At 36.1% G+C, this 72089-nt stretch overlaps 3 protein-coding genes and 1 pseudogene across 3 annotated transcripts; 3 read left to right on the forward strand and 1 right to left on the reverse strand.

Annotated features, from left to right (window-relative positions):
* The first annotated feature begins 2590 nt into the window (after positions 1 to 2590).
* Positions 2591 to 24968, forward strand: LOC118264848 (uncharacterized). Its single transcript, XM_050704789.1, has 40 exons — positions 2591 to 2808; positions 3149 to 3309; positions 3482 to 3619; positions 3711 to 3913; positions 4778 to 4913; positions 4998 to 5093; positions 6020 to 6241; positions 6333 to 6433; positions 6707 to 6875; positions 7045 to 7205; positions 10917 to 11152; positions 11270 to 11430; positions 11692 to 11829; positions 12024 to 12226; positions 12399 to 12630; positions 12713 to 12934; positions 13245 to 13345; positions 13431 to 13599; positions 13851 to 14016; positions 16259 to 16381; positions 16584 to 16744; positions 17012 to 17149; positions 17345 to 17547; positions 17829 to 17964; positions 18053 to 18148; positions 18239 to 18460; positions 18602 to 18702; positions 18775 to 18943; positions 19175 to 19354; positions 19767 to 19957; positions 21488 to 21693; positions 22071 to 22231; positions 22380 to 22517; positions 22743 to 22945; positions 23195 to 23330; positions 23505 to 23600; positions 23717 to 23938; positions 24069 to 24169; positions 24309 to 24477; positions 24713 to 24968. The coding sequence occupies exons 1-40, from the start codon at positions 2606 to 2608 to the stop codon at positions 24877 to 24879; spliced, it is 6537 nt and encodes a 2178-aa protein (XP_050560746.1). The 5' UTR covers positions 2591 to 2605; the 3' UTR covers positions 24880 to 24968.
* Positions 15674 to 19602, forward strand: LOC126912504 (cytochrome P450 9e2-like). The gene is made up of 11 exons (XM_050704940.1): positions 15674 to 15824; positions 16176 to 16381; positions 16584 to 16744; positions 17012 to 17149; positions 17345 to 17547; positions 17829 to 17964; positions 18053 to 18148; positions 18239 to 18460; positions 18602 to 18702; positions 18775 to 18943; positions 19131 to 19602. Exons 2-11 carry the CDS (start codon positions 16179 to 16181, stop codon positions 19295 to 19297), a joined length of 1596 nt encoding a protein of 531 aa, XP_050560897.1. The 5' UTR covers positions 15674 to 15824; positions 16176 to 16178; the 3' UTR covers positions 19298 to 19602.
* Positions 24969 to 25444: 476 nt separating the features above from the next.
* On the forward strand, positions 25445 to 29782 carry LOC126912549 (cytochrome P450 9e2-like; annotated as a pseudogene).
* Positions 29783 to 29970: 188 nt separating this feature from the next.
* LOC118264002 (ETS homologous factor-like) lies at positions 29971 to 40545 on the reverse strand. Its single transcript, XM_035576308.2, has one exon. It carries the CDS (start codon positions 40447 to 40449, stop codon positions 39517 to 39519), a length of 933 nt encoding a protein of 310 aa, XP_035432201.2. The 5' UTR covers positions 40450 to 40545; the 3' UTR covers positions 29971 to 39516.
* Positions 40546 to 72089: the final 31544 nt, after the last annotated feature.

Genomic DNA, 72089 nt, shown 5'->3' on the forward strand with positions numbered 1-72089 from the left:
GTTCAAAACATAAATACTGTAGGGCACATTTCCCGACTCTGTGCTACTACTGAGAAATTTTCCAAAAATCGAAAAAGGTCCACCACGAATTTATCCGACCCGAAAATCAAGCCCGAGACCAACGACCAACGGGGCATTCTTGTTTTGTTACTTTAATATTAAGTATATTTAAAACGTTGTAAACAGAATAAATTGCGTTCTAAATAATTAAAGTCGTTAACGACTAAAATGAATCATTCGATATCAAACAGAAGTAAGTACCTATTTACTTAACTTCAAGCTGTTAAAGGGTTTAGGGTAGATATACTTATGATAATATTGTGCCAGGTGTCCTAATCATTGAGTTTACGAATCATGATGACTGCTTGAATATGAAGAATTATTTATCCCGTGATTAATGTTATCTGAAGAAAGACACTAAATTGCATACCTATGAAGCTCTAGGTACCTAATGTAAAGCGATGTAAAACCTCATTAAAAGTCCCATGTAATAGGCGCTGAACCTGTTGCCATATACTGGGCACATATACAGAAATAAAATTAAGATCCTCATTGCCCTCGTAATATACATACAATATGCCTTTAGTTAAATCTATTTCTAAGATTTTAGTTATTAAATCAGTAACATAAACATGCATAGCCTTCTAGCTATCAAGCTTATAAAAAAAAACAACATGCAACACCTTATGATTTAACTGTACAGATAAAACTGCATAGTACAATCGTATGCAGCCGCTATAAGTCATGGGTATGTTAACTATTTCAGGAAAACCTTTACTTATCATGAACCCTACTAACGAGGTTTCAGAATACGAGTACTTTATCTTTATTATGCAGTAAACAACAATGAAAAACATGTTTTTCTTCAAAAGTATTGCGGTTATGTTTTGATAAATTAACTAAATAATACAAAAAAAACCTTACTTCACAATATTGAACTTTATTGATAAGTAAGATAATGATTAAAATCAAAAACATTATTTACAAACATTTGTGTTATTTTGTATTTACAAGTTATGTGAGGTCGAGTGGTTAGTAGCGGTTCACTGAGCTATCATATCATACAATGAAGCATGTATAGTATTACAATAACAGTAATGTGGTTGACTAAAGGTAACATAAACATGCGTTAAATACTCTTTTAATGATTTGAAATAAAGTTTTGACTGCACGGTTGGCGCGGTGGCTGGGCAATTACTAGCTTCCGTGCTACGTGTAGCAGATTCTCGCACGGAGGAACTCTTTGTGTAATTCACAAGTCATGTGTATGAGAAATTGTATGTTTGTATATGCACCCACGACACAGGAGAAAATCATATTGTCCGTTACGTTAAATAAATAATCCAAGTTGTCTTTATCCTCGATAGATGGCGTTGGGATCGAAATAGATCGCGCTATGGTTTCGTTACATTCATTTGGTTGGGTATCGGCCGAGCGCTTCGGTACTATCGTAGAAAAAGTGTATTATCAGTCGTATGATTATTTGTCTGTAGTGGTCCTGCTGTTTCGTATATTCTAAATTGGTTTCGTTGTATTTGTCAATTAATAAGTTTATTTGTTGGGTAAAAGTTTCCTGGTTTTTTGGTTAAACTATTTAACGTAGGTTTAGTTTGATATCGATTATTAGTAGTTACTGTAGTTAGTTTTTTTAATAAAATTGTAAGTCTAATTTATAAATTAATTAGATTAGATTTAAGTCGTTTCTTTTAAATTATTTAGTTTAAGCTTGGTTATTATAGCATAGAGGATAGGTTGTAATATAGTTTCTTTTTTAATTGTTATAAATTCGTAATTCGTAGCTTTCTTTAGTTTTAAGTTAGTTTAAGTCCGTTTTTAAAGTATTTTTTCAATGCCCTAAGTGAGTATACATCTATTAAATTCAAACGCAGAGCTCATTATGTTGATTTTTGAAGAGTTCCCTGGAATATCTTCCACATCTCATTTTTGAAGAGATCCCGCGAGATCGGGAACTATGTGGTTAAAACCAAAAATTTGCCGGAAGTCACTATTCCACGCGAACGAAGTCGCGGGCAAAAGCTAGTAACAAATACGCTTTAAATATTTCTATAATACCTATTGTACATTAGTGTATGTGTTGAGCAGCATTGACTTAGGGAAAAATCTTTAGCAGATCTTAGATTTTATTTACATAATAGGATAATTAAGTGGGTGGGAAACATAGTTTATCCGTTGCTTAATTGGTAAACTGCGTTTTAATATTTATATACGTAATTATAATTTAGTACCTGTAGACACCACAAGCAGTGTCTGATACACTGTGATTGTACGATTAAACATGGATACGATTACGTAATTCAGTTTCATTATTATGTCCTTGGTGGTTGTCATTTGGGAATTTGTTAGTTAATCATTAATCAGAGTAATGTGGTTAAATATTTATTTGTTTACGTCCAGAGAAAAGGTTTGATAGTGATGGCATGTAGGTACTACAACTAAATGCAAAAACCTTTTTTGCTACTCATATGGAGTGTAAATAACAACTGCTTAGTCAAAAAACAATATCAGGTGCTATCTTTTTCCAAGATTTCTCGAAGTCCAAACGAGTTTGAACTTAATAAAATAGAACCTACAATTGTCATTACAGATGATACTCCCACTGATTTGGTTGGCCGTCCTGGTCGGCGTGGTGGCGCTGTACCTGCGCCGGGCCTACTCCAGCTTCAGCCGACAAGGCATCAAGCACTTCAAGCCGGTCCCTGTGTTAGGCAATTTGACGAAGATGCTAATGCGCACAGAACATTTCTGTGACCATATTCTCAACCTCTACCGAAGCTTTCCTGAAGAACGGTAAGACAAAAACAACAACGTCACGCCTTTTATTCCCGGAAGGGTAGGCAGAGATGCACATTACGGCACGCAATGCCCCTGTACAATGTAGATCCACTTTTCACCGTTTGTGTCATAAGTCCCATGTAATAAGGATTGAGCCTATTGCCATATACTGGGCACAATTCCAGACTCCGTGCTACTACTGAGAAATTTTAGAAAAACCGAAAAAAACCCAGTAATATTTTGCCCGACCCGGGAATTGAACCCAAGACCGAAAAGACTATATATTATATAATTGATTAAATTATTAGAAAAACTATTTTTAACCTTAACATTATGTAATAATTCTGTTCATCAGGTTCGTTGGAAGATACGAGTTCGTGAAGGAGATCATATTCGTTCGTGACCTCGATCTGATCAAGAAGATGACAGTGAAAGACTTCGAGCACTTCCTCGACCATCAGTCCATATTGAGCACCAGCGACTCCTACTTCTCCAGGAACCTCTTCTCTTTGCAAGGTATTCAAGTATGCTATTTCTTAAATGAACTCGAATTGCATTCAGCTACATAGTAACAAAATCGTATCTTTGCCTAAAAGTATGATAATTTTACGACGCGTCGGTAGAATAGAATAAATATAAAAAATAAAAGTTTAGAATAAGACAATAATTAAACAATTTATTTTAACAGGTCAAGAATGGAAGGACATGCGCTCCACGCTGAGTCCAGCGTTCACAAGCTCCAAGATGCGTTTGATGTTGCCTTTCATGGTGGAAGTCGGAGACCAGATGATGCAGATGCTTCATCGAGAAATCAGAAAATCCAAAAGTGAGTTTATTGTATTTTTTGGAAATCGTTGATCATGTTGATTAATCAGGATCATTGGATATTAGACTACTTAACCTGGAATTGTTTACAGATGGCTCTGTAACAGTGGATTGTAAAGACCTGACTACCCGCTACGCTAACGATGTGATTGCGACCTGTGCCTTTGGTCTGAAGGTGGACTCCCAGACTGACAAGAACAACAGTTTCTACTTGCTAGGAAAGGAATCTTCTGACTTCGGTTTCCGCAAAATGATGACCTTCTTGATCGTTGCTAATGCACCAGTTTTAGCCAAGGTAAGTCAATTTTACAAAGTGGTGACTAAAATTAATGAAACGCAAATTAAATTAATTTACTTTTCTAAATTGAAGAATTTATAAATATATTGCTAAGCAAGTAGGAATTGATTGCAGGCATAAGTATGTAGACAAAAATAAAACTATTAATCATACCAAAATGATAGGAATTTACATATCAATAAGTTATTTAGGTGCAAAACGATAAGCAAACGTAAAGATAAAACAAATTTAAAATGATGACGGTGCCGCTCATACCTGATAATCTGTGTCTCGTGTAATATCTATATTTTTTTGTTTTATAGCATTCCTGATTACTTAGGTGGCCCGTCTATTTATTTGTTCCTTGTGATCTGGAATATGATATTTTTATACTTCATTATTTTATGAGACAAAAGTATTGCAATGACTATACACATTGTTTCTCTTTTTCATCAACCATTACTTCAATAGCATTTCCGTAAAAAGCAAACTAAACCAAAACAAGTACTACCTAGAACTACCATAGAATTTTCATGTCATATTAGACTCAAAGACTAATTAATGCTAATTTTACGAGCACCATGTAAACATTGAGTCATGTTGTTGTTTGTATTCAATATCAAAACTTGTAGTTCAAGGTCAGCGTCTGGCGCAGTTACCATACAGCGGATGTGTGCTCAGACACGATCACAATAAATGCCGATCAAATACATACCATTCTATAGTATAATAATTTGTCATAAGATAACAATTTTTTAGAGTTCTATGACATTCAACATATAACACTAGATGATGATAAAAGAAATGAAATTATGACACATGTAAATTCTGTAGGAGTTCTGTATGAATTTGTATAAATGTAATTTCTACCTTATGTTACAGCTGTTGAAGTTGGATTTCCTCTCGGAGTCATGCAAACAGGGATTCAAGAAAATTGTGCTGAATACGATGCAGACTCGAGAGATGAAGAATATAATCAGACCCGACATGATCCATTTGTTAATGGAAGCCAAGAAAGGTAGAGATAATAAAATTCACAAACAACTAATGGGCAATGAACGTAAGGGTAAAGTAAATATTAATAAGGAAATTATAATTTCAGGTAAACTGACCCACGACGATACTAAATCAAATGATGTTGCTGCTGGATTTGCTACTGTTGAAGAATCGGCTGTTGGGAAGAAAACAATTGATAGAGGTAAGCGTAATGGACAAGAAAAGGCAAGTGCCTACACTAGTCTCAAACTAACAGTTATTTAACATGTGTGGTCGTTACCTGAGATTACTATGCAAAAAGATCCGACCGTCGACAAGAACGTGAAATTGATTGACGGTCAAAATATTATTATGAACGTTATCAAATTCCAGCACGAATACAAAAACGTTTGATAAAAACATTGTACATTCATACCTGGTCCCGGATGTTCATTTTAGTAATATGATAACTGAAATTAATCGCATTATATACAAACAAAATCACTTAATCATAATACAACGTGTAACAAAATACCCATATACATCAAGAAGCGCTGATGAATACAGGTTGAATAGACTCTCTACACGAAGTTTCAGCTTAAAATACGTTTAAAAAAAATTTTGTACCAAATACTTGATATCGCATGGTTCTTGATTTTAAATCATAAAAACGTGTCACAACACTACAGGGATCACTCGCTAACATTATGAAACATTTCTTCTGTCAATCTGATCGCCTAGTACCTGTCTATCTAATTTTGAATCACGCGGCGGCGCGATTTGAAAAATTCATAACTTAGTACCATGAAAAAATTAGTTTAAAAAACCCTTCCCGTATCGTTTGTTATGTTATCTAGAAGCCGTGTACTTGATATGTATACCCCCTTTTTGTTACACGTTGTATAAGTCTCTAAAATAATTTATGTTTCCTTAATTGACCTTGGTCTTATTGGTTGTATTTGTTGAAGAACTTGATTTAAAGCAAAAAATTAGGTATTCAAAATTAAAGTCAAATCATTTATTTCAATAAAACCAAGACCAAGGGACTTTTTAAGGTCAATAAACAAATATTTAAAAATAAAGGTAAATCTGTTGCTCAAGTATCTAGTGGTAGTGGTAAAGTGGTACTTAAATATACAACTCTTTCAGTATGGACTGATGAAGATCTCGTCGCACAAGCAGTTCTGTTCTTCATTGCTGGATTTGAAACTGTTTCAACGGCAATGGTCTTCCTACTCTACGAGCTGGCTGTGAACCCTGATGTACAGGAACGTTTGGCGCAGGAGATCAAGGATGTTGACGCCAAGAACGGCGGCAAGTTCGACTTCAACTCCATACAGAACATGGTGTACATGGATATGGTGGTGTCCGGTGAGGCTGGAATACTTACGAATACTGAATGCCTAAATAGAATAGTAATTTACTAGACCATGAAATAAAACGATTGTAATGTATTTTGCAGAGGCTCTCCGTCTGTGGCCACCAGCAGTTACGCTAGACAGGATATGCACCAAGGACTACAACATGGGCAAACCTAACCCGAAGGCAGAGAAAGATTTTATTGTAAGTAAAATTTCATTATCATCATTATCAGCCAAGAGACGTCCACTGCTGAACAAAGGGCTCCCCCTTAGTCCTGCAAGTAAAATTTGCCTAAAAAATATTTTAATCTAACTGAGGAATTCAGCACAAGCTTATGGTATCTGATTAGCTGAAGGTATCTGATTCACCTTTTTACGAGTATAACAAGTCCTAGACCTACATATTTATTTGGTTACGTTACATTTACGTACCATCTACATATTATATTATTCTAAACATAGTTTCATCTTGCAGCTCCGCAAAGGCACTGGAGTCTGGATTCCCGCGTTCGCCTTCCACCGCGATCCTGAATACTTCCCCAACCCAGACAAGTTCGACCCGGAGCGCTTCTCAGAGGAAAATAAACACTCCATCAACCCGTTCGCGTACATGCCCTTCGGTGTTGGACCTAGGAACTGCATTGGTGAGTAATTTAGTCTTAATTTTAAGACCTCCAATAGGAACCTACAGTATTTTAATAAGCAAGGAATTATGTACCCTAATAAAACCTAACAGAAAACCGATTTTCCTATAACGTGGCTACAGAGTATCAGTAAATGGACAATATTTCAAACTAAATTCTTTTTTCTCAGGGTCAAGATTTGCGCTGTGTGAAATCAAAGTTATGGTATACCAGATACTTAAGGAGATGGTGCTCTCCCCGTCAGAGACGACCTGCATACCAGCCAAGTTATCCAAAGACACATTCAGCATGAGGCTGCAAGGAGGACACTGGCTGAAGTTCTCCCCAAGGAATTAGAAGAAACTTGTGTGACAAAACTATAACTATTATCAATAGGATTGATTTGTAACCAATGTTATTTTTATTGATACCAAAGCTAATTTAATGTATGCTTATGATCACGTTATGATTGTGACAATTTCAGGATTAATCTTAATTTAGATTTGTTTAACTGAAATCGACTAATACGGTTAATCGGCCAACCAGTGCTTGACCAATTTAGATATACTACGACATCTCATAAGGCGTGTCGCGACCCAAACAAACAGGGCAAGCTAAATAAAATTGTTTAGAAGAAGGGTGAAATACCCTAGTTACATGGGTTTATAATATTTTATATCATTCCAAAGTAATAATCAAATTGTTATCTTTTTACAAATCTAAGTTAAAATAAAAACTGATTAAGTATTATTAAGGTTTCAAAGGATAATAATTATTTTTATGAATAATATTGTTACGCTTAACATTAGGATATAGTTTTAAGTAAGTTTAAGACTGTTTTTTTAACAAATATAAATAAATATGTATAAATAATACTATTTACTAGTTTTTTTTCTAGCAACTACTTTTAAGTCTGCCTCAAAAATTCCCCTTTTTTAAGGTGGGAAAGTCATTCAATGACTTCCGGTTTGGGCGAGGCGAGAGGGAACGTCAGAATCTTTCTCTGAAATTGTCGACAGTTTTGTCAATCCTAATCCTACACCAATGACTTTTTTATTTATTTGGTCAATTGCACAGTTAAAATGCCATTGGTCAATAAGAATACGGTGTTTACTTTTCGAAAGATTACGTCTGGTTGTAACACCGACATAGTGACCGATGAGACTAATCAAAAGAAGGAGGATCACAATCCATACAAAATTACCCCACGTCCTATAACAAAGTGACATATACGTATAAAAAATCTGGCATACTTCCTAACTTCTTTTTTTATACATTTATATGAAAAAGCTGCTATGAAAATAGTTCAGGCGCTATTATGAATTAATTGTCATATTATGAGTATTTATGAACTGATATTAAAAAACCTTGTTTTGTTTAAAAGTACCTCCAAGGTAGTCTTTTAATTAGTTTCTTCTTAATTATCTTCCTTCAAATACGAGTAATAATGTTATTGGGCACGTTTTACAAAAAAAACATATTGTACATTTTCTGAACTTTAACTAATGCCAAAGATATTAGACAAACATTGGAACAAGGTAGTAAAATAATGAAGTTCAACTTACAAAGTTTACTTTTAATGAAACTCTACAACTTCTACTCGGTACTCGGTTATCAATTCCCTTAGAATGTTTAAATTAAAAATTTAGAGGGACGGACGGATTTAGATTAGATTAATTGTTTAAAAAGAACACCAGTCAAAGTGAAAGTCAAATCATTTATTAAAATTAATACATAAAAATACTTAGCTACTTTTGAAACGTCAAAAGAAATAAATAAATAATAGTCAGTCAGTCTGTCCGTTGGTGATGCTAGGTGCTCGTTCCAAAACGTAGCTTCGAATGGAGAAGAAACAGAAACTCCATTCGTTACTCTTTAAAAATAATGTTTACAATTTCTCTGTTTCATTTTTCCAATCAATTATTGTACACATAAGTAAGAACAATGCAGAGACATTGCAACGCGCAACAGAAATAGCAAATCGTTAATATAAAGAAAGAAAGAGAAAAGGACCCAATATAGAACCTTGAGGAACGCCCATTTTCATCTCAGAATCTTAAGTTAGTATAATTTTATTAAGAAATAAAAATAAAAAATGATGGTTTGCGTATCCTCCTTTTTGCAGTTGAGCAAAACAAAGAAGCATTTATATTTTAAGTATTCATCATGATTTGCAAATTCATTGATAATGATATCAAAATGACCTATTGTAAGTATCCATTTAGATAAGTATTCGTATTTATAGAATGTATTTGTAAAAACCAAAGGACACCTGCGAACTCAGGCACAGATACCAGTATCAGGGAACAGAACTGTAATATAACTTCAAAAATAAGGATGATATTTTGTTTATTTATCATCGTTTAATGCCTGCGTGGAAGTCGCTATAGCATCCTGAGTGCTGTAGCTGAAAATTTTACGAAAGTAAGTCAGTAAAGTTTCCTAAGAAAAAGAGGGTCCTCCGATCAGGCGTGGTGATTGTGCCTGGCGGAGGCACTAAAATGTAATTTTAAAGGATGATTTATAAACAAATCATCCTAATTTTGATGTTATATTTCATTTCTGTTCCCTGATAACAGTATCGGGGTCTGACTTCGCAGGTGTTCTTTGGTTTTACAAATAGATTCTATAGATATCTAAATAGATACTTACAATAAGTAATACTGATATCATTATCAATGAATTTGCAAATCATGATGAATACTTAAAATATACCACCGTCTTTGTTTCATTCAACGGAAAAAAGGAGGATACAAAAACTATATTCCTTTTTTTTATTTCTTGCATTTTTCATGCACTGTTACAATATCAAACTCAATAATAAATTAAAAAGCTACAGACTAGGTGCATAGTTGAAACAGCGACGGTTCAATATTCGGCCGCACTGGTCGGCTGCTGCATGAGCAGTGATCAACACGCCCGCCCAGCTGATGAATCCTTGACTTCGTCGAGTGCCAAGTTTACGAATTGTACCCTCGATTGCGACATTATTATATAAAAATGAATAGTCATTATGACACTTGTAATTTGTAATCTGGTCCATAATTTTGATGAGTCATCGCTAAAGATAAAACAAATGTTGTTCTTTTATAGAACGGGAGGCACCGTGATTTTTTTCAGGATGTTTGTTATGTATGAATTATATTTGCAGTTTTTTTTTGTAGATATTTGAAGGGTCGACATTTAACCACCATCTCGTCTGGTGGTAAGCGATGATGCAGCCTGCGATGGAGCACGTCTGCCCATAAGCAAACTATTCACTCGGGCCTCAAAGAGACCCAGGTTACCTTCAGGAAACATAAGCTCTGGCAAAGAAAATTCTACTCCTTAGCAGTTCGGACATGGAAGCTTCAAGCGCTTCATGCGAGTCGGTGGGATATCTAATATGATGCTTCGATGATTATCTTGTGGTACGATGATGGACTAGGGAGAATCAAGTTGTACTATACCCCCGCACACTCCCGAAATGTATCGGGTACAACCAAAAGTACTGCAATTTTGTGCCTGTGTTTGATTGTGGTATTTAGCCAATCCATCCCAAAGATGAGAACAGTACTCCATACATCTATACGCTATCTATCTTCATATATACATCATATACAAGGGACACAAAGTAACTGACTATTTTTTTTTAGTTAAAATCATCTATAATGAATTTAATTAGTGACAAAATTACAAAATGTTATTTTACTATTGGCGGCTTTCACGTGCTGTAAATCCTGATTGAAACGGACTAACGCTTACTGCTCATAACTATCACCTATAAAAAAAACTGTTGCTTATAAATGACTTTTCAAAAGTAGCGTCTGCTCCCATAGTATAATCTTCAACAAAAAGTGGTTCACGGTCAACAAATAAATACTCACAGACATAGCGCCGTGCAATCAGTGTGATGTCAACTGTACTTCCAGTTACGTGTTTACGAATATAAACAGTTCGTGTGTGTATAATTAAAGTTGTTTAATATAATATTTTACTATTTTGAAAAAAAAATATGTCATTAATTTAGTCTTTAACTGTATTTTGTGCTCAGGTTCAAGAAATAGAGTTTCTTGCTTCTAATTAGGACAAAGAACTAGTAAGAAGAATCAGATCACGATGCTCGTCTTGGTCTGGTTGGCGATCCTGGTCGCAGTGACCACATTATACTTCCGCAAGCTGTACTCCTCCTTCAGTCGCCATGGCATCAAGTACATAAAGCCAGTCCCTATCTTCGGTAACATGGGCAGTGCCATTTTACGCAGAGAACATGTAAATGATCAGATTATAAAACTCTACAACAAATACCCCGAGGAAAGGTGAGATGTTTAACACTATAATATCCATTGAGCAAAATTATGAAGTGTTAACATTCGTCATACATACGTGATATGGAAATAATTAATTAATATTAGTTTTTTTATTTTATTCATTAGGTTCGTTGGAAGATATGATTTCATGCAGGAAACAATTGTAATACGCGACATTGAGCTGATCAAGAAGATAACTGTGAAAGACTTCGAGCATTTCATCGACCACCGCTTGGAGTTTGGCAACCCTGACTCCTATATTTCCAGGAACATTGTTTCTTTAAAAGGTATTTAAAAACATAGTCCGTCTCAGATTCCTGACCAAAGCCAGATGGTACTGTTCTAAACCCTGACTCCACCAGCCTAGTCGCCCTTTCTTTATCCCCATGTTTGGCGACTATGGGATGAGCGAGCCCAAATGTTTTAGTGTCATTCTTGACCCATCTTACTTACGCTAGCCCGGTCTTTGCACAAGCCCCCGACAGTGCGATCTATAGGGTGCAGATTGTCTAACTATACTCGTACATATAGGTATACTAATATTATAGGTCAGGAATGGAAGGACATGCGCTCCTCGTTGAGTCCAGCGTTCACAAGCTCCAAGATGCGTTTGATGGTGCCTTTCATGGTAGAAGTCGGAGAACAGATGATGCAGTCACTTCATAGATATATAAAAGAATCTAAGAGTAAGTTTCAGATTTTTTCTAGATCAGTTAACATGATGTCATAATTACATGCTGTATCCAGGATCATAGTATCCTATTGAACCCATTTTAGAATTCATTGAAACACGAAAGACTAAGAAAATTCCACTGTCTGATACTGATATTATAATATATCAAATTAATATTTACAGTGACATTCTAAATTTGTTTTATAGATGGATCCGTAGAATTGGATTGCAAAGACCTGACTTCACGCTACACTAACGATGTGATTGCCTCCTGTGCCTTTGGTCTGAAGGTGGACTCCCACAATGACAAAAACAACAGCTTCTATAAACTGGGAAAGGAGACCTCCACATTCAATTTCCGTCAGACAATCTCCATTTTCTTGCTTAGTAGCGCACCAATCTTAGGAAAGGTATAAAATATAATTTATAAGGTATAAAATATAATTTATTTTTGTATCCACTTTCTTTAATTCTTGGATCAGATTTCGGCCATGATCGTCCCACTGCAGGGCAAATCCTTCTACTCCTCTCTGTATAAAGCTTTAATTCTTGAGCCATGTTAATCATTGTTGTATGTTATAGATCTTCAAGCTGGATGTCATTTCGGACTCGTCAAAGAACGCATTCAGATCTTTGGTCTTAGATACAATGCGAAACCGAGAGTTGAAGAATATTATCAGACCCGACATGATACACTTGTTAATGGAAGCCAAGAAAGGCAAACTAACGCATGACGATATTAAATGCAATGATGTGGCTACTGGATTTGCTACTGTAACGGAATCGGCTGTTGGCAAGAAATCAGTCAAAAGAGGTATTGTGTGTTAATTCGGTTTAAGATGATTAATATTACTACTTACTAAAATTACACGTTTTTAAATAACTTTAATTTTCAGACTGGAGTGACAGCGATCTCATTGCTCAAGCAGTGGTATTCTTCGTTGCTGGATTTGACACTGTCTCAACAGCAATGTCGTTCCTCCTCTACGAGCTTGCTTTGAATCCTGATATACAGGAGCGGCTGGCGCAGGAGATCAAGGAAAACGACGCCAAGAACGGCGGCAAGTTCGACTTCAACTCCATACAGAACATGGTCTACATGGATATGGTGGTGTCAGGTGAGGTTGATGGAGTAAAAGAATGCAATTCTTCAATTATTGAAACCGAGATTAAAATTGTTGCATGTAAAATCATTACAATAATATAACTTTGATTGCATCAAAGCCGAAATTGTCGTTACATGTAATCACCTCTTTTTTTTAGTCAGAAAGAGTTTGTCGCTCCTTCTCGATCATCTAAGGTTGGAAAAGAGATCTGGCAAGACAAATATTGTATAGCAAAGTGACTACTATTAATTCTATTAAAGACAGCGCTACACTCATTTACATTTTCCATCCCTACAACTAATGTATGTATTACCTTTTGTAGAAATCCTTCGACTTTGGCCACCTGGATTCGTTCTCGACAGAATTTGCCACAAAGATTACAACTTGGGTAAACCGAACCCTAAAGCGGAGAAAGATTATACCGTAAGTGAAGTTCTACACATACAGCCAATTTCATACCGCTATTATTATCAAGAAAAATAATGTAAGGAATACTTTTATTGTCCAGGTCCGGAAAGGTACTGGGGTCTGGATACCAGTCTATTGCATCCACCGTGACCCAAAGTACTTCCCCAATCCAGAGAAGTTCGACCCTGAGCGTTTCTCTGAAGCAAACAGGCACACCATCGATCCAATGACGTATATGCCCTTCGGTATTGGTCCAAGGAATTGCATTGGTGAGTGTTGGTAGGCATTCATAGATATTAGCTTCAGTTATAGCTGGTTGGTACGAAGTAGTAAAAATATGAAAAATGTGACGAGCATGAATAATATAAGGTACAAGTACCGGTGCGGTTGTGACGTGCGGATTCAGATTTTGACATAGAGGACTCTCTGTTGATTACAGATAGTTTTTTAACAATATGAATTCTAAAATATCGATCGAAATGGAAGATAGCAAAATTTCAACCTTTTTCTTCTTCTTCAGGATCAAGATTTGCGCTCTGTGAAATTAAGGTTATAGCATACCAGATCCTCCGAGAAATGGAAGTGTCCCCTTGTGAGAAGACCTGCATACCAGCGAAGTTGTCCAATGAAACTTTCTCGTTGACTATGCGAGGAGAACAGTGGCTCACGTTCACGCCGAGGAATTAGACGAAGAAAATATTAAATGATTATGTCAAAATTTATTGTGTTTATTATTTTCTATTAAATTGTAGTTTGGCAATACGTTTGCTCCGTTTTATTATTTCAAATTTATTGGGTTATTTGTTGATTCCACAGCTATTGGTTGTGATTATACCAGGTAGGCGTAGCATCTGTCATCTATACATATAATAAACTGTAGAAGTGTTAAATCTGTATTTTAAAGTGTAAAAAAAGTAGTGTAATGGGGGTGTTACTATGTATGTTAATAGACAAAACTCTACTAGTCTAGTTTCGAGTCACAGAGGGAACCTTAATCATGAGCAGCGTTGCCTACCAACCGGAAGTCGTTGCATTGTTGATGGCCGACAAAAAACCGACTTAAACCAACGCTTGCGTTGTGTTTTCTTGAATGAGTGAGATTAACCGGAAGCCCAATAACACCCCCTCCTTTCCAATCCCCGATTCCCAACAACCTTTAAATTAATCCATATCCCCTAAGAGCCGGCAACGCACTTGTCGCCTCTGGTGTTTCGGATGTCCATGGACGGCGGCGACTGCTAACCATCAAGTGATCCGACTGCTCGTTTACCAGCTTATACCGTAAAAAAATAAGTGAAAAAAAAAACTCAATCAAAATAAACAACACTGCTATTAATCCAACAGATATGCAGTGCATATTTATAAAGTTTAGGATTTATTGCTACAGAGATACGAGTAATTTTAGTAAAAACATAATTTCGTTTTTATATCATTATCAACGAAAATTACAATTCATGACGACTGGCAATATTGCCCGTCGTCATGAACATTGTTTTGCAATGTTATCACAATTTTTTATTTTATTTACCACTATTATATCAATGCATAGTAACTGAAAAATTTTGCAGGAAAATATAAACCTAATTAATAGGCAATGATGTGTATAAAGTGTAGGTACAGCTAATATTCAGACTACGATTGACAATTTCAAATACATCATTGTCTTCATTTTATCAGTCGATACAGGTGGCGTGTTGTGATCTTTCTTCTATTAACATATACATATCAAATAAGTTTTTAAGATTATTTCTTAAAAATCGTATCTGTCCAAGAGTGCGACATTCTTAACTCCTATTATATTGCCATTTAAAACAAAGGGTAACTAACGATTTTGATAGACTTCACACACGAGCACACCCACGGGCTTTCGTAGTACAAGCCGATATGATCAACATACTATTATTAAGCTTTATATCTAGACTTAAGATATTATTATGTACACATGTAGATAATAAGACTGTCTGATTACATAAACAAACAAAATAATTTTATTAGGTTGGCGATAAATCGGGTTTTTATAAGCTCATATTTACACAAATTCATTTTTGATTACACAATACATAGCCTTAAGGCTCCGGAGCTGCGGACTGCCTAGCGGGTTGCCAGGGCTCCGGCTCGTAAAACAGGAGTAGGAACGGAATGGTTCTTAGTCAGTAAGAGTCTGACACTCCCTCTATACATTTTAATATTTTAGCGATCCTAAACAAGTAATAAATCATGAATCTAATTCATACTACTTATCGTTTGTAATCCAGCTTTTGTTTATGATAACGTGTCATCGCCAAAGATAAAAGCATGTAGTGTTATTATTTTAATCATCAGCAACAAACCGCTCAAGGTCAGCCAATAGATACACACAGACATGAGCGCCGCACACTCAGTAAGTCAGTAATGATCCATTCGCCATTCTCATCACATGTGCGAGGACGAGAATAGTTCGCGCGTATATAGACAAACTGTAGTCTAATACACACTAGTGTTTTGATAAATTACAGTAAGTAAAAAATCGTATAAGTGCGTCGATATCTAGCGAGATGTTGCTCGCTTTACATCAATTACTTTAATAGTCTTAGTTATATTGACTGGGTCCTGTTGTTCCTTTTATACATCCCCGGTAGTATTTCCATCAGTTTTCTCTCTATAGTATTTGTATCACTTAAAGTTTGTGCGTTTGGGCGTGGTTTTTTTTAAAGTACATGTTTTTGTGAAGAAGATGGAGCATAGTGCTATAGTATGGCCACTCTTTCATAAATCGTTTTATACAAAGCCGGTGTTTTGAGCATCACGTGAGAACTAGAGTAGGGTGTGACGAGACGTTTTATAGAAGAAGCAATTGTTGTTACAGATCATGATAATCCTATTAGTCTGGTTGGTGGTCCTGGTTGCTGTGGTATTGCTGTACTTTCGCAAACTGTACTCCACCTTTAGTCGCCATGGCGTCAAGCACATAGAGCCAGTACCGATCTTCGGCAATATGCACACGATCATTTTTCGCACGGAACATATAAATGACGTTTTTACAAGTCTCTACGATAAATTTCCTGAGGAAAGGTGAGATACTTAAACCCTATAAATACTAGCTTATGTCCCCAGCTTCGCCCGCGTTCCCGTGGGATATAAAGGAGCCAATGTGCTATTCAAGACTATAACCAACCCCGTTCCAAATTTCATCTAATGAGTTCTGACGTAATTAAGTAACAAGACTGATCTATGTTATGGGAAAATTATTGATTCATGTCATTTCATTCATCAGGTTCGTTGGCAGATATGAATTCAATAAGGAGGTGATATTTGTACGTGACCTGGAGCTGATAAAGAAGATAGCTGTGAAAGATTTCGAGCACTTCATTGACCACCGCTTCATTTTAGGCAACAGCGAGTCCTACTTCTCCAGGAATTTGTTATCTTTAAAAGGTAACAAGATAAAACAAATATTCCTCAGATCGAGCTCAAGTTTTAAATTGTATGGTATTAATCTATATTCTATACTTGATTTTGCCAACGGCTTCAGCTGTGCTTTGTGATGAGATAAAAAGTGGCTAAAATGTACATGATGCCGGCGATCGTGTGTAGGCGCGCTTTGTTATTCTAAATCCGTGTTCAACGTCCATTATAGAAAAAGTTTTGTGCGTCCTAACATATAAAGATATAAATAAATAATAGAAACATTTTGTTATACAGGTCAGGAATGGAAGGACATGCGCTCCACGCTGAGTCCAGCGTTCACAAGCTCCAAGATACGACTGATGATACCTTTCATGGTGGAAGTCGGGGACCAGATGATGCGATCGCTTCATAAAGCTATAAAGGAATTTAAGAGTAAGTTCGTGTTTAGGAATCTTAAAGTAATGGTTTAATTTCATTATAAGTTCATGTTCAATCCATATGAATATTTGTATACCCGGCAATGGACACAGGTCGATATTAAGGCATATTAAATATTAATATTTGCTCTGGATCGCGTTCTCATATTTCTACCATATTTCTAGCAATTTATCTAATAAATCTTTACAGCTGGTTCCATAGACTTGGATTGTAAAGACTTGACAACCCGCTACGCCAATGATGTGATCGCCTCTTGTGCCTTTGGTCTGAAGGTGGACTCCCACAATGATAAGAATAACAGTTTCTACGCACTGGGGAAAGATACCTCTGTATTGAATTTCCGGAAGGTGCTCAATTCTTTCATACTTTCTGCACTACCAGCTGTTGGTGAGGTAAATATCAATATTACTATTACTATAGAAAGAAATATTCGCAAAACCAGTTTTAAGACGTGAGACTGTCTCGAATATTTTTTTTATTTTGTAATATATTTATTTTAATTTTCATTATTTAATACCTTTTTTAATTGTAGTCATAATTACTATACTTTTCGTTCAAAAAATGATAGAACTTCTTCTATAATTTTGCCGGACTGTATACTGTAATGTAATCGTAATGGCATTATCAGGCATGTTAAGTATTTATAAATATTTTTTTCTTCTTTACATTACAGTTCTTTAAGTTGGACATCATCTCGGAGTCATCAAAGAACGCATTCAAGAGTCTGGTACTAGAAACGATGGAAAACCGGGAGTTGAAGAATATTATCAGACCCGACATGATACACTTGTTAATGGAAGCCAAGAAAGGTACAAACATGAAAATATCAAATACCAAGGAAATTAAAACGATTGATAATATGAAATATAATAAATGTTTAACTAATTTTGATCTTAGGTAGGCTGACGCATGAAGACATTAAATCTAATGATGAGGCTGCTGGATTTGCTACTGTTACTGAATCAGCTGTAGGCAAGAAAACAGTTAACAGAGGTGAGTAATATTTATGTATGTCTATTTAGCATGAAAAATCGATATTGACTATTCAAATTATAAATGACACATTTTTTCGTAACATTTCAGAATGGACTGATGAGGACCTCGTGGCTCAAGCAGTGCTCTTCTTCATTGCTGGATTTGAAACTGTCTCATCAGGAATGTCTTTTCTTCTCCACGAGCTTGCCATGAACCCTGATGTTCAGGAGCGGCTGGCGCAGGAGATCAAGGAAAACGACGCCAAGAACGGCGGCAAGTTCGACTTCAACTCCATACAGAACATGGTCTACATGGATATGGTGGTGTCAGGTGAGATATATTTAGGATTGAATTATTTGTATCACTGGCAACTTGCGTTGTAGAATGTGATATTATTATAGTGATATTTTTTACAATTACAAATAGTATTACGTCTTTACATTTTGTGATAATTTGAATTTTCTTTTGTAGAACTCCTTCGATTTTGGCCACCTTCACTTGCACTTGACAGAATTTGCACAAAAGACTACAATTTGGGTAAACCGAATGCGAAGGCCGACAACGATTATATTGTGAGTAAAGTTCTATGCATAACATCTAAAATCAATTTAAAACCCTCATCTCAAACTACCTTTGTTATACAGGTCCGCAAAGGCACTGGACTCTGGATACCAGTTTACGCTATCCACCGTGATCCTAATTACTACCCCAATCCTAACAAGTTCGACCCTGAGCGGTTCTCAGAAGAAAACAGACACACCATCAATCCGCTCGCGTACATGCCCTTCGGTGTTGGACCTCGGAATTGCATTGGTGAGTGCATGGAATATTGTGTGTGAACCAGAATTTCGCAAACAAAAACCTAGGGAGTGTCTAAGTCAGACGACTGTTTATGATTACTGATGCTACCACTTCATTTTGAACGTACAATAAGCAATTAATATACTAATATTCACCAAAACTTCCCAAATGAAATTGTACCTTATTTCTTCTTCCTCAGGGTCAAGATTTGCACTTTGTGAGATAAAGGTAATGACATATCAGATTCTCCGAGAATTGGAAATCTCTCCTTGCGAGAAGACCTGTATTCCATCGAGGTTTTGCAAAAAGAGTTTCCAACCACGGCTGCATGGAGGACACTGGCTGAGGTTCAGAGCGAGGACTTAGGAGAGGAGAATGATGACCATGACAAAACTGTGGAAATTGCTATTACACTTAGGATTAGTTGGTGTTACTTTACATATAAGTGACATGTAATACTCGTACCAAATAGTTTATGTTATAAAATTATATATTATAATGTTGATTTTGTACTGAAGTGTGCTGATATTATTGTATTGATACCAAAGCTAAATAAATGTAGACCTTATAAGTGATTAATAGAAGTTTTATTAAAAGTTAATGTTAATTTTTCATACTAGCTTTTAGATTGAGTTTTGTAATAAAGTAAAATAAAGGAATACATTTTTAAATACTATGTTTTTTTAAGCGTTGCCCTAGTCTGGGATCTTTTTGTGAGATGAATATCGTAGACCAATTGACATTATTAAAAAAATACAAACAATACTTATTCAAATAAAAATACTTATAAATTGGCATTACATTTTTTCTTCGTATCATTATTTAAGATAAAACTCATGTTATATTTTAACCCGTGATATCGCAGAACTATGCGAGACACAATGTATTATATCTATTGTATCTCATATACCGGCAGACCAGAGGTTATTCTTTAAAATCCCTCCTCCCACTCTCAGACGTAGTTTCGTGGTCTTACAAGCAACACGTTTGTTATTAACTCGGTTCCAACAGAATTTTGACGATAGAGTAAGTTACATCACTCAACTTATTTTTAGGCATTATTCAAAACAAACTGAATTATTATCTTAATTAACATGGGTGGGTATACATTGTGTCAATTAGATAGGACTTTTGCATGTATTTTTTTTTGTTATGTTGACAAAATAACCGTTAGCATTTTGTTTTGCTACGAAGATGTAACATTACCGTTTCCAGTGATACTAAGCTATGCACACCTTGAGTATGCAATGTATCTATAGTAGGGAAACCATCCATAGCAAACATCCATAGCACGCAACCATAGCACGCGTCTTTCCATATAAAAAACATAGCTAAGTCCGTTTCTACCAGTGCTAAGCTATGTATACCAATGAATATGATCGGTGGAAGCCAAACGTATCAACAGCAACGTAGCATAACACATATTTAGTGGAAAGGCACCCTAAAAGAAGTGTAACTAAAGTGTTGCACTAGGAGTCGTAGAAGTTCCATATATTTATATTATATTTAGTGGTACTAAATAAAATAAAAAACTTATTCATATGTGTAGTACGTTTTTGTCAACAACCGGTTTATTTAAGTAGCTAAGTAGCTTTACTGGTGTATGACCAATAACTGATTTGATATATTACTTTAAAATTTTCAAGGCTCATCATATTCATAAATGTCATTGTAATAAATTGTCAATTTATGTTTTATGTCATTGTAATAAATTGTCAATTTATTTTTTACTAGCTTCCGCCCGCGACTCCGTCCGCGCGGATGTCGGTCTTCGCGTGGAAGTTTTATTTCTCCATTTTGTGTAACTCTGACAATGACATCTTATAAATATCTATGGGACCTAAATACGGCGATGCCCATAATAATTAAGGAGATCCCTCTATTGAGTTACTGCTATTGAGCTTGCGTTCTGTGGAATAAAACTGAAAAATAAAGATTTTTTCTACGTATTTTTTCAGGATAAAAAGTGTCCTATTTTATGCCCAGGATAATAAGGTATAAATTATACCAAGTTTCATCGAAATCGAACCGTTAGTTTTCACGTGAGGCCTGAACATATAGACAGACAGACGGACAAAAAAAAATTAATCACATATTTGGGTTTGGTATCGATCCAGTAACACCCCCTGCTATTTATTCTTAATTCTTATTGTAAGTCAACCATAAAAGATAGACATTTGCTGTCGTGGAATATTTTTTAAACAATTTTAAGGAGAACATTTCCGTCATACATGATTTCTGTGTAGCTTTAACCATTAAGGCTGCACACGCGACGTAAGCTTAAACATATAAACATATAACCTGCCCAGGAGTATGAAGAACAATTGTACCAATTTTCGTTGAAATCTGTCGAGTGGTTTTTGTTTCTATAAAGAACATACAGACAGACAGACAGACAGACAAAAAAATTTCTGATTGCATTTTTGGCGTCAGTATCGATCACCAATCACCCGCTGATAGTTATTTTGGAAATATATTTCATGTACAGAATTGACCTCTCTACAGATTTATTATAAGTATAGAAGATTTTGAGTATAGATTTAAATATTTACTCAGATCATGATCATCCTCCTAATTTGGCTGGGGGTCCTCGTCGCCGTGATAACGCTGTACTTCCGAAGACTGTACTCCTCGTTCAGCCGCCATGGCGTCAAGCACATCAGACCAGTTCCGCTCCTCGGCAACATGGCCAAGGTCGTTTTACGTGCAGAACACACTAGCGACGAACTCACAAAGGTCTACAACGAGTTCCCTGAAGAAAGGTGAGATATATACTCCTTTATATCCTATTATTTTTGTTATAATTTCTTTGATGAGACAGTAAAAATCACGGTTTACTGACATACATTGATTGAGAAAAGCTCTACCAGTTTCGAGTCACAGCGGGACCTCTCATCATGAGCAGCGTGCGAGAACGCGGCGACATCGTGTAGACAGTAATTTTGTATTAAATTATTTTGTTGTGCGATTTACTGACGTACTGTTTGGTAAAGTAAACCAATTAGTTTCAAGCCATGCTAGGGGTTCGCTTAGTAAAGCCGTGAAAAGTAATGTTAATGTTACATGCATTAAATCTATAACATGCTTCGTGACAAATATAGGTACTGCTCAATACATATAAAAATATATTTTCCATCAGGTTCGTCGGAAGATATGAATTCACCAAGGAACTAATAGTAGTCCGTGACCTTGAACTGGTGAAGAAGATAACTGTGAAAGACTTCGAGCACTTCCTCGACCACCGCCCGTTGTTAGGCAACGGCAATTCGTACTTCTCCAGGAATCTATTTTCTTTAACAGGTAAGTCTGTAAGAGAGAAATCCTTCTCGAAGAACAGACATTTTTAATTCCTCCTTAACGCATACGTTTCATTTCCAAATACCTTAGTGTACTTAAGGCTTGGTAAGAAGGAAACTATCGATTGTTGAAAAATATCAAACAATTACAGGTCAGGAATGGAAGGACATGCGCTCCACACTGAGTCCAGCGTTCACAAGCTCCAAGATGCGGCTGATGGTGCCTTTCATGGTAGAGGTCGGAGACCAGATGATGCGGTCGCTTCATAGAATTATAAAGGAATCTAAAAGTAAGTCAGATTTGCATATAGTTAATAATAGAACATTTAATAAGATATGAGCATGTGACTTTTGAGTTGTAATCTAACTTGAATTATTATTTGCCTTAGCATTAGTTAGAATGTAACAGAGTAATTTATTTGAAACGTAACGTAAAAAAATGTTCTGAAAAGAAGTATCAACTGTATGAATGAGTGTGTAAAAATCTTTTGTGATCATAATAAAAATCTTTACAGATGGCTCCGTGGATTTGGATTGCAAAGACCTGACTGCTCGCTACGCCAACGATGTGATTGCCTCCTGTGCCTTTGGTCTGAAGGTGGACTCCCACAATGACAAAAACAACAGTTTCTACGCTCTGGGGAAGGAGACTTCTACATTAAACTTTGCTAAGATAATAAAGTCTTTCCTCTTCGCTAACTTGCCAGAAGTAGCTAAGGTACACGTTCGTTTGAAATCATTAATCACAGTTTTTTATTCTCAAACCGTTGTCTGTAGTTTGTGAGGAATGTTTATTGTTGGGTTAGTTTGAGTTTAGTTTGAGACAGAAACTATGGAACGCCAGTGCCACGAATCTTACATACCTTTTTCGCTTTATCAATTTTCATTAGTCTTTTCATGCATGCTCGTACACCCTCTACTGACAATCCCATTTTTAGCCATATTTTATTTTTGGTTTTTGTCACAGATATTAAAATTGGATTTTCTTACGGAGTCATCAAAGAACGCATTCAAGAGTCTGGTACTAGAAACAATGGAAAACCGAGAGTTGAAGAATATTATTAGACACGACATGATACACTTATTAATAGAAGCCAAGAAAGGTAAGCCATTAAAATAGTTGAATAAATAATTTAAACATATCTCTGTTAAGTCACTTAATCAGCTTGTGGCGCAACGCTGCCAGTTTTGTGAGTAAGCCATAAACAATTACTCAATTAATATGGCTTACAAGAGTTATAATATAAACAAGATGAATGATCAATTCTTGGTTTCAGGCAAATTGACGCATGAAGATATCAAACCCAACGATCGAGCTGTTGGTTTTGCTACTGTTAGCGAATCAGCTGTGGGGACGAAAAAAGTTAATAGAGGTGTGTATGGAATTAAAACAATAGGTTAAATTATTGAAACAAAAATGAATATTTGATGCTCTCAATTCTATAAATCTACAAGGTTTACAAGATGGCTTATAATGTTGCATTTTTAGTGTGGACTGATGAGGATCTCGTGGCTCAAGCAGTGGTGTTCTTCATTGCCGGATTCGAGGCTGTATCATCAGGCATGTCGTTCCTACTTCACGAGCTTGCTATGAACCCTGATGTTCAGGAGCGGTTGGCGCAGGAGATCAAGGAAAATGACGCCAAGAACGGCGGCAAGTTCGATTTCAACTCCATACAGAACATGGTCTACATGGACATGGTGGTGTCAGGTGAGACTTGATAAAGCGTGAAAAGAGAATATTTTTTCTTATACTCAGTTATCTCGCATTATATCAAAGAGCATTCCGTCAAAATAGCATTTACATTCTGTTACACTAAAAAGTTTTTTTTATTTTTCAGAGGTCCTCCGACTTTGGCCAACAGCTGGAGCTCTAGACAGAATTTGCACTAAAGACTATAATATGGGCAAACCGAACCCAAAAGCGGAGAAAGATTACATTGTAAGTAAAGTTAATGTCCTTATACAATAATGTATTGATTGTAAGTAGGCTTTGGCCTGGTTAGGTTTATACTTAGGCTTCCAGTCCTAAACTTTATTTCATTTGATTATTCAAGTATTGTTTTATTATGTCACTACAGATCCGCAAAGGAACTGGAGTCTGGATACCAGTATTCACCATTCACCGCGATCCTCAGTACTACCCCAATCCTAACAAGTTCGACCCTGAGCGGTTCTCAGAAGAAAACAGACACACCATCAATCCGCTCGCGTACATGCCCTTCGGTGCTGGACCTAGAAATTGCATTGGTGAGTGTTAATAAGCTATTATCATGGGCGGCGCTGATGGCTTACCATCAGGTGACTCGTATGTTCGTTTGCCACCTCTTCCATAAAAAAAATAAATAATTTAGTTCAAAAAATTTGCCGTTGGTAAAGCAGAAAGATGTTGCTTTATGAAAAAGTATAATGTTTCTAAAACCTAGATGACATGTTTGGTTGTTAAGAAAAATAAAATCTAAAGCACGAAAAAATTTTTCCTCAGGATCAAGATTTGCACTCTGTGAGATTAAAGTGATAACATACCAGATCCTCCGAGAAATGGAAGTATCCCCTTGTGAGAAGACCTGCATACCAGCGAAGTTGTCAAGTGAAACGTTTAACTTAAGCCTGCGCGGAGGACACTGGCTCAAGTTCAGAGCGAGGACTTAGAAGACCATGACAGAACTGTGAAATGTGTGACTTATTGTTTTATACTGTAAATACCATTACCGAAGCTGTAAATAAAACATAGTTACATACTACTGTTTCCTTACAAACGTGGTTTGAGAGAGGCTAAGGGCCATAGCCTCTACATATCATAGACCCCCATGGGAAACAAGCGTGAGGTTATGTATGTATATGTATAATAAGATTAAAAACAGTTTCAATATTAACATATTTTTACCAGTTTGTTGAGGTTGAGTGGTAAGATACTTGGTCTACAAAAAAATATTATCATTTGTCTACAAAAAAACATAAAGGTAAACAAATTATAGCCAAATAACAATACCAATACTCATTTATATCGTATCACTACCGAAGATAAAACTGGTGTTAAGGTTTAATTTACAAAAAAAAAAAACAAACGGCACGTGGTCTGTTGATAAATAGTATTATAATACTGGCGAACTTGATACCCCACTACTAGATATAGTTTTGTCGTGTAACAAGCAACACGTCTGTGATCAACTTGATTCCATCAGAATTTTGACAAGTACGAAACGGTAAGTTTTGACACTGATTATATTATTTAGCATTGTCATTGAAAAATATCTGAATTAATATGCATGTCCACATTAATTAAGATGGTTTTACTGTGACAGTTTTTTATATCTATTGTTGACAAATAGTATTTAATTAACTTTTTTTTATTATAAACAGTTTGTTTGCTAGCGGACACAGGTTAGTAACAGAACTGTAACTTCTGGAAACAAGAAATGGTGTTATTTTATATTATTTTTTCGGATAATTATTGTAAATAATATGTTATTTAACTAAATGAAGTACGTACTGTACTAGCTCATTCATATTTGCGGAAGTTTGTGAACAAAAACCAGTTTATTTGAGTATCTAAGTAGCTCTACTGGTACCTACTATTAATATTCAGTAAAACATTTTAGTTGGTCATATAGAAATAGTAACGCGTGAATATTTTTATATCTGTCAGTATCTTGTATGTTTATGATAAATATGGATAAAATTATAATTAGATATATTTTATATCATGATCTTTATATTACTGTCGGTTAGCAGATTTAAATGTGATAGATAGAACTAAGTCATTAAGCACAAAATATATGTTTAATCTATTATATCGCAAAGTACATATAATGTTGTTTATTTTACAAGCTTTTAATTAGTTACACCTGTCTTGAATTTTTTTTGTTTGCGTGTAGAGGAACCAAAAAGTCTCGTAAAAGGTACGAAGGTGCAGACTTTCTGGCGGGTTTACCGGGGCTCCGATTCAAATACCACTCCCTCTCGCCTCGCCTAACGCGGGAGAAGTCATTGGCTGATTTACATCTTAAAAAAGTCTCGTAAAGGGTAGGAACAAAATACACTATTACGATTTCTCTTTCGGTAAACAGATTTTATGAAACTGGTGTACTGCATACTAATAAGACATATGTAAACGTTATTACAGATCATGATTATCCCGCTAGTCTGGCTGGCGGTCCTTGTTACCGTGATAACGCTGTACTTCCGAAGACTGTACTCCTCCTTCAGTCGCCATGGCGTCAAGCACATCAAGCCAGTCCCGATCCTCGGCAACATGTCCAGGGTAGTCTTACGCGCTGAGCATGTCAGTGACGGACTTACAACGGTCTACAACAAGTTCCCTGAGGAAAGGTAAAATTGTTGAAACAAGATAAAGGTCCTTCTCCATAAAAGAACTGGAAACCATTAATCAGAAGACTTGGCATTTTTTTTTTTAAATAAAGGCTCGATTGGTAGATCGACGACATTGTCAGAGTCGCGAGGAGCCAAGGGATGCTAGCAAGTGATGAATAGAAACTTTTGTTCAATTGTCGCAATCAGGATGTCTTTCAGTTAATGATGATGATGATGAATGTCCCCACTACCTGGAGACAGTTGCTTGGTCAACGGTGTTGTGAAATGTATTAATTCACTAGCAATGTATTTTAATTGAAAATAATTCTATTCATCAGGTTCGTTGGCCGATATGAATTCATCAAGGAGTTGATTGTGGTTCGTGACCTGGAGCTGATTAAAAAGATGACCGTGAAAGACTTCGAGCACTTCCTCGACCACCGGCCCTTGTTAGGCAACAGCGAGTCCTACTTCTCCAGGAACCTCTTCTCTTTAAGAGGTATGTACTCGTAAAACAATCATCTTTACAAACAGCTCTTGATTTTTTGCCAGTGTTATAAAGTAAATTAGACTTCTTACTGTCGATGTTTAGAAGAAGTCGTTTTGAGTGCTGATAAAAAAGAATAGAATATTTCTCGTCTTGAGGGCAAGCTTTGATAGGATGATAAATAATACTAACAATCCTTTTCAAACAATTACAGGTCAGGAATGGAAGGACATGCGCTCCACGCTAAGTCCAGCGTTCACAAGCTCCAAGATGCGGCTGATGGTACCATTCATGGTGGAGGTCGGAGACCAGATGATGCAATCACTACATAAAATAATAAAAGAATCAAAGAGTAAGTTCGTTTTTTTTGGTAATCATCATCATACCGAGATGCGGTTTTGGTCGCCAATTAAATTAATTTTCTCAGCTTGACCTATGTTTTCTTATACATAATTTTACTGGTTTGAAATTGAACAGAGTAATTTATTTTTTCGTGAGACGTAACTAACGGTATTAACATTAACAAAAACCAGTGAAAAAATATCATAACAACAGAGATATTGAAAAATTTTAACGGGCTTGTGAAAAAACCTCATGTTCTTCTTTACAGGTGGTTCCATAGATGTGGAATGCAAAGACTTGACAACCCGCTACGCCAACGATGTGATTGCGTCCTGTGCCTTTGGTCTGAAGGTGGACTCCCACAATGACAAAAACAACAGCTTCTATAAACTTGGAAAGGAGACTTCTACCTTTAATTTCCCTCAGATTATCAAGTCCTTCATGCTTGCTAATGTACCAGAAATAGCTAAGGTACTAATATGTTAAATAATTAATCATAAGAAAAAATATTTGCGTAGTCACTGTTTGTGTTTTGTAAGGAATTATGTTTTTGTGCATGTTTTTATTAATATCAGTAAAGCTCGTGACTTTGCCGCAATATTAGCGTAATCTACGTTTTAGACTACAAATAATAAAATTAGATATAATTTATTTACAGAAAGATAATAGCATTATGGCGATGAATATAAAATCTGATAATGCTGTCTCGTGAAACACTTATCTTTTGATTCGTAATATCTCTGTTGGACAATCTGGTATTTTGTTTCTATGCCAATAGGTGTGATACGGTATCGGTGTAAAAAGAAAAAAAGGTCTGAACATCCTTTTACTCATAAATAAGTATAATTAAATTAGATTGGATTATAATAATATCACTAGTAATGTTTGACATTTCACACATAAAAATGACAGGTTTAAAAATCCTGTTTAACAAGTATTAGACACTTACCCAAATCCACATGTAAATATTAATTGTCTCAAGGTGCCAATATGTAGATTGTTACTTCCGTATATATTTTGCTGTTTTTAACGAACACACATATTTTTATCTTATGTACCTACTTAAATCTATTTTTGATTTCTGTTACAGCTTTTAAAGTTGGATTTCCTCTCGGAGTCATGAAAGAAGGCATTTAAATCTCTGGTCTTGGACACAATGGAAAACCGAGAGTTGAAGAATATTATCAGACCAGACATGATACACTTATTAATGGAAGCCAAGAAAGGTACAAACATGAAAATATCAAATACCTAGTAAATATATTGATAAAAAACAACATAATAATAAGAATTACACTTTGATTCCAGGCAAACTGACTCACGAAGATATTAAGTCCAATGATGTGGCTGCTGGATTTGCTACTGTAACGGAATCAGCTGTGGGGAAGAAAGATATAAATAGAGGTGTGTATGTTGTTGCTTATATCCCTGTACCGGTGTACCCTACTCCTACCTTATATCATTGTTAATGAAGGATTGAAAGGAGAACATAATAGACACGCTTTTGATCAAAATGGGAAAATGGGATCCATCAACGAAACTTTGACTGGTTAACACAAAGGTGGTGGAAAGGGCACAGAAAATTAAATAGAACTGGGGTCCGATATATATAACAGTGTGTCCTTAAAAGTAAAAATTATACATCGATCAACATACATGTCAATCACAAGTCAATATGCAAGTACCTACATAATATCTGTAGGTAGTTATACAGTCTTTTAATATTGAGATAAACTATTTGACAGAAGTTAAAAAAATATGAATTATGATAATTTCATGTTAATTTATAATACATTCGTATGTATTGGTACTCGTTATGTAAACAAACAATATCTTAATGGTATAATGACGGAGGTGTTATGATTGTAAAAAACATGTAGTAGATCAGCACTGGTATATCTCCAATTATAATATACACCAACTGTGTAGTAATATTTAGATTGTGACCATGTGACCTAATATTTAAATTTCAGTATGGACTGATGAAGACCTCGTGGCTCAAGCAGTGCTCTTCTTCATTGCTGGATTTGAAACTGTCTCATCAGGCATGTCGTTCCTACTCCACGAGCTTGCCATGAACCCTGACGTCCAGGAGCGGCTGGCGCAGGAGATCAAGGAGGTTGACGCCAAGAACGGCGGCAAGTTCGATTTCACCTCCATACAGAACATGGTGTATATGGATATGGTGGTGTCAGGTGAGACGAAAAATGTGACTGTAAAGACATTAGTTGTAAAAAGTTGCGGTGGGTATTTTTGGCAAGACGCTCAGCACACCTACGCTTATACAGCTCGCACGATATTTATCTCTGTTACGTTCGTGTTAGAGTTAAATTTCCGTTGCTGTAATGCATTGTGCGATTATTTTAAATTCTCAACATGTCTGAATTAATGCGTTCCAGGTACTGTCCGTAGTTGCGTACGTAAACAACAGAACGGAGAGATTTCTTTAATTTATGTCTTCCATACAGTTTCGTTAACCGCAAGGTTGATGGACACTTGTAAATTGAACCAATTATCAACAAACTGTTAAAATATACTGTATGCTGTAAATAATAAATACCAATATTGTCCGAAACGTGACCTTTCTTTCCTTTCTTTCCTTCTTATTTCACATTATAGATTGATATTTGCAAAAAATGAGAGCTGTGTTAACAATAATAGTAGTTCTTTCAATCAGACAGTAATGACATGGCAACTAAAACATGTTGTGGTGTGATGTGTCGGCTACAGTCACGAACAGTTCGCTATTTCGAGGGAAAGTACTTTAAACCATATTTCAAAGATAGTTCTCATGTGCTTACGGTCTATTGAAGCTTGAACATTGTGTTGCTATGCTCTAAGATCCGGAAGATAAACTATTTTACGTCTAAACTTCTCAGAAATACAGTAAAGCGATGGAGACGCCAAAATTTTTGGAACCAAATAAATCGTGTCACGAATTGCAATATTAGCATATTAATTAACATAATCGAATACAATAGTGGAACGAAACGGATGCTTTAAACCAGACGTTAGGACTTCCGAGAAAATGTAAATTAGTCGGACCGAGGTACGTAGGATCACATGTTCCACACACAAAGTAACAAATACTCCAGTCTCTAATATCAGTAAACTATCACTGGCATAATAACAATGCATTTTATTCATATTGACTGATTGTGGTTCCATTTTCAACTGTTTAAAATTCGAACAGCGCGGGCGCGGCTCACGTGCTGCCATTTTTTACAAACACCTTGAATCCAGTTTGCGTCATCATCCATCGCTCTGTTTTCACAAAACTCGGATACTACAAAACAAAGCAAGTTTAGTTTAATAGTTTAGTTTGTAATTACTGATAACATTATGTCACAACTTAACCTAAAGGTCTGATTACATTCATTACGTGTTCGCTGATAAGTGATGAGAAATTAGGGTCACAAAATAATTTGTCATATTGTTGGATCGGGTCGAAAATTTAAGTGACGTCGATCGTATAATCTGCGATCTTTCGATACCAAAGTGTTCTGATAGCGATGATACCGATATCTTTGTGTTTACTATTTTATTTCACGTTTTCCTCAAGCTGTCTCGCTCTAGCGCGGGCGCGCGCGGGCGCGGCGGACTGCGCTTTAATTGCTTCAGTGAACGGTATTTACATCGTGACCCGTATTTTTGCAATAAAGTAGCGTCATAACGTGTTACATTCACACTTTCAGGGTTTACTAGCGAGGGTTGTGGTACTTCGGTGTTTGCTTGCGGTTGTATTAATCAGAAATACCTGAGTTCTGCAAATATTGTGCTCACTGCACACACAGTGCAACGTATCGGTGGACAGTGCCGTCGTACACTCGTCCCCGTACACAACGCCTACCTGCCCGTTGCCAGGATTGTTTACTATGTCATTTATCACATAAACGTGTGCTCAAAGTAGATATTGTTTTGATTCATTTCTGAGAACGAGTTTTGAATAAATAAACCTGTTTTTGTTCTCTAATTTGCTACTTATTTTGCTCCTAAAAAACAGTAACACGTAGAAGCGCTAATCATGTAGTTGCGCGTGATTCACATTATTGACAAAGATAAGGCCGCGTAGTGCCGGGACTATTAGGTGATGTAATCAATGATCGGAGAATAAACACGCCTCGATTTTTTATTAAATAATAGTAAATAGCAGTTAGCGGTCACATTGACCCGCGAAAATATTGAAATAAACATGAGTGTGGACGTCACCTTACGTTCGTTCAGATCGGCGCACGCGCCTGCGATCGCTTCGTACGTCGCGGGTCAATCATGAAAAACGTCTTTCAGGTAAAATGGAACATTTTCCACCATGTTGCCGTTACAAAATTGCATCGTAAAAAGCAATGAACCACGACTCGACATGCCAGGAAGACTGTTACGTTACGCTCGACTCAACAGAAAAAAGATATAAAAAATCAAACGCAAAATGTAGATACCGATTGACGACTCCACGGCGACGCTACACGGTGTAGCTGTTCGTAAGGAAAATGTCTAAACTCTGCCGCGATAACATCGGATTAAGATCATTTCGTCCACGTGTATCTATTGACAATATTATCCTTATTTATATCAATAGTAAATAACTTTTCAAAGACCGCGTGCCTTTGTTTTTATACATTGTTAGTTTCTCGGTAACTTTATTAAATAAACTGCATAATACATTATTCTATGTCATACATATGCATGTGACTGCATAATGCCACTGGATTCTCACACGCCACAAATTTAATCAATATTCATATTTTCAGATGCAAAATTTTTCTCAATCAATTTTCCTTATTACTTGATAATTTTTGATAATCAACATATTAAATTGATGTGACGTAGTTCATAATCCCGTTACAAAAACTAGTCATTATTAATGAAGTTGATTTACATAAGTGTCGGTGGCACACGTCACAGCGCGTTTACGTAGCACGTAACGCAGGTGTCGCTGTGTGCGTGCGGTGTGGCTGTGTGGGTAAATCGGCCGCTGGGGAATCCCGACGTGCAAAATACTTGTATCTACGAGTAGGTACGTTTTAAGAAGTCGTAGGGGAGAGTGTATCAGTTTTTATATAATAATTAAACATATATAATGACCTTATCATTTCAACGCGAATTTTTAATAACTATAGGTTATGTTAATATTTAGTTTCCGTGTTTACATTTTGTTCATAGCAGACTGTGAGGTGACGATCGTTTCTCATGCCTATGTACATAAGTAAGTATGTAATCACAGATTCGACTGTGTAATTGTGTGTGTCACGGTACAACGGTGGAGTCTTGGCAACGACTTTACTTTTCAAATATTATCTCACCGTACATTCTGCACAATGTTTCTGCTCGTTACTGCTACTGAAGTGACCACAGAGTCGGATTAACTTTCACTCCTAGTTTGTTGCGCAAATCTTTGGATAGAAATGTATTTTGGCTAAATAAATAGAATTGTCTAAGAGAAAAATAATAAGTCTGGAGGATGAATTAGTATACTATTGTTTTGTAGTAATGGGTTGATATTCCAAAGTGAATTCATCTCCTAACAAAACATATCAAACTACTTTCACTTTGATATCGTTAAAAAACCATTTGCTTATATTACGTTCCTGCTCACTCTCACAACAATTTAGTTAGACACAAGTATCTATAGGTACTCGTACTTTCCCAGCATTTTTTCATCCTTTAAGGCCCGGCAGCTATCTAAGACGCCCTCTACTAATTATGTTAAAAGGAACAACACAACCCTTTCTACTTGAGCTCAAGTAAATACTCATTTACTAGCAAAACAGTAGCGTAAAAACAAAGACATAGCCAGAGAAAAAAATCCTGCACAAGACACTGTCCTCCCCGGAAGAAGGGGGCCTTACTAATCAATATAATAGAGCCACTATGAGAAAAAATACATATATATACGCACCAGAGGCTGGTACACGCGAAATGACGCTCTACGTATATACGGTTAAGGTACATAATGGTGGGAGTAGGCAGCACGAGGCTGCCCTAGTTATAAATAGATTTTCACGAAAAAGAAATGTTACAGGGAATTTGGTGCAAACCGGGCACAGAGTAATGAATCGTACAGAGAGCGCTATGCAACATTGTTGTTTTTATAATGTGGTCAATTTATTTTTACCCATATGTGATGTGATGGTAGGTTTTTCAGAAATGCTATTTAAATAATTATCTAAGGAAAATTTTTCATAATATGAAAATATAACAATTTTATACTAAAAATATATCAGTTTATCCCGTTATGTCATTCGTATTTAAATTTAATGACCAGCATTGGTACTAATATAGCTTTTAACAGATATTCGCGCTGAAACAACAACACAGCGTTGCTAATTGCCCGTATTATTTAAAGTTACAATTTATCATATTTATAGTTGTTTTCATGAGAATATTAATATATATATTGGAGCATTACGTCAATGTGATACCTATACAATATTAATTAGTGGTGTAAATATAATAATATTGTACTAATTGGCTACAACAGCGATGTGTAAACAGTGCTTAGTTTTTTTTTTTTTGTAACAAGGTCAAAAGATTAGGGCTTATCTTCACACATATGGGTCGCAGCCTTTACGACCTCTCGTTATGGTTTTTTATTGTGAAAAAACTAATTTATTTGTACTCCTTGATAAAAGTTCAGTAGAAACAATAAAGTCCGTAATTAAAGGGCGTTATCAGTAAACGCCAAATTTGGTATTAATGATTTAATTATAAAAAGTATTCCCTTTTTACTGATATGTAATGTTTCTTTTGTTCGTTAACTGGACCTGATAACGAGTGGATATCTTTCGACAAAAAATACTTTATTTTATCCCCAACTGTTAATAACTACCAATATTCAGAAGTTCACGTGTTAATTGAAATTAAAAAATAATATCCACGCTATAATTTATCAGAAAAGTACCTACAAATCTAGATAACGCAGAAAACTTAGTAATTTGTTCTAAACTGATGAAAACGTAATGTATAATGCTCATTAAAATTATATCTGAGATCGCAACAAGACTTTGCTGAGAATTTATCATAATGATGATAAAGTAAATAGGAATAAAAAAATATAATGTCGGTGTTCTCTGTGACGTCGGTACACGCGCTCTAATTTCTCTGGACCACACTCACAGACGCAATTAAGTCGCGTACACGAGCTGTCGGGGAGCGAGGGAGGCTGGGTGGCTGCACGAGTAAACCTCCCCCGAGAGTGGGAGAGTGCGGGGCGGGAGAAAAAATGCGCGTGGAACGAGAGAAAAAGAAAAACGCGAAAAGCGGAAACAAGTTCCCGCGACACGTGACTGTAGGCTTCCCGGGAACGTCGCCATGGCAACGGTCAGGGCTGCTGCGTAAATACGCCACTCTTTGTCGACAGCATGCAATTGCTTCGGTTTTTTCTCGCGTAATCTGCGTTGTTTTGTTTCTCGGAACTTTATTGTTGAGCACCAATGTTTGGGGTTTATTTTTACTCTTTTATATAAAAATAATAGACGTCATATAGTCAACTTCAATAAGATGACTACACTATATTAGCACATGCAAAAACCAAACTTGTTGTTTAAGAAATAAGAACTGAAATTGCATGCATAATTTGAAGACTATTTCGTTGTATAAATGACCTCAAGAGTGACACGGAGATCAAGTTAGACTAGCATATGTCATTAGTGGACTAACTGTATGTACTTAGTTTGTAGAAACGTTACACAACGCTTTGTTGCTCATTTAGTGTTCTAAAGCTTTTATTTTACTTTATGTTTTGCCATTTAAATGACCTGTATAAACATTTGCCATTGTATTAATTCGTCATCTTTGTGTACAAGAGCTCAGCGCCGTGTCGTGTCAACAAACAAAGAGAAATCTTCCAACAGAATCGAACACAAAAATAATTCTCAATCCCCAGTATCCAATTACAACATCCGTGAGACCTCTAAATTAATAACTACCCTAAGAAAAGTAAGCAAAACATTTTTCTTCGGGTATTTTATCGATAAAAATAGGCGAACGGTCCACGTGTATCCCAGCAAAGTAACCGGAAGCTCGCACCGGCCTTGGCGGTGCGTAGCAACCCCGGAAGAAAAAGAAAAAATCTATAATAGTACTACGGTGCAGGCGGGGGGCGCCCTAGTTGCGGCCCGGCCACCCTCGCGGCAGCCATGTACCGCGGCCGACTACATCTACTCTCGCCTCATAACACGCAACTTTCGACAACTGCTGAGATGCACTCGTGTTGATCAACTCGACACTAACAGTTTACAGAACGAGTCGCGGACTGCTCGCGCCGCCCGCCGCCTGTCTGCAGCATCGTCTGAACAACTTTGGAACTTTTCTTGTAATCTATCCACTTACATAATTAAATCGTTACACGTTCCGCCAAAACGTACGTACTTGAAGGGTCAACGAATTTACTATGTACCTCCGCAGTATTTCTGATTATTGGAGGCAAATTCTGAGAAAAGCCGAGGAAAACGCGTGGGAAAGCAGGGTTCCCGGAATCCGTACCATTATAAGTGGGTACATTTTTGTGATACTTATCAAAGCGGCACGAGTAAAATTTTTTTTCTACTGCTGAAAGGGCGTATCTGATGAAATTGTTTGATAGGGAAAAGATATTTATTTAATGGAAATAAGGTTTAATATTCAATGCAATGCGTTTTGTTTACTCGATAACTAGTACGGTGGTACAGGTGCTATTAATGAAGATGGTGTTTGTGGTGTAGAATGAAATGCAAGCGTTACAGATGCACGTCTGTAAAGTTTAACGCAAGATTGCTTGTTAACGTTTAACCAGTTGTGACCAAAAAACCGCGAGGTCGCGACACGGGAGACAAAAACACGCGCTCGTAAAATACAATAACACAAACAAAAAACTAAATCTGTAGACATCAATAAACAAAGAGGCAGGGAGGAGCTCGCCACAGTATTGTTACAATAGTAACACGCGTTCAAGCTGCAGTACTAGTAACGTAATATTACATTATTCATAATTTTTGTTAAATTTGATAACATTAGTGTTAAACCATAACGTGTTGATATTATGATTGATTCCGCTGTGATTGTAACATCGTGACTGGTTTTAATTAACGATGTAGTTTTTAGTTCGTTATTTCGATGAATTTATCATAATACTGTACATATTGCATATCCAAAGCTAATTTCAATAATTTGACTCGGTGGGGCATTATGTCAATCAAATTTAATAGAACATGTATTACTGATGGTAGGAGTAATACATTATGTAGGTAGACAAGGAATAAGGATTTTACATTAATACTGATTCGTGTTTCTCTTTCGTTCTGCAGACAATGAAGAACTACAAGTATCAAATATCAAATTTAAAATATCTAATGTGTTGATTGCTTGCTTTATTACATTTATTACGCTCCTATGACTCAGTCCACTATTAGATTGCCAATTTGGCAGTCGGTTATTGCATTTCATTTAGTATGAATGGTCAGTTTAGCATAATTGTGACTTGGAATTCCCCAGTAGTGCTGTTATCTTTATTGTACTAGACGTGTGTTGATCTTTGACTTATTTATCAACTCGACCTGACTCTGGGTCAGTCGCATGTAATTGTATGTAAGATTTTACAATTGATACATTATTAGCATGAATTAAGTAATCAATTTGTAGGTACCTATTATAAAGTTTAGGAAATTGTTACTTAACGCTCGGTCTTTTTTATTTCTAAGTATCTATTCTATGCGAATCATTAAAAGTTATAATTATAAATATTTGATTAGTAAACATGAAGTCAGCATTAATGATTGTTAAGTGAATTTGCATTAAATTCTAAGGCTGGGAATGCTGTGGCGGCGACAGCGGTGCTGATACGTTATTATATGCCTTATTACGCCACATTACGAGCAATAATTGCTTCCGTTTATACTTGTCAATAAATGTAGTGCAACAACATTCTTGTGTACTGCTCTATTAGATCTAGTCGTGTGACAGTATTTATAACTCCATTCACAATGAAGCCGCGCCTCGCTTTGTTTACATCGTCCGTAAATCGCCTCCGCTTGTACCACTATAGTTCTATCCTAAATCTAGTTAAACCTACACAGAAACCGGTTGGGAGATCTTCAGGCCACCTCGGACGAGCAATAAAAACTGCACACAGTCGTACTTAATGATAATACTAGTGTTAGTGTATATTACTGTGGTGACCTTTGGGATCGTTGTAAAGATGGTACTTCATACTGTGGACTGTTTCTATGCTCAAAGAAAACTTCTACACATCTTACGCTATAATTGAAACTTGCTTTCTGATTAATATATTAATCCGCAAATTATTTATCTCTATATACAATAGTTGGCACTGTTGCCATATTATATCTAACCACTAAAGCGAAACACTCCCACTGAAAACGAATTGCACTCGCAAATGATGCAAACGAAATTAACAACAATGCTGATCGTAATAAGCACCATAATGGAACAAAACGAGATCCATACATTGATAAATAAAGCTGTTAAACGTTTTACAAGACACGCCAACATAATTTAGACTTAAACATTTTACAAATAAGACTGAATTTGTGTTAGTTAAGGTGTATCGTGTACATGTGAACCATTGAGCGAGGCCAGCGTCGAACCGGCACGGCAAGGTTGAGGCGACAGATAAAAACAACAAACAAAACCACGGTATGGGTTATTGTAAGCACTCGAGAACATTTGCTAAACCGATGATTTATTTCAATGATCCTCAGAGGCGATGGTATGACCAGTCACTGTATCAAAGCCAACGAACTTGAGACAAAAGGATTGTGCGAGCCTAATACAACTTATCCTTACACCAATCGTGTTATATAGATCTTATGAATAATTGCACATACAAGTAAGCCACGTGCATTTAATGTGCTACTGATCTAGGTGAATACTGGTTACAATACTACAAGTGTTGCCTGTGACCCGGCGCATGCAGCGGTGGAGGTGACTGGCCCTATAAAACACTCGTTAAACGCCTATTAAAGCTGCTGATCTTGACATTAGGATCTCGCGAACTTTCCTGATTCAAACAAAACGCTTTTCACGAAGGACAAGGAAAGAATCGAGTAAATAGAACGAAAACAAGCACGTGTAATTGACAATGCTAAAATATTAGAACAATCGTTTTATAGACCAATTAGAATATAATTAATTACTGATTAAATGGTAGCCATCGCGTGTCCATAAATCCTTAATCATGACCTCTAGGGAGATAAGCAAGGCTATCGCTAGTTATCTTTTGTGTTATAGAAAAAGGTAAAAATAATGCAATGTTAGCCTTGCACCGGTGTTGTTTACTGCACAACTGAAGGAGATTTTTCAAAAGTTGTTTAGAGATAGTTCGGCAAGCGCAACGTAGCAACAGACCTTCCTCTACCTAATTGTTCAATTGTGTTACATCTTGATTACTTTTAACTACCGCAGGTGTCAATCTATCTATTTACCAGAGTATTGTATTGTTTTTAAGTTTTTATAACTTGTCTTACTTTCATTAAAATCAGAATCTACCCGCCCGTTTTTAATTTCCTATAACATTTTCATGACATAACCAATGCATATAGAAATTGTTGCAAAGATTAGTGTTACGTGCGTTTAAAACGTATTGAACGACATGCTGGCTGATGATCATCTGCATATAGAACAAGACGGCCCTGCATGTGAAATTATGTCGCACCTTGATCACTCGCTGCAAACCAACACTGATCGCCCGTTAAGCCAATGAGTAATTACATGTTTGCTGTATCTCCTTACAATCAAGGAGCTCTGGTCACCAGTTTAATGACCATTATGGTAATTAAAAGGATGATAAGGTTACGCGGCAAGCTTGCATCCATCTACCGCCGCACGTTACAATAAGACAGATAACAGAGTGTTCACAATTATACTTGACACCGTTGCAATCATTAACTTGCCAAGACAGTTCCTCGCCACATACATGTGTGTCGTGTAAGACTAAAACTAATGATCAATAAGCATCGGCTGAGCACATTGCAGCTTCAATAGTTTAACTGTAATATATTTTATTGTTAGCCGGTGCCTCCACGTGCCTCGTACGTGATAAATAATGTATGAGCGAAACAGTGAGATGTGACCACAGTAAACAAATTTCCAAGTCACGACAACTTACTTCTAGTAACTCATCATGTGCAAAAATATAAAATTGGTTAAGAAACTTACCTAAACTTTCCCTGAGAGTGATCCTCCCATTTGATGATTGACGGACAGTATTTGGAATCCAGCAGCAAGTTCCTCAGGAACTCTGGCACGGACACGCTCCTCGGACGCTTCATCGGTCTTCGACCACTGCCCTTCGGCCTGCCGGGCGGTCTCTTGAATATTTTCCTTTTGTCATCTTCGTCTCCAGATTTGCTTCCATCACTGCCGTACGAGCACTCCGGGGACGCAGTCTCCGAGGAACGGAACACGTCCTCAGTGTCATCGCTGGAGTCAGTTTGATGCAGGAGAGTACTGTCGTTGGGGGTGTAGTCGGAGGCGTACAGTGTGTTCTTGTGGTCCTGGGAGTCCAAGTCAAGCATCGTGTTGGTGGACTCTTGGCTATGGTACGGGTCGACGTCTGCGTATTTTATTATGGAGGGCTGGCTTATTAGTTCTTCGTGGAGACGGTTCTGCAACTTCTCATACACACTATCAGCAATCCGTCTCGAAGTTATGTGGTCGATGCTCGGGTGGAGCATCCTGTGGAGCACATCCTCACGTTTCATATTTCTCAGCTCAAATCCTTTAACTCTGAAGTTGTAGAAGGGTATTTCGGTTTCACAATGCCCCAAGTACTGGACGGTGTCGATCATCCAGGACACGGTGTCATCCTCGTTCCAGGCGTCCACGACTTTGAACTTCCAGTCGTCCCGGTTGCCGCGAGGGTAGTCGCGACAGCTGACCAGGTTGTGGTACAGGTTCATGGCGCTGTCAATCTCGGGCTCTGGGTACAAGTCGTAGGGTGCGCCTGAATAATAATTTCCGTAGATGTGAGAAGCAGTTCCTTTCTTGAAAACTTGGAAGTCGTCAAGGCGCGCGGGCGCCGGTGAAGTAGATGGGTAGTACGGATCGTAATGCATATTTTGATGGGGGAGCGCGTAATCGATCATTGTCGCGACGTACGTGCGGCGTGGCCGGCAGCTCGCGGCGGAATGAGCGGTAGGCGACGAGCGCGGCTTATGATATCCACGCAACTGGCTCACTGTTTTGTTTACAAGATGCGTTTTCCGCCGCGATGAGTGCGTGGGCCGCGCGCCACTAATCAAGATCGCGCCGTGATAGTCTGCTGCAAGTTTTTGCGATTTGTTAGGACATATCGCTTTGCATATGTAATGTTTATGTTTGTTAATGCAAATTGTGGCTGTAGCCAAGGCAAATGGCGGCAGCGATGACTAAATACACTAATGTTTATCTCAAACTGAGTAGTGAGATGGTAATAAGTGTAACTTATATAGTTATCGCGTGGATGGCATTGTCCACAATATGTCTGTGTATTATTATTTACTTTCGATGATAGTTATGTTATATATTATTTTATTTACATACTGGATTCGCTATATTATTTTATCGTTTCTTACTACGCATTATATTTGATTAGATGATTGTCAAAGATTAACACTAAATACACATAATGATATGAATATTTTAACCTGTTACGAATTTGTGCTTTAGGGAAAAATGCTGTACCAAATATATTTCACTATTAAAATATTATTAAACTAAATCACAACTATTAAAGTTTACTATACCGTACCAATATACTGAACACACATATAAAAAATTCGCACACATATAATCATGTACACAGATACAAATGGGAGTTCGATTACGGATCAGTAATCATCGGTAACAATCAGCTGACTACAAGGAAAATTGTTCAGTTAAAACAGGTTTTTGAAACCAAAACTGTTTCGAAAAATATCACGCACAAGATTACTTACACTGATAAACTGATAACAGTATAATACTTGCCAATCGTATATTTATCAAGAGTAATATTAATAAAATTAAATTGCATAGAAGATTAATTGATTACAAAATTGTTTGACGTAAACTTGAGACAAGTACCTACACGACGGATTTTGTTTCCTCCTAACGTAGACATGTGCTACGCATTTCGTAGCGCGTAGCAGACCCGTGTCTTACTAGCAAGTGCTACGAGAAATTTCACACTAATGCACTTATTATATTATTATGTATTTTGTAATTTTATTTACTTGTAGATAATTATTGTGTTACAGTTTGCTACGAGAAAGCGTAGCAATAATTAAATGTGCTACGATATTAAAAACTATGCATGTCAATCGTTTTCTTATATGTTTTAAGTTTAGGCGTAAAAAGCTCAAGATAATTTTATGATATAGGATATATGGTTCTTGTAAAAAATAGCTAAAAATTTTATTTATGCACATAACTTCTAGAGTATTATTATTATATGACAATTAATCTTACTGTTCAAGTCTAGGTATAATAAAATATTATGCAAATTGAATTCGCTTGTAAGATATGAGTGATCATCTATATGTATATTTTGTAATATAATTCTTATTAATGCATTCGTTAACAATCAATAAAAAAATTTAAAGTTCTTGGTTTTTAACAAATATCGCACTATCTGTGGTTACACAAACTTAGATTTCCATTCTGTGTCTAAGAATGTTCTATTCGAAAGAGGAGTTCAAACTATTTTAGTTATAAAATAATATTTTTAATACATGTCATGGTGGCCCGGAGGCTTACAATGCCCGCTTCCCATGCATGAGGGTGCGGGTTCGAAACCTACCAACGGAAAAGTACCAATGTGTCTTTTTCTAAGTTATATGCACTTTCTAAACTTATTTAGACACCATTGACTAACAGTAAAGGAAAACATCGTGAGGAGACCTGGGTTTATAATTTGCATTGAGCAAGCGTGCTGGCTAATGCTCAAACCTTTTCTGTACGAGAAGAGGCCTTTGGTCTGCAGTGGCCACTTATAGGCTGTTGATGTGATATTTTAATACTATAAAAAGATCTTTAAAAAATTAAAGTAAGTATTTTTAATGTTAGATTTAATTTGGATTCAACTTGTACTCATCACTTACATTTCGATTCTATTGTAATAAAATAATTAATGAATTATGTAGATACTAATCTTTTTCTACACTTTTCTAAGAAATCATATCTCTCACAATTATGTAAGTGATATGCATAACTTGCAACGAAGTTTGTCCTTGCAGCGTCTTTATTTCGTAAGCAATAGGGGCTGTTTTCGTAAGTCAGCTGTTTATACAGACGTGTGGTATACTGTACGATGTTTTTGTTGGGTAAACAAATATGCTTGACTAATTATTCAGTGGCTGAGATAATTCTAAGTATTACAAGAACACAGAGAATTAAGTAGCTAAGCACCGTATATTACTAGGTACTATTAGATTTACAGTTAATCAAAATATTGTGTTAAATGTTTGAGTTCCGTTTAGTTATTTATATCAATTTATATTTGGAATTTAATCAACAATTTTTACGATATTCTTTACTGATAACAATTTTGTAAATCGTAAGATAACAATGCTTTAGGTATAATTTGTATCTATTTAATTACAATTATATCATAATCAAACTGTTCATCCTATTACTTTTATAAAGATAGATATTTGACTGCAATTCCTGGTGGTAGTATACCTTTACATAATTTTGTTAGGAAGTATGCCATATTATTTTTTTTAAATTTTCTACCTTTTGACACTTACCTTTACCTTAAACGTTAGTGAAAACCCTAATGTCGTTATGTATCATCTATCTAAACTTAGGGGTCCCTTAAAATTTAGGAGAGGTTGGGGAAAACTGATATAAGTTGTCTCATAAAAAAAATCTCCCTACTACCAGTCAATGTCTAAGATTAACTCAAAAACTTAACAATGAAAGGTCACGTTTACACTTTTCAGGTTTCAAAAACTCGTGCTGTGTACCTACCTCGCTCCCTACTTCTTGTGAGCTCGGGTCGAACTTGACATTTCATTTTTTACCGCGTACTTTAGTTACAAAGTCAAGTAACTTTGTAGGTTTTCTGAAAAACCTTATAAACACTATGACAAACAACTGTAACTAATATTTACACCTGTTGCCACAGCTATATTATAAATGTGAAAGTGTTTGTTTGTTTGGATGTTTGTCCGTCAATTACGCTGAAACTACTGAACGGATTTTGATGAAATTCGGTATACAGACATGGTATGAGCTGACTTGGGTGATAGGATACTTTTCATCTCATGGGAATGCGAACGAAGACGCTGTCAGAAGCTAGTTTTTCATTGAAACGCAAAACGTCAAAGTCAAACGCAGTCTGACATTTTGTTCGTTGTTTGGCGAGAAGTAATTATTATGTCAATACGATAATGACAATAAGTGTTACTTAAAACACTAGCTTTTGCCTCGCAGCCTCACGCGTTAATTACACAATAAACCTTCCTCTCAAATTATTCTATCTATTAAAAAAAACCATATCATGATCCGTCGCGTAGTTTTAAATATATAAGCTTATAGACACACAGATGGTGAAATCGACTTAGTTTTATACTATGTAGTAAAGTAGCATACGAGTAAATAAACAATACATTTACTATATACTATCTTAATTATGTCTTATGTGCATGCCATATAAGAAACGAATGGAATAGTTTTACTAACATATTTAATTTAATTTTCCAACGGCCATGTAGCGTTGCAAAACAAAACAAAGTGTAATAGTACCTACGGACAAACCACAATGATTAGTAGTGGACGTAATAGAAGCTTGTGAATCACTCATATTCCCAGTAGTAGGTACCTAACTAGCAGACTGGATGGCTACATTATGACTACTAGGGCTTTAAAGGGCGATAACCTAACTTTGTAACTGGGTACCTAAAAAAATATACCGTTATATGTAAGCTACCAAATTATTCGAAGTCAAAATTAAGTACTGCCCCGTTGATCAAATGAAACTACTGAAAAATATGTATAAATTTTCCTGTAACAGCCAACAGGAATAAGTTTAGAGTCGTGTGCTTGACAAGACACACCCCCTATTACATTGGATTCATAACATAACTAGTACATTGTAAACCGTCGGGGAATGAAAAGCGTGACGCTATATTTATGCCTATTTTTTTTTTGTTTTGTACCTAAATATAATTTCGGTGAACTATTTTGAAACTGTATTGTGATAGTGTATGTAGATAATATTATAAACATCACGATAGTACACATTAGATTCGGAGATTCACCCTTCGCACGAGTAAACCTTTAGCGGTTCTTAGTAGTCCCATACCTACAAATGCGAGTATAGTGTGACATCATTTACACCAAATTTAATACAATTTAGGTACTAATGCTCTATAGAAGGTATTTACGGGACAGGACGGTTTATATACGAGACGGTTTTGATTTACAATTAACAGGACCCGAAATAGAGACCCAATTTCTGTTTTTAAGATTATTAACAACAGTAAAGTATAAAACCTGAAAATAGTATGAAAATGAATAGAAGGGTAATAAAATAGGTTAGAAATGAGTGAGTTATCGATAGACAATTATATTTTTATGTTCTCAGTTCAGCCTTGTACTCCACAATAAAGTCTAGAATATTGAGTAAAACTGTTCTGAACAGAAATATCTTGAGTAACTTACAATCATTAATAAGTAATGTTCATATTGTTTCATTTTTATGGCATAGGCCGGCAAACGAGCAGACGGATCACCCGATGGTAAGCAATCTACGCCTCCCAAAGACACCCGAAACACCAGAGGCGCTACAAGTGCGTTGCCGGCCTGTTGGGGATTTGGAATTTAAGAATTGTTGGAGAATCGGGCATCAGGAAGATTGGGGAGGGGGGAATTGGGTTCCACGTCGCAAGCGTTTTTTGCTCGGTTTTCCAGGAGTGGTATCACTCCGGTCGAGCCAGCCCATTCGTGCCGAAGCATGGCTCTCCCATACTTGTTGTTACATTAAATTACTTGAATTTTGTTATTATTTCACTTTACTTGGAACCAGTATACCAATGAGGCAATCGTACCTAAACACGTTTAATATTCATATTTCCATAAATATTACACATATATGTTTACATGTAATGTCTGTATATGTGTGTGTGTGTGTTGCATATAACTATGTAAGTTTAATTGTGATTGATCGTGCGTGTGAGATCTGTGATTAGCGAGTGTAGTATCATTATTTAACATAATCATACTATGTAGTAGACTTGCACATCAAGTTCACCCAATCTTACAAAAATATTCTATACATTTTCAATTCTATAGCTAAAGGAATAAAGTTGAAATTCGATGTGTATGGGTAGCTTGACGTGCATGGTTTTGTAAATGCTGTCTTAGTTTTTTGTTGTGTTGCTAACAAGCGTAGTATTTAAGTTTTTTTTTTGCTAAGTTAAGTAAACATGTAAAAACCTAATATTATATTAAATATTATATTAGTGCAGTTGATAGCACATAGCTACAAGATTGGGAGAGAAAATCCTTAATTTTTCATCCTTCCTCACAAAATTACATGAACCTAAGTTAAGAATACTTCGTAAATGAATTAAAGTTAATTATTCTAACATTTAATCAACTTATCAGTTGTTTATTAAACTTCTACCCGTACACAATGGTCATCACATATTATAAGAGCTCGCCAAAGCGCAAAAAAGCGTCGAGATGTGAGCACTAGACACACACTGACCTTGTGCACCTACTTAACCATCTCCCACTTAGATATAACAATATATAGCAAACTTGCAGCAGTTACAGCCAACTAGTTAGCTATGGAAATCTACTCTCAAATATACAAGTATGCAAATCTTCGAAAAACAAAATTTATTAACATTAACACAACGAAATAACACACAAAAGATCAAATAACTTGATATAATAACTTGATATTCAGAATTCTGGTTAATACTAGATCTAGACTCGTTTACTTTAATACATAAATTATATAAAGTTTTATAGCTATACTTGTCTACTGATGTCACAATGGTAGGGGGTCACATTTGGATCCTGTATCCACTGAGCATAAAATAGGTTCGGTTAAATTATCGGTATTACGATTTAATCTACAGTATAGTAAGCAGGACTAAACCAATACGTTAGGCATACTTGTATATAGTTTTGTCAGATGCTAGATTATGGAAGCTGCTAACATGTACCTTTTAACAGATAAATAATAATTGTGGCATCTGTCACAGATGCATAAAACGAAGTGCGAGAGATTAAGTGTGCTTTGTGCCATCTGTCACAGGTTTTACATACTTAAGGCATAAAAAAATACTTACTAGGAGACCAGATTTGTACTGTATCTGGTTTCATAAGTCCTATTCTTTCTGTAATACTTTATGTTAACTTACACACAACACTTTATGTCATACCCTTTGCCTAGTGCAATACAGCCTTTAAAGTAACGACTGCACAATTGGCGCAGTGGTTGGCTGACTGTAGGTACGCAACAATTGTTTATTATCTGTGCGATCCATAAATTACTGTGACTGATCTGGTGTGATGTGCATGTGGAATTATGTGCTCGTATTACACACACTGCAAATTTTAAAATAAGAAAAACAAAAAGCAGGAAAATTTCAAAAAATTAATATACCTCCTTAAGGTTTCTTTCTGTAAAAATGTACATTTTTTATGGTATAAGCCGGTAAACGAGCAGATGATCACCTGAAGCAATCGCCGCCGCCCATGGACACCCGAAACACTAGAGGTGTTACAAGTGCGTTGCCAGTTAGGAATTGGAGATTGTAAAGTTTAGGAAGGGGGATTATAATTGGGCCTCCGGTAACCTCACTCACACAACGAAACACAACGCAACGCGGTTTTCTGTGAGGCCGTGGTTGAGTCGGCCCATTCATGCCGAAGTATAGCTTTCCCACACTTAAGAACAGGCAAATAGAAATAACTTAGTTTAACTTGTGAAATAGGTAGCATGTTATACCACTGACCATTGACGTCATAACATTAGTATACCGACGTGCATGTAAGGTATTTGTATGAAATTATAAGCAATACGTCACACTGGCCACGTATTGACGCACCTCAAAAATTGATATTCATGACGTCAAAAATTAAAGACGGACACAGGATTAAGTAAAAAATTTTGAAAACCAGTTCCTCCTACGTAACACCTGGTGGTGGCTGGTACAGTATCTACGTCATCAGAAATATATTCTTCTATGTTTACTGTTTAAAATCTATTAAAAATAACATTAACGTCATGCGTTGTTACCTACGTTGTGTAAACCTGTTGCATTACGTTCGTGATAAACTTTAGACTTAAAAATATACAACCCGACCCAAATAAGAAAAAAAAGATATTAAAATGTCTCCTAATTGTTAAACTAAAACAGTCGAACAAAAAAGCAGTCTTATTGTGTACTTCAAATACCGACAAGTCCGGTTTTTCGAAAAATTTCTCAGTGTAGCACGGAATCTGGAATTGTGCCCACTATATGGCAGTAGGCTCACCCCCTATTACAAGGGACTTATAAACAAATGGTGAAAAGTCGGGTGCCGCAGGTAAAGTGCAACTCTGCTTACTCTTTCGGGTATAAAAAGTGTGATGATACGACGAGAAAAAATACAATTTCAGTTAAACCTTACAAAATTTCATAAAAAAGGAATCAAGGATCAATTTGTCTGTTAATTCAAGATGCAATAACGTGCACCTCTGCCCTACCCCTTCGGATAAAAAAGGCGTGACGTTATGGCATTGTTGCAATAATATGCAATATATGCTAATACCATAATCACGGATAATCCCTTAAGAGTAACAAATAGACTTGCATAATAAATACCTACATGTACATATATACCTGATGATAAATAGTACGTAATGATGGGTCAATAAAGTGATTTATAGTAACACTTCGCACATTCGCAGCAGGGTGCCAATAATACGACTGTATTAATGAGGACGTACGAACACACGTTATTAAAGCATCTTCAGTTATACCTATAGTGCCCTATAATAAAGATACGTCTTTTAAACCTTTAAGAAAAAAGTATACTACTTCTAAAAGGTCTGCTATGCACTCATGACTACTCTGGAGTTGCGAGTGTCCACGGGTAGCTTACTTATGGAAAATTCAGTTTTACTTTTTAACTAGGACAACTCCGCTCAAAGCAGGAACCTTGGTTTTTACCGTCTGCAACTCCTGTTTGCCAAGGATCTACAGTAGATGAACCATGAAAACACCGGAACACGATGCAATTTCAAATGACCAGTGGCGCCTAGTCGAAATTCGACCATATACGATTTAATTTACCAGGGATAGCTTACTTATGGACAAATTCAGTAATAATTTTTATTTAACTACTCAATTTAAATTATTCATATGACACGGACAACATAACAGCAATGTTACCGGGGTTCCGTTTCAAAGCAGGATCAAGGAACATGGGGTAATGGTTTTAGTCAGTAAGAGTCTGACATGTTACTTTTAAGCATTCACCCAAGGCAAGAGAAGTGATTTTCTCCCCTCAAAAAAAGTAAGTTAGTCTCAAAACGATCTTGCATTTTCAAATGTACGAATGAAAAACTGACGAGAGAACAAATCAAAACGGTCCTACCTGTATTGTATTTTCTTTTGATAGATTCCAAATCGAAAGTTCTAGCCTTTAAACTAAACTAGACAGGAGCTATCTACATATAAAACACATTAACAGCTAAGTTGGACCGGCGCCCAGACACCAGTATTTAGCACTGAAAGTTTACGAGGGAAAACAAAAGTAAGAGTTAATTTAAACTGCCTTGTGTGGAGAATTACAAGTGAGTTTGTCGCCTATTACATAAGTTCATTGAATGAAATATGTCTTCTTGTATATGATTATTTTTTCATTATCACACAAGATAGCATTAGTTCATATAGCTGTTAAAAAAATTGAATTGTTTTGTTTTTTTAAGGTATACATGCAAACGAGCAGACGGATCACCTAATTGGTGTTACAAGTGCGTTGCCGGTGTTTTAAGGGTGGGGGATCAGGATAGGGAACTGGGGAATTGGGGATTCAACGAAGACAAATGAATATTACACTTAAATATTGTACATTATACGACAAAATAATAAAAAAAACGTGTTTAATATTTTTTTATTATCTAGCTGACGAAGTAATTAGAATTTTCATATGACTATTTTTGATGGGGGAACCAAAAATCAACCAATGACTTCTTTCGCCTTGGCCGAGGCAAGAGGGAATGTCAGACTCTTACTGACTAAAAATCACCCCGTTCCTACTACTGTTTTTCGAGCCGGAGCCCCGGTAAACCCGTTAGGCAGTCCGCAGCTCCAGTGTCTAACCTACTGTATTATTATTATTACATCATAATATTCACTATGCACCAGTTAAATAATCTTATGTAATAATTTCCTTGTAGTACACTCATTCAGAAATCATATTTCCAAGTATCACGTAGTAGGAAAATTAACCTTCTACTTCATGAAATATCCCAGCTTACATTATCTACCGAGACAATAACATTGACTTTACAATAAACTAAATATTCGTAGTTAATTACTAACTATCAACAATACAACAAAATCTATATAATTATCTTATTATACAACTTACCTAAAATTGTATTTTATTTCAAAAATCGTATTCCACAACTGAAGGTCTCCACTAAATTAAACAAATACAACAAAATTCCACTCGCTATCATAATAACAAAAGACTATCATGATTGATACACCAAGTATTTAATCAGGTGTCAAATACAAATCGGGTGTAATTATACAAATCGCACAGTTTCTATATATAAGTATAAAATATCTAATCGATCAGACCCTAACCATCTGACACGATAAGAATATTGTTACGAATTCATTTAGGTCCAATCAAAATTATTTATTGTATGTGCTGATATCTTTTTGGCGATATTGTTTATATTACATCTAGTAATCGTATTGTAAGTAGTAGTATATACAAAGTATTGCTTCTCGGTGTATGTTAACTTCGGGCCACCGCAAGTGCGGGTCTACGATCGGCGAGCAAGGGTAGCTCGCTCCCGACCAGAACCAACCAGCTCTTTGAGAGCTTCAAAGAGCCATCAGCCCACCACAGATGGGGCCCAGAAAGGTTACTCCAGACTGCTTAGCGGGTTACCGAGTCTCCGGTTCGAAAAGCAGTAGTAGGTTTTTAGTTAGTAAGATTCTGACACTCTCTCTTGCCTCATCTAATACGGGAGAAGGCATTGGATGATTTTTTCTTCTTTAAAAAAAGGCGTTAGAGCCAACTACTCATTTGATAGAAAGAGCTGAGCCGGGACTGATAAACTGAACCTGTAAACTGTGTTCTCCAACCCGGCTGCGAAGCATGGAAATTAATCCTCATAGTCCTAGGAATGATGACACATATATTTATACAAATAAAGAACATAATTTCTACTGAATTTCCAATTCTATGACGTTAGAAAAACGTAAAGGAAAAGTTGAATGAAAGGTACGTACTAGCGTACAAGCGTATACAGTCGGCGGTAACAGTAGGTGTGTCTCGACGCAATTGTCTGAGGAAAATCAAGTAAACTATGACAAACGTACTGAGTTCAAGTATTTTCCCGGTCGCACCGTGATGCCGAGGGTGACGTGTTCGACGTAACTAACATAACAACAGTAATTAGTTATTGTTCCGTTACTGTGTTAAGGTAACACGTGATTCTTGCTTCTTACTTAGGAAGATAGGTTAGGTGGCTGTCTCTAAAGGTCTTGTGTTGGGATCTACAGGGGAAATCTGCTTGGGATATTCAATTTTATAGAAATACTAGCTAATCTCGCGCGGTTTCACTCGCTGTACTCGGCTCTTATTGGTCACAGCGTCACAAGAGTTTTTCAAAATTGTTCAAAAGATTAGCGCGTCTAAAGTTCTAAACAAACATACAAATTCTTCAGCTTTTTATAATATAAGATGTGTATAATATAGTAAGTAATAAGATATTAGATAAATTATAAGTGTTGGTATTACAGCTCGGTGTTTGCAGCGCCTGCTTGTAGAGAAACCAATGACTTTGAAAGATTTCCATGTAACACTGAAAACTAAATTCTATTTACCTTTCGTCTTTGATTTGCCTATTGCATTCTTTAAATCGAATCTAGACAATCACACGCATCTTCTTTAATAAATTCATTACCTACAACTACTAGTACTATTTACAATGTAGTCGATTCTAATGCGCATTAAACTGTATTTATTGACTTGCTGATACATGGGGTTCAATCAAGGTGAATAGGTGTATTTATGTATGAACAACATCATACATTTCACGGAACATCGTACGTGATAGCATAATACAAACTCATTACATGGTCATTGTGGATGTGTGTGACATGGGGCGCTGGCGACGTCACATTCATTATAGAATGCAGGCTGAGTATGCGAGCCCGCTTAACAATCCTAGACTGCACAACACTACATACCGCTCTCTGATAATAAGCCGCAAAGTACTTGGCTCGACTGCAAGTGATATCAGTGCATATCTGGGGTCAATGGCCTGCTTGCATCACGTCGCATCGCTCGCGTCCCGCGCTCGTTGCGGCTGCACTTACACCGAGGAAAAACCACGGTGTATGGGATTACCGCCGGCTAAGAGCCGTAATATGCCGTGTAGGAGTCAGGTGTCAGTGGTACTCGATTGTCACCTAAGTAATTTCATACTAGTTCATAATTTTAAGAATGGCCGGTATAAAATAACTTTATAACCACAAAAAATATCAGTTAGTAATTTACTGAATTAATGATCTTTATCACTGTTGCATTTGCATTTGATATCTGGTTTTTTTATCATTCAATTCCATTGTTTTTGATAAATTAACGTCAGAAATGTGAGTTTTTTTATTCCAGTCGGAAAACAATATATTAACTTTTATTATACCACTTCAAAAAGCGCTCTAAGTTCAACCTATAGAATTCAAGTTGCAACAACCTGCCATATAATTACAAGCTATAATCTAAATGCTAATATCCAATAATGATATAATAACACGTAATAATATCAAATTAATACAATACAAAAACTAAAACGTGCCAAAAACCGGTTTGTGTACACATCACGAAATTCAATATAAATTATTCAAAAAAGTGAGAAATAATAAGCGTAAACAAAACTGGTTCTTATTATCATCCGTTTGTAAATGTAACAAGTTACTGCTTTGATAAAAACTTACGACCGCAGATTACTTACACGAACCGCAACTTAGAATGCAATTATTGACAATTATTGAATGTCAATGAAGCGGGATTTTAGCGGCCCAGCGTACATTGGAGCACGCGACTATTCACGTTTGGCGGACCCACCTACTCGTACAAATGGACTTATTAAACTTTGTAAACGAATAAAGTTACGTCGGTATGCTAATTTAATAGTATAACTGGTTGTGTTTAGTACAATTTATGTGTAGTAATTAAATCTAGTTTTTTGGATCGTACACGAGACTTTCGTCTGAGTGACCTTCAAGGCTGGTAGCATGGTCGGCTGAACAATGGTGGACGAGCTAACTACTCGTATACTATATGGAGATTGATTATAAAAACTTGCACCCGGTGAAGTCCCACTGTACATAACTCGCTTAGTACTTACCATAATGAATTACAATGATAGTTTAATTGAGTGTTTTATCTAAGATTATCTTAAGTGTTATCTTAAACGATTGCCTAGAGGACTAGACGTATACTACATACAATACACACTAGACTGCAACACAACAAGGTCAAATTTTAACAATTTTAATTAACAATACAAAATGGAATCTTAGATCTTTGTATAAAATACTACACGTGACTCGTTGGCGCAACATTTTTGACACATCAATATAAATTACATTCATAGTTGAAATTAATATGAAGTTTATTAAATAAAATCATCGTTGTGCATCTTATTTGCCCATTTTGTTCCTTTTCCACCATAGACATTCTATGCTACGTCGCTATGGATGCGTTTGGCTTCCACCAATCATATTCATTGGTACACGTAGCTTAGCACTGGTGGAAACGGACTCAGCTAAACTATGTTTACAATATGGAAAGATGCGTGCTATGGATGGCTTCTCTACTATCGATACATCGCATACCCGACCTACGCATCTTTCTCGCACAGATACATAGCTTAGTTATCAGTGGAAACGGTCACATAGTTTCACAGCTTAGCTATTACATCTTCGTAGTATAGCTACAATAGCTCATCTCTGGTGGAAAAGCACCCTTACCGTCACGTGCAGCCAAAATTATACTATATTTACGATACAACAAAAGGAGTTTTTGATAAAAAACTAAGCCTACCGCAATCTGTAAATTATTAATTTAGTAGATTTTCAACTTTTGTGTTTTACAATAAGGTAAGAAATCCATTACATTTAGACAGAGAGGAGTCTGCGTATGAATTTAAGCGAGTGGAAATTCAAAATCCTCTTCTTTCTTCATCAAATTATTACCTTTCCCGATATTTTTCGACACGTCTACTTCACTACATAGTATAAAACAAAGTTGCTTTCTCTGTTCCTATGTCTCTTTGTCCCTTTTTAAGCTTAAATCTTTAAAACCTCGCTACGGTTTTTTTAATAGATATAATGATTCAAGAGGAAGGTTTATATGTATAATACATGCATAATATATCACCATTGCACCCAGGCGAAGCTAGGGCGGGTCGCTAGTCTCCAATATAATAATAAGAAGTATAATCAGTAGAAGTTATGACAAACCGGTCGCATAGTATCCCGTGATCACAGATGATAAAATGGTGATTTATTTAAATGAATGACCTTCCGACACACGGATACAGGACATGTATGTGTGTGTGTGTGCTAGACTAACGAAAAACACTAAAATATTTCAGCTTAAAGATGTGTGCCATATTCGTGTTAAACAATACAAAAAATGCATAATGTTTCTTTACAACTTATGCATAATATTTCATACGAAAGGATTCTAGCGCCATTTGACATGAAACACGTTTTCACTTTCAGTAGGCAGAAAGGTAAAATTGAGGAATGTTTTGGCGTTTATACCGAAGAAATAGTTTTACTTTCTTTGCAAATGTTCCCATAAAATATGTATGGAGCTTCGAAGCTTAATATGTAATAATAATCTAAATATTATTAGTATTAGATTATGTTTTTTTACAACAATAAAATTAATTAAATACAAGAAATTCAGATATTTGGTCAAAGCAGTTTGACTTGGTAATCAATTTATGACAAAAGTTTAAACTTAATTTGCTATCATATTCCCATATTGGCTGCATATCATCATGTACCACCTACACGATTTTTTGCATTAACTAAAAAATACTATAAATTATGAATATAGTATTTTATATATAAAAATAAACAATAGCTTTTCAACAGTAACTTTACGAAATCCTAATTGACATGAAAAGCATCGCTCTGTATAATACAACTAGTAATCAGAAATTAAATATTCAAAGAAGCTTTTATTGTGCATGACATTCAAGTAAACCTTTTTAAGTGTACAACCAAACCAATAAACATTAAGTTTTATATGTGTGCATATAAATATTGAGAGGGTCTAAACCATGGTGTCTTTGTGTCAGGCAGCACGCCTGCACTGACCATGTTTTTGAACCTCGCGGGGGAAAAACCAGCCGCGAAGGTCAACTTACGTAATATAAACATTCTTCACTAGGTCTAGAGACACACAAACACGCTCCCTGCAACTTATTATTGCAGAAAAAAACTTGAATATCCAGTTGTACTGGTTACATCCAGTTTGAGATGTATACTAGTTAAGTACTTGTATCAATCAGTCAAGATTCCACTCTTGTTTCTATGTGATATGATTGCTTTTAAGTATATCTAAATACTACTTCTTCCAATTAACATAATGCGCGATTAACACAAAAATGCAGAAAAAAATAACTCATGAATAAATACACAGGAATGCTGCCATGAGTTATGAGGCATCTGCTTCTCTTGTTATGACAAAAACTAGGAAGGTGATCGTAAATCACAAATTGTATAATGATTGATTTAATATTGATTGACTGATTGCTGACAAAAACTAACCACTAAGTACGAGATATCAGATACTGCACGCTTGGTGCGGTGGCTGGGCAACCGGCTGCGGCGATACGTGTAGCGGATTCAATTCGCGCATGGAGCAACTGTTCGTGTGAACCACGAATTGTTCTTTCGGGTGTAGGTGTCATGTGTATTTGTATGTTTGTCCTGATATCCACGACACAGGAGAAAATCTTTAGGTGGGGCTATGTTAAAAAAAATACAAGGTATATGACTTAAATTATATTGCAATTTCACGCCTGATAAGTCATGTTAAGACACATAATCGCGAGTACACATGTCGTAGGCAAATGAAAATACTAGAGGATAATAACCCTTAACAACTATCAAACTTATCGAACGATACAAGAATAATATTAACTTGTACATAAAATCTAACGTAAGCTCCCACGCTTTTCCTCAACTTAAACTCTTAAAGATGGTAAATGAAATCCCAGTTTGCGCAGATGACGTCAAAACCACGTTTATGGTGCACGAAGCACGTGACGTCAGCAAGCTAGCAGACGCAGTTGAAGGAATGTAGTCCTGCCCACTTGACGCGGGTGCCGGTGAAATGGCGTCAATACTGATCAACATCTTGCCTTAAGATAATATTAAAAGTTAGCACATCATTGAGGCAATTATCCTCAATACTTCACTCCCAAAATAAATCAGACGATACAATACAAATGTGTGAGTGCAAGTTTAAAGAGAGTGAGGGTGGTTTTCTTTTTCCTTGTTCTCACAGGTTTCCTTATATTATTATGTATTGCTTTATTGTCCTTAAATGATATTTTAGGGCCTATTATTATAAAGACCGATTAAGATGGGACTCTCACAATTAGTAAAATTGTGCACTTTTATCTGAACGAGCTACGTGAATATTAGACTGACTTATTTATTTATTTATTTATTTATTAGGTAAGGCTTACCAACTAAGATACATACAGACTATCTTAAAAATATGGGAAACAACAGTATTGACTTATGATGCAAGTCTGACCCAGAAAGTCTATTGGTTAAAGTTTCTTTACCAAATTGAAAATTTCTCAGAGTATCTGGATTTTTATCCATTGTGACCATACACTAACATATTACTATGAATGTACTTTAAATACGAATTAGAGTGATGACTGTCATAGCTGGTAAGTACTATTTGAGAGTACTGTCATATAAAAGTGAAAGTTTGTTTGTTTGGATGTTTGTCCATCAATCACGCTGAAACTACTGAATGGATTTTGATGAAAATTGGTTTACAGATAGAGTATGAGCTGACTTGGGTGATAGGATACTTCTTATCCCACGGGAACGTAGACGAAGCCGCTGGCAGAAGCTAGTTGAAAATAACTGGAGAAAAGTTTCAAGAGAAAAGTCACATTGTATATGGACCATGTTACGTAAGCTATTTTTCAAAAACGTAACTTTTATTTGCCTAAACTCGACTATCGTCTGTTTATCAGCTATCATTAGACACCATTAAGATTACCTGCGCAATACCTGACATTTCCTCATACAATATTTACATACATTTCTGAGAACCACAATTAATAACTTTACACTTTTTATACATAATGTGTTTGAGTCACTCGGACGTAATCTAACGGTACTTGGACCTTGAAAAACTCACTGCCAAGGTTGAGGAAAAGACATCGGACGATGAAGTTTCTGCGGTTTTGCCTTATATACCTAATCAGATAGCGATGTCAGAAACGGTATATTAAAAACCCAGCAGCCTGCTAATTGGTGTAGAAACCAAAATATTTCAAGGTCTCCTCTTTTTTTATGAAACACGCACGAGCAGACGTGTTACCTGATGGTAAGCAATCGCCGCCGACACTTGAAACACCAGAGGCGTTATAAATGCGTTGCCGGCTTTTTGGGGGTTAGGAATTTAAGGGTTCGGGAATTGGGGATTGGGAAGATTGGGAAGGGGATAATTGGGCCTCCGGTAACCTTACTCACACAACGAAACACAACGCAGGCGTTGTTTCACGTCGGTTTTCTGTGAGACCGTGGTATCACTCCGGTCGAGCCGGCCCATTCGTGCCGAAGCATGGCTCTCCCACACTTCAAGTTCGGGCTCGTGTTTGGGTTGTATTATGTATTTTTGAGTCACACTTTTATAGGTAATAGGTACTACTTATACTGTTTTTATAGTAACTATCGTGAGACATGTTAAATTCACTAAATATCACGGTTGACTCATGTAGGTACATTGAGACAGGAAAAGTCTACTTGACAGGTAAGTTATTTTGTCTTTGGTTATATTATGTCGATGTACGACAATTTCTGTTGAATTATTTTAACCGACTTCAAAAAAAGGCAGTTCTCAGTTTGACCTGTATGTATGTATGTGCGCGATTATCTCGCGCGCAATTTTGATGCGGTTTTCAGTATTTTTCAGACTTAACGAAGGTTTTATGGATATTATTATCTGACTTAAAAAAATGAAGGCGGTAAATAGAGGCTGTTCCCCTTTTTTTAAAAAAGTAGGAACTTTATTAAGTTCCTCCTGTGAGTAAAAAAATTAATAAATATGTTTTAATATAAAATTAAGTTCTTTTAATATTTTTTGTTCTGTGGACTCACACACTTGTTTCGATCGAAATATCTTATATTTTCTTTTTTTTTACTTGAATATTTTCTTAAAAAAGTTTATGACCTAATCTGTGTTTTTTCACGTTTTCCTCATATAGGTCGCATCATCTTATTGATCTTTATTTCTTTTTAAATTAGTACGAAGAAATATTTTAACGGAAAATATTGGAAATCCCGCAGCGGTAAAATGTTATATAGGTACCTGTTTTTTGGACATTAAAATAAATAACATATATATGTAGATAGTTATAAAGCAGCTCATTGACCCATAAGGCCATTTTGGCTCGTGTAAGTTTTTTAGTGGGTAAGGCCACCGTGAAATACATAATCACATAGGTATTGCATAGTAGGTAGTATGAATAATACCTTGTTTTTATTTACTATGTATCAGACGCGGGTTTGTTCGTAGTAAACATATGTAGTTAAATGCCATCTATTTTGTAGTTTTTGCTACATGTCTGGCTGTTTGTAAATCATTCGCAGAAGCAAAGTCTTATGACTATTACAGTGTGTAACTGTTTTGGAATTTAAACTATTTGTGATATCATTAATTTGGAATTATCCTTCTAAAATAACTTTTCCTCCTTATCAATAAATAAGCTTTTTGTCATGACTTCATCCGTATGTCTTTTTAAAAAAAAACGTTGCTTCAAGCGTTGCACAAACATACAAGTTCACATGCACGTGACATAAAGCACCGAAAAAACTATTTGTGAGTCACACAAAGCGTTGCTCCGTACGGGAATCGAACCCGCTACATATTGTACGGCAGTTAGTCGTCCAGCCACCACGCCAAACGTGCAGCCAAATAAAATCTTTGACAGAATGTTCAACTTAATAGCCTTCAAGATTCAATTTTACTGGTTCAATAGATTTTCGTAAATATAAGAAAAGTTTGGATGTCAATTAATACCCATACATTAAGTCTGTGCTACTGAAAAAAAAAAACATTGTCTATTAACCACACTCCAAGCTACAGCCTTACTTTTCCACAGATGGTATAGTCACTGCAAAAAGCGCCGGCGCGTGCGCCACGCGTGCCACCAATCAGAGCGCGTTACGTAACTCCTACACATTAGCAATACGAGTATCATTAGGTTTTCCAAGCAAGCTGTTTTACATCGCTCGCATAATGCCGAGCTTGTTTAGTTTTCCTTGTTGCTTATCGAATTTAGGATCGATTCCCACGTAGGTCACTTTTTACAGACCTAAAGCTTCATAATATTTTTCGAATTCCAATTGCCTGAAATCATATTAATGTGTTCATTGCTTAACCTTTCCTTTTGCGTTACATTTTTCCTACTAAACAATTTATGTGTTCAGATAATATCCTTTTTTAGGAATTGCAGTCTATTTTTGACGATGATTAGTCTAAACTACTTATGATATGAGTCAAAATGTAAAATTCAAAGCCTTATTTTCTTAGATATAAGACACAATAGAAAATACCCCGTGGATCAACGTTTCGGCACACGACGGGTTAATTCCTATTTTATCTCGACATAGTGTTTATTTCCTTAAACAGCCTGGGACAAACCATTGCTGGACTATGGGCCTCAGCTTCACAGGATTTGGCATAACCACATCACATCGTAGCTTAGAACGGTTCTAGTTTATCAGAAAGCGCTGCTACGCGATCTCTATCAATATGCTCGAGTGAAGCTTCCTCTATCTATGTTTTACAAGTAAATTATATTCTATGAAATATATCCCTGTCGCAACTTTCCCGTTAGATAAAAAGTATCCTATGTGTTGTTCCAGACCATAATCTACCCCTGTTAAAATTACATCCCGATCCCTTCAACCATTTTGACGTGAATGAGTAACAAATATACACACAAACACATAGACTTTCGCATTTATAACATTAGTAAGATATCAACTGTCATCACCACACACTTAACATCATGACATAACACCTATCCCATACTCCCAATTGACCGTTATTGCTATGATTCACGAAGATTCATCTCTCGCAGAGGAAGCTTCACTCGAGCGTATTGTAGTAATTACATTCAACACGTCTTCGACAATATGAGTAACAACTTCACGTCACTGCAGTAATTTGGGAATTACTCCGCACAGTTAGATGACGACAACATTATAATAAATTGTAATACTATTATAATATATTCTGCTGTATGAACACAATGTTTTTATTAGAAAACCCCATTTAATGTGTTAATACGCAAGTTACCTACATGTTACCTATGTAGACGTCAACAGACTTCTAAAATGTTTTATAAGAAATAGGTTTGATACTCGTAAAATCCATAAAAAAGTCTACATTAAAAACGCTTCATCCGTTCGGGAGCTTGAATACAGACACATCAAACGTATAACAGCCCACTATTTACATCGGAAAAGATAAAATATTGCCATTATACATGTCAATTTAAGTGTGAGAAAGCCATGCTTCGGCACGAATGTCCAACCGTCAGCTCGACCAGACTGATACCACGGCCTCACTAAAAACAACGTGAAACAACGCTTGCGTTGTGTTTCGTTGAGTGTGTGAGGTTACCGGAGGCCCAAATTCGCCTTCCCAATCTTCCCAATCCTCGATTCCCCAAGAACCCTTAAATTTCTAACCCCCAAAAAGCACAGCACTTGCAACGCTTCTGGTGTTTCAAGTGTCCATGGGCGATGGCTATTCCTTACCATCAGGTGATAGGTCTACTCGTTTACCGGGTTATATCATAAAAAAATGTATTTAGTCTAATAAATATAAGTAGAGGTCTAAGCAAAGCCTGTAGATTAAGCTTAATGTTTTACGCTATATATAATAATAAAACTAGTCTGAAATGGTTGTGTACTACTTCTAGGACAAGTATTCAATATAATAGAAACAAACAACGCGTTAATTACTTAATATTAAATAGCTAGGTATTAAATACTTGTATCTATTAGTACATAGGTTTGTACACATACCTACATAGGTACATTCTGATACATAAGTGTAATAAGTTCTTCCGTGGCACGTGTACTATATTATATGTTTATGTGTATTATTAAATAAACCAGGTTGAACTACATACATACTAGTAATTGTAGTTCATATTTTCACATAACTTTTATTAACTTTATAGGATTTTGTATAACGGCTTTGGAATTAACTTTTATAGAGCAATATTATGTTGATATTTTATTTTAAGCATATTTTTGCTTTAGAACTATTCTAGCATGACAATGATATTGACAATTAGAAAGAAATAAAGAGGTTTAAGTATATTATCTAGGCCAGCTTAGGACTACCTAGCAGGTTTACCCGAGCTCCGGTTTAAAAAACAGGAATATGAACGGGGTGGTTTTTAGTCAGTAAGAGTCTGACACTCCTTCTCGCTTCGCCCAAAGCGGGAGAAGTCATTAGATGATTTTCCCTCTCAAAAAGAAGTCATATTTTATATAGCTGTGCGTAACTAATTATGCGTAGGTAAACATTATAAGAAAAAGAAATTGTGCTGTATTATATGTATAAGACTTACATTATATGTATAATTGAAATCTTTAATATTAAATATTTTTAGAACATTTGCATTAATGTTTCAGCTCATTCAACGATTCCTATTTCCCATTTTTTATTCTATTAATTGACCTAGTATCTATTTCCAAGTATTGAATAAGTATAGGTATATTCAGATTTATAATAATTATCACTTCCCCACAAATCTCATCACATTGTTCATAACAAAATATATTTCACAACTAACATTAAATTTAAATAATTGGATTAACCATGGAATCATAACAGAAACAGCAAAAACCCATTTTGCAAAATGGTACACCATTATCAGCAGCCATTGTCCATTGTTTTTGTAACTAACAAATAAATAGGTATTGACAATACCACCTCGTTGGTACCTACATTATTTAGTGGTGAAATCTACTGAAACCACCATTCGTGACGTCTCTAAATGATACCATGACAGCTGGGAATTTTAATTGTTCTAACCTAATATGGTTGTTGATCCTTTGAATACAATAATCGTACCTGAATATTATGACGCATAACAAATGTGTGTCGTCATTAACTCAAAATCATGGTTTATTCACGTACATTAATGGAGAAAAGCTCTACTACGATGGCGACGTCACCTTCATTGCTTGTACATAGGATTTGTACAGCTTCTTCTTAACTGGTCATCTGCTACTTCTTATTGTAATAACATTTTTAACCGCCTTCAAAAAATAAAGGAGGTTCTCAGTTTGATGTATGTATGTTATGATTTTGATACGGTTTTCAGCATCGTAATATTTCAGACTTCGAAGGCCAGAATTAAAGGCCTTTTTATTTATTTTAAAGAACGTTTTATATAAAAGAAGATTTTAGTCTAGAAATGTATGCAATTGTTGACACTGTGATCCTTGACCAGTAATGAGTTTAGCCGTAAACCCATTAATACTACCGCATACTACGGTGCGTAGTCGTTTCCTACAATGGCTACAATAGACATGAATAAACCATGCAATTCCATACATTTTCCACATCGTTGCTTGAAGAAATTATAACTAAAGCACACAGAAGCTAGTCTTACATAACCCAAAGGAGGTTTACATATGAATTTGAACAGGCACACATTCATCATCATCATCAGCCAGAAGACGTCCACTGTTGAACAAAGGCCTCCCCCTTAGTCCTCCACGTAGAACGACAAGCCACCACCTGCATCCACTGGCTCCCCGCCACTCTGACGATGTCGTTGGTCGTAGACCATTAAGCCCATCTGCAATGATCAACCAGTCTAGTTGAAGGATGCTCCTTTTTCTGAGGCTTACAAACATAATTATCACTCTCAAAATTAAAATCCGATTTTTAGCGATCTAACTGCCGTACTCGGATATATTTAATGGTTACTTAAACTATTCCTTAGTTACGATTTTGTTTCGACAACCCTTGCTAAGGACTGTGTTATGTAACCATTAAATGATTCAGGCGTTAGTGGTGGATTTTAATGATCTGTTTCCAAAATTAAGAACAATTAAAAATGTCTCCTTAATACAGCCAAAGTAATAATTACAAATTAATAGTTCTGACGAATATTATAAAAATAGCAGTCTGATCTCACGTCATTTGTGTTATATTGCATCCTGTGTTAATTGGGCCATTACATGAGTAACCGCAGTTTTAACGATACATACTATGATAATAAACTAATGAACCATTTTATCCTTCGACACCCTTGTTTGCTCTAGTTTAAAATGGGAGGAAAATCAGTACAAAGGTTATAAATGACACATATTTTCTGTTATAAACGTTTTACATCAGTTAGTAACTGTCTACCTAGTATCTAAACTATTTCAAAGCGGACTTCGCGTTTCGTGTCATCTTTTTTTATGGTATAAGCCGGTAAACGGGTCCGGATCACCTGATGGTAAGCAATCAGCACCACCCATAGATTCGGGGATTGAGGAGGGAGGTAATTAAACCTCCGGTAAACTTACTCACACGATGAAATAAAACGCAAGCGTTGAGCATTTCAAACCAACCTTTTGTTGAGGGGGAAAATCATCCTTCTGTCGCCTTAGGTGAGGCAGTGGCGAATGTCAGACTCTTACTGACTAAAAACCACCCCTAAGAGTGGGCTGCGCGACGACCCTGTGTCTGTGTTCGCTGGTAATGATGAAGAGACCCTCTGTGACTCGAAACTAGTAGACCTTTTCTCCATTAATATACGTGAGTATTCCGTGATTTTTTTAGTTACAAACCACCCTGTTCTTACTCCTGCTCCGAACAGTAACCCGCTAGGTTGTCCGCAGCCCCGGTTCGAACCAACCCTTAGTTATTATACAACCATCGCATCGGTTTGTGCAACGGGCAAATTAAATTTTATTCTACATCACGAATATTTAAAATTATTATGTTTACTTTTCAAAAAAAATGGTCTGACTTTAGACTAATAATAAGTTAAAAGTTAAATACTCTTTCGAATTTAATTATTTTTTACGAAATGATAAGCTGCGATAACGTGTCCAGCATCCGTTTTCCTTCCTTGACCGTAATAACTTCAGATATACGTAAATGATTATAATAATAGATTACATATTGGCTACAAATGTTAGTAAAAGCGTCATCGGCCACAATCTATGACGATAATACAAGTTTTAGAAAAATAGACAACAGACGTAAACATCTTTGTGAATAAATTTTTCCTAAAGCTAAGCTTGTTGTTATACTTTTATGTTATTTTTCAATAATAGGTATTCAAGAAATATGTTGTAGAGAGACGAATATTAAAAAAATATTAAACTTCTTTATTTGTATGAGTATATATGTATTGTAGTATGTCACCCTGAAGCCATGTCCTTCCAGATTTGTGTCCAGTTCCCACAAAAACCTAGTAATGCTGTAATTCTACTGTCGTACTTGTATTGAACCCTTGTAGTTACATGGCCTTATTTCTACAGGACTCTGTAGGCATAATAATTGCAGTGTTTGTTTGTAATATTGTATATGGCCTTACCGCTTTACTACGTGCCTACATACTGTAGGTATAACATTTTTATTTTTTTCTGTCTATCTGTTTGTTTCAGCTAATCTCTAAAATGGTTAGACCGATTTTGATGGGACTTTTACTGGCGGGTAGCTGATGGGATTTTTCTGATGTACTTAGAAGTAACATAGGCTGTTTTTATTTTCAGCGAAGCCGCGGACATCGGCTAGTTGAGTAATGAAACTGAAGATAGGTTACACGCAATTTTATTGCGTTTTAAATAAAGATGATATTGTTCAAATGTAATTAAATAGAATGCTAAAAACGAAAAAGCTTTGGAAAATAAATAATTGTTTTAAAACAAAATAAACTTATGATTCGAATTCTTAACATAAATAATATACCTTTATTATAATAGACTACAATAAAAGTAAACATCATCATATATCTTCAAATTTTATTGCTATCTTATTTTTATATTTTCTTTATCAATCAACTTTAATACATAAATAGATATCTGTCGCTCTAGGATATTTAGCCTAACGCCGGTATAAAACCACAGGGACATGCGTAATCAATATGATTCTAATTGATTAAAAGGAAATCGGAGAAAATTATACCGTGGTACAAGTGGTACATGACGCTTTTTAACATGCTGACGTCAACTAAACTCTGAGAAGATTTGATGCGCAATACAAGAGGAGGGGAAAATGTATAGGAGTCATTCGACAGGTTGAGTAAAAGTAGTTTGACGTAGAATAACTATTTAAAACAGCCCTAAGTAATGACTTAGGGCTTCTTCATGGGTACTAAATTCTAACATGGATATATAATGATGTACCCATGTTAGAATAGACCTTTTTAGTTTTTTTATAAGGGAGCAAAATTATACAATGACTTCTCTCACCTTAGGCGAGGTGAGAGGGAGTTTCAGACTCTTACTAAATGAAAACCACCCCACTTCTATTCCTCCTCGTTGAGCCGGAGCCCCGACAAACCCGCGAGATAGTCTGACAGTCCGATGGTTGTTTGAGGCGCAGAACGCGGCGCGCCACACACACCCTGGTTCTGATCGGGCGGCAAGCTACGTTTGCGCCGCAGACCCAAGTTAGTAGTGACCTGCAGTCGTTTAAATACCAGTGCTTCGAATCTTTACGGTTCTTTTTATTACTTTTTAAACCAGTCATCACTACATAGTATAAAACAAAAAAACTTAGAAACTCATGAGGAAGTTTTTATGTCAAACAATACTACATTGTCGAAGCTGGGGCGGGTCGCTATATATAATGTAACGGTATCTTTAAAAATCTAAATGCTAAATGTTAATATTAAACAAAACGCTACGCAGTTTCGAAATTCTTTCAAGCGACATCAATACATCATAATATCAAAAACCTAATAAAAGACCGGTTGGTTTCAATATGGTTATACCTTTTGGGTTTTTGCGGGTAACTATTTTTTTATTTTCGTTTGTAACGAAGACCTTCAAACTGTGGTACGATAAGGTTGTAACAGTGGGACTGATTACTGTGTAAGTTTTTTCTTAAGGGGGAAATTCGTTTAATGACTTCTCCCGGTATTACATGTAAATGTACATAGATCTCACATTTCCTCTCTTATTATCCTCTCATCTGAACACTTCACTAAACAAAAGAGTATTCACATTAAAGTTAGCATTATGAACTTTATGCATTTGTATTTTATTTATTTATTTATTTTACACTTTATGTATATTCATACAAAGGAAGACTTAATGCCAATTTGGCATTCTCTACCAGTCAACCTTGGGGTGATGCAGAGAGACAACAGTAGGTGTAACAACAGGCATGTGTTGAAATATTAAAAGATAAATAAATTATAATTATATTGATACTTATCATGTTGTACATACAATAAATATTACAATATATACTTACATATACATACATACATAAATACATGAACTATGTATGTGTTGAGTCTGTCAGTCTCTTCCATAGATGCTCACGAATCTTAAATTTGAAGGACAGTCGACGACAAAATTGATTGTATGAAGAAAGAAGAGTGAAGGAAGTCAGTTCGATGAGTTGGACATTGTAGAAGAAGATTATTAGTGGAGCGGAGATACTTGCTGTGGTTTGCGCTTATATACTGGAAATAAGAGGATAGATATGTAGGAGAATTGGGGGAGTTTAGAAGGGAGAAGAAAGTGGTTAACGCCCGTTGTTCCCTGGAATATTTTGATTTGAAGTTTTACTACCGTACTCAGAGACATTTAATAGTTACTTAACCCAGTCCTTGTATCTATATTCTGTAAGAAATAAAAGGCAAGAAAAAAAGCAGCCTTAGCAATTGCTTTCATTACAAAATCATTACTAAAGAATAGTTTAAGTAACCATTAAATGTTTCTAAGTACGGTACGGTTCTTTTTACTTTCATTTGAATTCTGAAATTCTGAAATGTTAATTCCTAAAATCGATCATTATTATTTATTTATTTAGAAAAACATGCATAATTTTACAGCTTAAGCCAATACATTATACAGTTAAAATGTTGAAAATTTACAACAAAGAAAAAGAAATACAATATTTTTAATTACTTAAAACTAATTCATCAGCCATCCATCTTCTCACAAAACCTTAAACATTCGCGACATAGGTACATCCTTCCATCTCGCTGCGAACAAATCACACTCTGGTGCGGACGGCAAGAAAGCATTGATCATCGTCAATGCACGAACGAGTGGAGAATTTGCATGCGCGACTGTTCGGGCTGCCGGGACAGCCAGTAATGGGTGCTTACGCGGCCTAAGCTGATGTTTTTGGAGGGACGAGGTAGGTACCGTAGTATAGAGTAGGTATGTTATTTTCTGGGGCAATAAAACTATCAATATATGTATGTTGCTCCAAAACACAAAACGAGTTAGTTACACGTGTAACGTAAATTGGAGTTGATTAAAATAATCGATTGACATACTACCTATAACGTCGTAGTTTTTGTCACTAAGTCGATAAAGTTTTGACTAATCGAGGTTATTATCTTGTACGAGCTGTACTTTACACGAAATCCTGAGTTTGATTCCCGGGTTGTGCAAAATAGTGTAAAAATAAGTAAGTTTAAAAGTAGTTACTCTGAATTTTTTTCGATCCATGTATTTTAAAATAAATAAAGTCCGATCAATTGTAAGTCAGACTGGTGCATAAACGTTTGCATTATTCTACTTATAACTAAGCAAAAACTCCACGTACATTGTTTTAAGTATTTTGCTTAAACAGTAACGTAGACCTATGAAATTTCCAACTGTTTAGCTATCTATCATGAGTTGCAGCCTGCGGATCACCTGATAGTAAGCAATAGGTGCCGCCCATGGATACCCGCAACGTCAGAAGTCTTACAAATGCGTTGCCAGCCTTTTAGGGGTTAGGAATCTGGTGACAAACTGACGAACAGCGGAGTCTTAATAATAGGAACTTGGTTTTTTATTCATTGGTTACGGAACCCTAAGAAGCACAATATTGATACCACAATTGAAAGTAAATCATCACGCTATGCATCACACAATGAATCATGTACTACGCACATACAATGGTAAAAGTGATGCGACTCGTACCACAATAATGATGACTGGTGACGAATACTGCTATTACCCACTTTAAGTCCTAATGACTCTAAATAGGTATAGGTACCTTTTTTCTGAGGGGGAAAAATCATCCAATGACTTCTCCCGCCTTGGGCGAGGCGAGAGGGAGTGTCAGACTCTTACTGACTATAAACCACCCCGTTCCTTCTCCTGCTTTTCGAGCCGGAGCCCCGGTAAACCCGCTAGGCAATCCGCAGCTTCGGAGATATAGGTATCTTACAATTAATTTGATTTCGGAACCTAAAATGGCGAATATCGTGTTTAGATTGACTGTAGTCAAATTAAATGCAATGTATAAGACTTTCATCATTTTGTCAGCTATACTACAAGAGGTCTACTACAAAACATAGGTATCATAGGTACCTCCCAATGACGTGAGAAATGTCGGAGGGAGCTTCTGGATGCAGGTCACATTCTAACCGGCCAGTATGGAATTCATTGGAAGAGGAGACGTACTTGTATATTGAAAGAAGCTTTTCATTTGACCATTGACCTTATAGAGCGGAACACCTGATGGTAAGCAATCGCCGCCGCCCATGGACACTTGAAACACCAGAGGCGTTACAAGTGCGTTGCCGGCTTTTTGTGGGTTAGGCATTAAAGGGTTATTAGAGAATAGGAGATTGGGAAGATTGGGAAAGGGGGAATTTGGGCCTCCGGTAACTTCACTTACACAAAGTAAGCGTTGTTTCACGTCAGTTTTTCTGTGAGGTATTACGCCGGTCGAGCCGGCCCATTCGTGCCGAAGCATGATTCTCCCACACTTTAATTTTTTCCTATCTATATGATGCTTCCTATAGCAATAATAATAGTAGTCTACGTCGGTAGAGCTCGTGGACGTGCAGTTTCCGTCAATAGGTAACTGACATTTCTGTTAATTAAATATGTACATGTTATAAACAAACATGTTTAATACCATATACATATATAATAGTATAAATGCTAAACACTGTGTTATTGGATTTTCCACCGTGAAATTCTATATTTAGTGACTGCAAATGCAGTCAGCACATCCAGTTGTACAAATCTCATGCACTGACAAAAACAGGTGTTTTGACAATAAAAGACGTATGCACAAGTTGTTTAATAGGTAAAACATAAAATAAAAATTGAAATTACTACGCAAACGTAGTACCCACAGACATTTTAAAAGTTTAATTAGGATAATAACAACTAAAGCAAATTCTAGATTTAACAGTTTTAACACATTATATACCTATAGATGCATGATATGTGCTATGTATCTAGTTCAGCTCACGTTTTTCAAGGCTTAAAGATGAACAAAGAACTTTAGGACATGATTTAACAAATTATATTTTTATACGAACTGACGGATCCTACCTGATGATACGCAATCCACACCGCCCTTGGTACAACTAAACATACCGGTATAACTAAAGCAGTTACAAGTGCGTTGCCGATCTTTTGGGGATTAGGGAATTGAGTATTGAGGACTTGTGAGTTGAGAATGCCTCCGGTTAGTTTACTACATAATTATTAACTTAGATATGTGCATAATTATAAAAGGTAGGTGGCAATATTTAAAGACCCGCCCGGTGGACTGGTTGGCCCTGAGTTCGTTGTACCATGCCCCGCCCGCGAATCTCATCAATTCGCGTCCAGTTATCATTCTCTCTTTCTTTCTTTACTATTGGTATTAGAATGTTAACCAGTTGATCTTCTTTCCTCTTCTTTCTATTGCTGTTACCTTCAAGTTTTGGGCCTGACGAATTATTAGTCCGATTTCATGTTATATGTGGATAGAATTGGAAACACGTGCAAAAAAGACGGCCTTGTATAGTGATATTTGTGGTTGTAGTAGCATGCAATACTTTTCGTAATAAGTTCTAGTTTTTGTAAATTATAACTAATTGTATATTTGTATAATAAGGGCACGGACTCGAGTCCGTGGAGATTAATTTATATAATATAAAAAAAAAAAACTTATCATAGCGTCTCAGCTTACGGTTTACCTGATTGTGACCCATTTGTTTTAACCACAGTACACTTGGCAAATTACAATTAAAGTATATTATTTGACATTCATCCTCACCCAACTTACCCAACATCCATCCTTCCTGCTACTGGTGTTAAAAAGGAAACCTGTGTACATACTACTACGTCTGAAGCAACTAACACGAGTGTACACATAAACAAAGTGATTCACATCAACAATCACTTAAAATGGTCGACTCTGAAGGTCACTCCAAACTCCTACAAGACACAAAAAGCGGTTTAAGTTAAGGTGTAGTCACCAGTCTGTGAATTAACCTAACTTATATTATTGAAGCGAAAGTTTGTTTGTCAATTTGTTTGTTGGGCTTAAACAGTAAGTACGTATTACACGTTAATACAAATGCAGGATAAATGGTACTATGTAACTTTTACATTTATGATATTTTATTCAAAATATTAACTTTAAAGATAAAATGGTAGATAGGTATTTTAAAATTAGCTGAAAAAATTCGGCTGTCGGTTTTATTTTTCTCGAAAATCTGTGGCTATGGATCAATTTTTCACATTAGGTTGTATGAAATTTTTATCAAAACTCGATCTTAATTTTCATATTTGAGATAGGTTATTAATTTCAGTCAATAGTGGATAATTGGACAAAATACGCAAGAATCTTCCCATGACCTACATTAAATAAATAAATGTGGATGTTATTCCACGTGGGTATAGACGAAGATGTAGGTACATCAATCCTTCACCATTTTTAGTATTATGTAGTCCAATAATTCACGACTTGAAACTTCGTAGGTACTGCTCCTAAGAATTCCTAATGCGGTATGTCTATAGGTAAATACGTTCCTTAGCCATGCGATCGAAATAATCTGTTTTTGTTAAATAGTTTAGGTACTTCCTAGACTCTTTTTTTTTTGAGCGGTGAAAATCATTCAATGACTTCTCTCGCCATGGGCGAGGCGAGAGGGAGTGTCAGACTCTTACTGACTAAAAATCACATCGTTCCTAGTCCTGCTTTTCGAACCGGAGCCCCGGTAAACCCGCTAAGTAGTCCGCAGGCTCTAGGACTTTCCTAAACACCCTCTATGATCTAGAGGGTGTTTAAATGTGATGAAAATAAATATGTAATATTTTGTATGTACTGTATTTAAATATGGACAGGATAACAATAATGAGGTAAATGGTATCAAAAACCCATAATTTTAGTTTACATATATCGAATGTTCTAACGTAGGTACACATACCACACATGTTTACTGGCACGTAGCACAACGCTGAACTTTCCACTTTATTCCAATGCTGCTAACCAAAACTAATTTGCGACTAACTTACAGTCCATACATACATAACCTCATGCCTGTCTCCCATGGGGCCTAGGCAGAGACAATGGAACGCCAATTGCCACGGTTCTTACACACTTCTCTCGCTTCATCAAAAGTCATCAGTCTTTTCATGCATGCTCGTCGGTTAAAGGTACTTTTAATTTGGCCCTTTTTTAATATATCGCCAATCTGGTCGCTATATGTCCGTCTTGGGCGCCCTCTACCGACGGTCCCACTCATATTCGCCTTGTATACTTCTTTCGTAAATCTGCTTTCATCCATCATTTCATCAGATGAAAGCAGATTACAGTTCATCTGGTAGTTATTGTAGCCTATAAACTATTTACTGCAGTTTATACTCTATGTATTATAGAAATAGGTTCATTTCCTGACAAATCCCATTCTATAAATAAATACTTCGAATATTTATACAGCTTCTCTACAACACCTTTATAAACATGCCGTAATTATAAAACTAAACTACCGTTTTCAATATAGGCCGTAAGAGTTTTCTTTTGACCTAATTAATATAAAAGTAGTCGTGGCGTGCAGGCAGCTGGACCTTGAGTTCTTTAACTCATAGCTATAAGGTCCCCAATGTACATATATATTTGTGCAGCATTATTTTAATTGTAATAAAATTTGTTTAAATAGTGTAAAATTATGTTAGCATGCTATTTTATACTCTGTTAATTCTAATCGTGAAAACATGTCGCTTTCTTCTTAGTAGTGAAATTATATGACTGTTGATATTCCAAAAAAATCTATGTACCCATTCTACAAATACACTCTAAA

The sequence above is a fragment of the Spodoptera frugiperda genome, chromosome 26 (genome assembly GCF_023101765.2).
Source record: "Spodoptera frugiperda isolate SF20-4 chromosome 26, AGI-APGP_CSIRO_Sfru_2.0, whole genome shotgun sequence".
In the NCBI taxonomy this organism is placed as follows: Eukaryota; Metazoa; Arthropoda; class Insecta; order Lepidoptera; family Noctuidae; genus Spodoptera; species Spodoptera frugiperda.

What these genes read in the sequence shown, in the direction of transcription:
- LOC126912504 (XM_050704940.1), top strand. Translation starts at nt 16,179, where the DNA reads ATGATAATCCTATTAGTCTGGTTGGTGGTCCTGGTTGCTGTGGTATTG. An exon ending in GATAAATTTCCTGAGGAAAG is followed by an intron (nt 16,382 to 16,583) that starts GTGAGATACTTA and finishes TTCATTCATCAG; the next exon opens with GTTCGTTGGCAGATATGAAT. An exon ending in CATGGATATGGTGGTGTCAG is followed by an intron (nt 18,461 to 18,601) that starts GTGAGATATATT and finishes TTTCTTTTGTAG; the next exon opens with AACTCCTTCGATTTTGGCCA.
- LOC118264002 (XM_035576308.2), bottom strand. Translation starts at nt 40,449, where the DNA reads ATGATCGATTACGCGCTCCCCCATCAAAATATGCATTACGATCCGTAC.
- LOC118264848 (XM_050704789.1), top strand. Translation starts at nt 2,606, where the DNA reads ATGATACTCCCACTGATTTGGTTGGCCGTCCTGGTCGGCGTGGTGGCG. An exon ending in AATTATAAAGGAATCTAAAA is followed by an intron (nt 22,518 to 22,742) that starts GTAAGTCAGATT and finishes AAATCTTTACAG; the next exon opens with ATGGCTCCGTGGATTTGGAT. An exon ending in AAGCGGAGAAAGATTACATT is followed by an intron (nt 24,170 to 24,308) that starts GTAAGTAAAGTT and finishes ATGTCACTACAG; the next exon opens with ATCCGCAAAGGAACTGGAGT.